The 72,089-nt window shown below is 36.4% G+C and overlaps 5 protein-coding genes across 5 annotated transcripts; 4 read left to right on the top strand and 1 right to left on the bottom strand.

The window, feature by feature from the left end:
- Window positions 1-7,266: 7,266 nt before the first annotated feature.
- Window positions 7,267-12,519, top strand: LOC134675229 (uncharacterized). Its single transcript, XM_063533443.1, has 3 exons — window positions 7,267-7,422; window positions 7,508-7,763; window positions 11,824-12,519. Exons 1-3 carry the CDS (start codon window positions 7,282-7,284, stop codon window positions 12,144-12,146), a joined length of 720 nt encoding a protein of 239 aa, XP_063389513.1. The 5' UTR covers window positions 7,267-7,281; the 3' UTR covers window positions 12,147-12,519.
- A 12,478-nt stretch (window positions 12,520-24,997) lies between these two features.
- LOC134675230 (uncharacterized) lies at window positions 24,998-29,163 on the top strand. Its single transcript, XM_063533445.1, has 3 exons — window positions 24,998-25,172; window positions 25,742-25,997; window positions 28,834-29,163. The coding sequence occupies exons 1-3, from the start codon at window positions 25,035-25,037 to the stop codon at window positions 29,151-29,153; spliced, it is 714 nt and encodes a 237-aa protein (XP_063389515.1). The 5' UTR covers window positions 24,998-25,034; the 3' UTR covers window positions 29,154-29,163.
- Window positions 29,164-47,294: 18,131 nt separating this feature from the next.
- On the top strand, window positions 47,295-49,692 carry LOC134675228 (uncharacterized). The gene is made up of 3 exons (XM_063533442.1): window positions 47,295-47,485; window positions 48,029-48,284; window positions 49,233-49,692. Exons 1-3 carry the CDS (start codon window positions 47,351-47,353, stop codon window positions 49,571-49,573), a joined length of 732 nt encoding a protein of 243 aa, XP_063389512.1. The 5' UTR covers window positions 47,295-47,350; the 3' UTR covers window positions 49,574-49,692.
- Window positions 49,693-50,818: 1,126 nt separating this feature from the next.
- LOC134674972 (uncharacterized) lies at window positions 50,819-53,097 on the top strand. The gene is made up of 3 exons (XM_063533116.1): window positions 50,819-50,975; window positions 51,989-52,238; window positions 52,757-53,097. The coding sequence occupies exons 1-3, from the start codon at window positions 50,838-50,840 to the stop codon at window positions 53,095-53,097; spliced, it is 729 nt and encodes a 242-aa protein (XP_063389186.1). The 5' UTR covers window positions 50,819-50,837.
- A 12,533-nt stretch (window positions 53,098-65,630) lies between these two features.
- On the bottom strand, window positions 65,631-67,356 carry LOC134675227 (uncharacterized). The gene is made up of 3 exons (XM_063533441.1): window positions 67,128-67,356; window positions 66,578-66,833; window positions 65,631-66,119 (listed from the first exon to the last, which is right to left on the bottom strand). The coding sequence occupies exons 1-3, from the start codon at window positions 67,251-67,253 to the stop codon at window positions 65,761-65,763; spliced, it is 741 nt and encodes a 246-aa protein (XP_063389511.1). The 5' UTR covers window positions 67,254-67,356; the 3' UTR covers window positions 65,631-65,760.
- Between the last annotated feature and the right edge of the window lie 4,733 nt (window positions 67,357-72,089).

The raw sequence follows: 72,089 nt of genomic DNA, 5'->3' as shown, positions 1-72,089 counted from the left end.
ATGGTGCGGAACCCTTCGTACGCGAGTCCGACTCGCACTTGCCCGGTTTTTTTTACGGAAGCGACTGCCATGCATCTGACCTTTCAACCCAGAGGGTAAACTAGGCCTTATCGGTATTAGTCCGATATCCTCACAATGTTTTCCTTCACCATAAAGCGAATGGTAAATATCAAATGATATTTCGTATATAAGTTTCGAAAAACTTATTGGTACGAGCCGGGGTTGAACCCGCGACCTTCGGATAGAAAGTCGCACGCTCTTACCGCTAGGTCACCAGCACTCTCGGAATGTAGTATACAGCCAACTAAGTCTCGATGTCCTAAAAGGATTAAAATAAATATAAATTGTAATTATAATGGAATAAAAGAAGGTAAATTATAAACTGTAAAAATGACTCTGGAGCTCAGGAGAATAGACAGAGGATGGGCTCCAAAAAACGGTCGACGTGAATGACACTTTCTTGTGACACGTATCATTGACAGTTAAGGGGCCCACTGATTAACAGTCCGCCGGACGGTATCGGCCTGTCAGCTGTTCGGAACTGTCAAAATTTTGTTCTAACTGACAGGCCGATACCGTCCGGCGGACTGTTAATCAGTGGGCCCCTTTAGGTATATGCCCGCCACTTTGAATATTACACAATACACAATTTCTCGCTATTATAAAAAGTTGGAATTGATGAAAAGTGTTTTATTGGATTGAAATAAATACGTAAATAGAGTCTGTGTGGAAACAGAAGAATCGTGGAATGTATGGGACCCAATACAATACGCGTCTCTCTCCGAACAGACTCTAAGTCTGCATACTTACCACATTTGGTAGAAAATAAAAAGAAAGAAAAGTCATTAAAACGTGGTCTAAGTGAAATAAGAGTTTGATGAAAATATGATAACATCAAATTAAAATACTAAAAAAACCGGGCAAGTGCGAGTCGAACTCGCGCACGAAGGGTTCCGTACCATAATGCAAAAAAAAAACAAAAAAAAGAAAAAAAACGGTCACCCATCCAAGTACTGACCCCTCCCGACGTTGCTTAACTTTGGTCAAAAATCACGTTTGTTGTATGGGAGCCCCATTTAAATCTTTATTTTATTCTGTTTTTAGTATTTGTTGTTATAGCGGCAACAGAAATACATCATCTGTGAAAATTTCAACTGTCTAGCTATCACGGTTCGTGAGATACAGCCTGGTGACAGACGGACGGACGGACGGACGGACGGACAGCGAAGTCTTAGTAATAGGGTCCCGTTTTACCCTTTGGGTACGGAACCCTAAAAAGAGGTGAAAAAATCTGTACACTACGACTACACTACTAGGTACATTACGAGTATCATGATGACTTTTTGATAGCCAAAACATTTTTCCTATAATCATCCTAAATCAGCGCGCCCTTATTTGTAAAAACTTGATGATAAAGATAATAATCACATACTTATACCATTAAAGTACCCATTGTTCCACAGAAAAGAAAGGAGTTTACAAAGCTAAAACAATAGAAAAAGAAAATTTTCATACTGGTGTTTTATAATGTAAAATATAACCTCATAAAAGTATAGTATTTACTAAGTAAGCAAGTCATTGTTGTCTACTTATGAAAGTAAGAGTTAGTTATGAAGCGTAACATTGTACAAAGAAATACATCCATTTATAAATAAAATACTGCATATTGTTGATAATACTGCATATGATTGAAGGGAAACGAGGACGTGGGAGAAGGAGAGAAGGAGAATATCATGGACACGGAACATAAGAGGCTGGACGTGGGCAGTACAGAGAAACTAATTCGCATGACTTCAGATAGAATGGCATATAGACATAAGGTCGCCAACCTCCGGGATGGAGAAGGCACTTAAAGAAGAAGATATTGTTGATAAATTATCAAACGTTTGCGTATCAAATTCAAAGCAGGAAAATAAAAGTAGTAAAATTATTATACTCGTAGTTTTAATTTTAATGACATTATGCAAAAGACGTTCAAGTAGGAAATATATTTTTTTTTTGTCACAATCTTTTGTTCAGCCTGTATTTAAATAAACAAAAAGTTCATTTCGAATAATTTTATTTAATAAGATATTCACTTAAAATGAAGTTATACTTAAAGACTTTCTATTTGTCTACTAGACTTTAGATATAGCTTCATTTTAACAGCGAATATCTTTCCGCAAAAATATTACAACCTCAATTTTTGCATATCTCACCGAGCTTTTATGTCCTTGCTCAGTAAGAAAGTAGCAGTAAAGATCTTGATAAATCCATGAAACTCATTCACTAACGTCCAGTATGAAATCCTGACCGGTCTATGAGTAAACAAAGCCTTAATGGGAAACAACTTTTCTAATTGAAGCCGGACTCCACTTTAGTATCAGAAAGCTGCACTGGCGCGGATGCGTTCGCGCCGATGCGCTCCGTACGGCACTTTTGAGTTGCACCTGATGCACTTTGGTTTGGTATGCACTAATTCTTAGATACCTGTATTGTTATTTTGGAATTTTACAAAAAATATTGAGATCGTGTCTTTGTGCAGGTAAAACGAATGCTGATCTCATGTAGTAATCCAACCGAATATCGAATGTTTCCATTTATTTCCAAAAAGGATACAGCAGCCATTATTTGTAGCTACTTTTAAGTTTTTTTTTAAATTTATTTCAAATACAAAGTTATTAAATGCGCGTTTTTTTAGAATTGAGTGTTGTTGAATAATACTTATGCATAGTCAATAGACTGGTACTGGAATAGATTGAAATAAATAATAATAAACTTAACCTAGCCTAACATGTGTAAACAAGTACATCCAAGTATATTACTGTACATCCCGTAAGTTTGTCTATCTGACCTGACTGGAGTTTTCCTCTCATCTATTCGAAGGTTAGCTGGAAGAGATCCCTTATAGGGATAAGTTCGCCTTTGTACTTCCATTACTGTAATTTATTTTTGTAAACCTGTGTTGTGTACAATAAAGTGATTACTACTACTACTACTACTACAAGTTAGTGTGCACTTTGCCTGATGGCGAAGCTTTTACCGTTACTGGATGACGCAAATGTGTAACAGATGTGTTGTCGATCCGGGTAGGTACGATAGGAGATCTCTCAAATTATAGCTATAATAGTGTATCTCCGGGAAGTCTTACATACTATGAAGCAAAACAGTACCCCGAACCTACAAATTATTTTTCACCTCAGCAGCTCGAACAAGGGTACTTTGCTTCTTAAAAACAGTGAGCAAAATGCGATTTTGCCCACTGAGTCATTCAAGTGACCTTTATAGTCAAATGTCATTTCAACATGCGGGGTCTAATACAAGTCCGATATACTTGGGTTCTATTATCTGTCCCTCTAGGTATGTTCTCACTGCTTAGGGTGAAAAATTTTGTGTACTACACGAGATCAAAGTTATTTACATCTCGTGCGCTTTTGAATCCCTTACTACGCTCAAGATTCTAAATTAGATTATATAATAATAAAATAATAATTAATAAGCCTGATATTGTGATAATAGATCGTTCGCAACGTCGGGCCGTGCTCGTTGACATCACCATCCCCCATGATGGGAATCTCGTGAAGGCCGAGAAGGACAAGTCCAGTAAGTACCTAGACTTGGCTCACGAGATAACCGCCATGTGGGATGTTGATTCGACGATCATTGTCCCGATAGTCGTTTCAGTGAACGGTTTAATAGCGAAGAGTCTCGACCAACATCTCGAGAGACTCTCGCTAGGTGGTTGGATCAAGGGACAGATGCAGAAGGCGGTGATCTTGGACACGGCGCGGATAGTACGTCGGTTCCTCTCTCTGCAGCCCTGACCACCGGTAGCTTGGGCCTTGCCCCGCTGCTGGCGGCACCCTAGGTTAGGTTTTTTATAATGTGTTTATATGTATTTTTATTGTTTTGTAAGTGTTTTTATATTTTACTTTTATATTCATACTAGCTGTTGCCCGCGACTTCGTCCGCGTGGAATCTTATCTTCAACATTTTACATCTTTATTAGTACTATAATTTTCATATCCAAGCAATTTTGAAATTAAGTACTTTCTTTTTTAGCAAGTTGTATGAAGTTTGAAGTCAAGTGAACTTTGATGTTGGTTGCTGAAATTACTTTATTTGTATTCTCATAATAGGTGCCTATGCCCTTATACAAAGATTCAAGTTCCGCACTCACAAAATATCTGATCTTCATACAAACTTTCAACCCCTTTCTCACCACCTTGGGGGATGATTTTCAGAAAGACTTGAATTAGTTTTTATGTTTTTTAATTTAATACCTTTTTTGCAAATAGTTCAAGTTCCTATCTTAAAATTAAATTGACACCCCAAGACGAACTTTCATCCCCTTTTTAACCCCCTTAGGGGTTGAATTTCCAAAAACGTTGCACTTACTTTTTTTTTTGTAATCGGCTATTATGTCTTTCTAAGAAGTTTTAAAGCATTTGTAATGGATTCAAACTTTGAACCCCATTTTAACCCTGTTAGGGGATGAATTTTACAAATCGCTGAAATCACTTTTATTGTCTTCTAATAATATCCCCAAATACAAAGATTCAAATCCCGCGCTCGAAAAATGTATGATATCCATACAAACTTTCAACCCCTTTTTCACCACCTTAGGGGATGAATTTTCAAAAACGCTGAAATTAGTTTTCTTTTATTTTAATAATATATCTTTTTACGAAGATTCAAATTCCTAGCTTAAAAGAAAACTTTAAAACTTTAACCCCATTTAATTTAATACCATTTTACAAAGTTTCAAGTTCCTAGCTTTAAATAATATTTGCACCTGAAGACGAACTTTCATCCCCTTTTTAACCCCCTTAGGGGTTGAATTTACAAGAACGTTGCAATTACTGTTTTTTGTAATCGGCTATTATGCCTTTCTAAGAATTTTCAAAGCATTAGTAATGGATTCAAACTTTGAAACCCATTTGGAATTTTGAAACCCTTTGAAACCCTGTTGGATTAATTTTACAAAACGCTGAAATTACTTTTATTGTCTTATAATAGTATCCCCAAATACAAAGATTCAAGTCCCGCGCTCGAAAGAATGTTTGATATCTATACAAACTTTCAACCCCTTTTTCACCACCTTAAGGGATGAATTTTCAAAAACGCTGAAATTAGTTTTCTTGTATTTTAATTTTAGTATTTTAAGTTCCTTGCCTAAAATAAAATTTGCACCCTCAGACGAACTTTCATCCCCTTTTTACCCCCTTAGGGTTTGAATTTCCAAAAACGTTGCAATTACTTTTTTTTTGTAATCGGCTATTATGTCTTTCTAAGAAGTTTCAAAACCATTTGTATTGGAATCAAACTTTCAACCCCTTTTTTAACCTTGTTAGGGGATGAATTTTACTAAACGCTGAAATTACTTTTCCTGTCTTCTAATAATATCCCTAAATACAAAGATTCAAGTCCCACACTCGAAAAAATGTTTGATATCCATACAAACTTTCAACCCCTTTTTCACCACCTTAGGGGATGAATTTTCAAAAACGCTGAAATTAGTTTTCTTGTATTTTAATGATATATCTTTTAACGAAGTTTCAAATTCCTAGCTCAAAAGAAAACTTAAACCCCATACAAACTTTCATCCCCTTTTTAACCCTGTTAGGGGATGAATTTTACAAAACACTGAAATTACTTTTTTTTTGTCTTTTAATAATATCCCTAAATACAAAGATTCAAGTCCCACACTCGAAAAAATTTTTGATATCCATACAAACTTACAACCCCTTTTTCAACACCTTGGGGGATGAATTTTCTAAAACGCTGAAATAAATTTTCTTGTATTTGTATTTGATACTGTTTTACAAAGTTTCAAGTTCCTAGCTTAAAATAAAATTTGCACCCGAAGACGAACTTTCATCCCCCTTTTAACCCCCTTAGGGGTTGAATTTCCAAAAAACGTTGCAATAACTTTTTTTGTAATCGGCTATTATGCCTTTCTAAGAAGTTTCAAAGCATTTGTAATGGATTGAAATTTTCAACCCCTTTTTAACCCTGTTAGGGGATGAATTTAACAAAACGCTGAAATTACTTTTCCTGTCTTCTAATTATATCCCTAAATACAAAGATTAAAGTCCACCACTCGAAAAATTTTTTGATATCCATACAAACTTTCAACCCCTTTTTAACCACCTTAGGGGATGAATTTTCAAAATCGCTGAAATTAGTTTTCTTATATTTTAATAATATATCTTTTTACGAAGATTCAAATTCCTAGCTTAAAAGAAAACTTTAACCCCATACAAACTTTCATCCCCTTTTTGACCCCCTTAGGGGATGAATTTTGAAAAATCCTTTCTTAGTGGACCCCTAGACCTTATAAGGAATCTAGTTGCCAAATTTGGACTTTCTAGTCCCAGCAGTTTGGGCTGTGCGTTGATTTAAGTCAGTCAGTCAGTCAGGTCTTTCACGTTTATATATATAGATTATAAAAATACCTAACCTAAGACGAAAAATAAATAAAGTGAAATAATAATTAATAATAATTATATAATAATAATTATATTATTATAGAATCTTTCGCTTGCACGGGACTCAAAATAAGCACTCGAAGAAATATTAAACTTTGATCTCTTGTTGTACAAATAACTATAGTTATATGTATTAGGTATGGTACAAAGTGAGTGCTTTTCCCAGTAGGGCTTGCTCTGCTTAGATTTCATTTAAGTACTTTTACTTTCTATATTTAAATACCAAGTCAGACATGTACTATTAGAAACTTTAACTGGATTTCCACCATTCAATCATACAATTTAGATGCTCACACACGCAAAAGAAACGTATGAACGACTTTAAACAACCCATCAAAGTTTAGCCAGTCTGATAATAGCATTTCAATGGCCATGCGTGATATAAATACCAAAAACGTTAAGTAAACCAGTACTTCGACAACATCTCAACAAGTACGTAAATATGTGCAAAAAGGTTTGTTTTTTTCCACAGATATGAGTACTAAAAGCTTTAGGAGTGGTACAAGAAAGGTCCCAAAGGGAAGAAGTCTCATCCCACACAATGTGGCGCGTCCACTGATCCGGGATCATACACAGTACATACACACACATGGACACAAAATGTTAATGAACCCCGAAAAACGTGCATCCACGCAACGCCGTATCAGTGTGATATCATTTTCGTAGCACCTTAATCGTCGAGTTTTAGGTCCAGTTTTCTCGGGCGCACGTAACACCCGTGGTGGGGGTGACATGCTTAAAACAGACCGTTTTATACTGCGTGGGCACACTTGGTGTTTAACTTTCATTAGGGGTTGTTTGAGCTGACGACATGAGGTGCTTAGCTGTCCTAGTTTTGGTCGCGGTGGCGCGGGGCATGCCTACCGCGGAAAAAGAAGATCAGGGGATCGTTGGGAGTGTTATGGGTGTGGTTAAGGAGTGTTCCGAAGGCGATGTGTCTTTGTGTTTGAAGGTTGGACTTCAGTGATGTGATCAAAGTGATAAGTGTTTAAAATAATAAAATAAGTGCATGAGTTAAAAGTTTTTTTTGGTTGCAGGAGAAGGCATTAAAGTATGTGGAGACGTTGTCGTCAGCTCGGGAGTTGAGTCTGACTGATGGAGTGACCTTGGTCGGGAACGGGTCTCCGAGGTCAGCTCGTGCCCTGGATCCTCTGCCTGAGGAGCCTCGAGCCAGGGAAGCGCTCGTGGAGTCACGGCTGGTGGATTCTGCTGCCGATCTGTTGGAGAATCATGTCATCCAGTTTAAGCTGCCGTCCTTCGCTGTTGAGGGCATGAGGAGGTCGCTCGAAGAAGGTAAGAAAGTTTAAGTTATAACTTAAATAATCTTATCCCATTATTGAAACCAAAACTGGACTTCATCTCTCGTACTTATTTCTATTGTTTATCCTGACCCGCCCTAAGCGATCTGTTCTAGTTTAAATAGTTAGTGGTTTGTGTACGTTAAAATAAATTAAATTTAAATCCCTCTATGCTGAAAGATCAAATGGCTGTGGCATTTGTAAAGACGTGTGTCTGGGATAATTATTGGGATTAGGTTGCTGGTCTCAGGATTCTTTAGCGAACTGTGGCAAACAAATCGCGTGAATAAGGTAAACATTATGTTACATTTAGGGACAAACATAAAGTAATTTTTATGTATTTTTCGTATTTCGTGTAAAGTCTTTAAATGATTCGCATGTTTATTTGAAAAGATTCTTTTTTTAACAAGCTGAATGTAATTTTCCTAATCTAGGTATTGAAAAATATAACGAATAACAAAACTTCTAAAAATACCCACATATGACTTAGATTTAGCTTTCTTTATTTCAAGATAGAAATTACACTATATATTTGCTCGATTCGTCAAAATTATGTTTATCTTCTCATGATCGTCAAAAATTACATTATAGATGTGGGTCATGTTAGATTTATATGTAAAAATCTAGAAAATAAAAATTAAAAATCGTAATTAGACAGTTGTTTAATAATTTACCTACTCAAATTATGTTACTTTAGCACAATTTTACCTAATAATAAAAAAATGCTTCATAAATTATACAACTAAATCTTGCTATTTGTGAAAACAAAAATAAAGGCTCTGATTTAAACTTTCACGATTATTAAACATTATTAAATTGCACAACGTCGTCTTCGGAGGTAAATCTTAAAACTTAAATACGCGATTAAGTCCCGTTGTGCAATTTAATAATGTAAAAATAAAGGCTATCTTACAAACCAAGCAAACGTGTTATACTTCGATACAAAAGAAAAGCAAAATATGTACACTGAAACAACAGAAAAAGTAACTCTTAACCTTGGAAATATGCGTGCTAATTTGACGCATAACAATGACATAAGACGAGATAACTTCACCGTACTATACGAGTAACGTATCCTCAGTGCAAACTAAAACTCGTGAGGCATACTTACAAACACTTGTAAAGCTTGCCAAGAACTTTCGGTTTCCAATCTTAATATTACAATCGTTACGCAACCAACCAAACAAGATTACGAAATGCAAATAGAAAAAGAAATCTAGCTCAATGATTCAATATTTCACACTTGGTTAAAAAAAGAAATGGAGCAAAACAAAGAGTTTTGTGGTCAAACAATGACTACTTTAATGGTCACAACTCCAGATGATCTAAGTGAGTTAATGATGACCAATTTGAACGAGATCAAAACAACTTTTACTTACACTCCGGTTTTAGTGTTATTCGACACTTTCAAATTGTAAAATGGTCGTATATACCGGTTCCATTATCAAATTATTACCATGATTGATACAGTTATAGTTTTCGAATGACTTATTTAGTTATATTTTACTTTTAAACTGTGTTGGTAAGAAAATGAATTACAGTTATTTTATAAGTTAAATTAACAACATGTTAGTAAAGATTACTTTTGGCGACAACCATTTTAAAGAAATTGTGTTAAAGCATTTTAAAAATAAGATACATATACTATCCCGGAATTTCAACCATCTAGTAGTAGTAGTAGTAGTAAACTCTTTATTGTACAAAAAGACATATTTAAAAAAAACATATAATTAGTAAGAAGTACTTATATCTAGTTGTTGTTTTTGTTAGTTGTTCTAATTGTATTTAGTTTAACTTTGTTCAATAACTAGAAGCTTTTTACCTCATTACTCGTATTCCTACAACGTTCAATCTAGAACGACACAAACATCGTGTTACCTAGAAAGACGGATGCGTTGAATGACCGTCACAAATCTCAGTCTGTCGTAGATTTCTAGACTCGCTTGAATGCCTGTCAGGTCATGTAGCATCAGCATCGGTTACACGCGGTTTCAAGATGGCTATATACCTGTGCGTGAGCTTGACTTGTTGACCGTACGGTTGACGATGATACTCACACTTTTGTACCTTAATCCTTGGTAATACGGCAGTATTTGTTTACATATCTTTCACGGTGTATGCAACGGTATCTCCTCGTAAACCCGCAATAAAGGACTCGTTTTCAACGCATTTTATTATATAAAATGCAACTTTATTTCAGTACCGTTCACTGCTATGTCGACGACTTTCTTTACTTATTTATTTAGCACTACCTACACCTTATAAAAAAAGTCAACCGCCGCGTCTGTCTGTCTGAATGTATGTTCGCGATAATTGCGATATACTAACAACTACTGAACGGGTATTCAGGCAGTTTACACCAATAGCGTGACTTTTGAGGAAGATTTAGGTGTTTAGTTTGTTAAGGGTTTGTGTAACCTGTGCGAAACCGGGACGGGTCGCGTTTAAACTATTTATATTGCACAAGCAGAATAAGTACGAATGCCGGACTTATCGTCTTAATAAGGCACGTTAGTAAGCATTTGTATTAATTTGTTACTGTTCTATTACCACATGCCAGTTATTTAAACACATGTGTGTTCCATATATTAAATTCACTTTTTCTGACTTTCGTAAATTTTTAAAAAGAATACACCTGTCTTTATTTGAAACACGTACAACAACAAACAATACCTAAATTAATTCTGGAAGCATTGCCGCCATATCTCTATGTAAATAAAGGTGGCCACTGACGAGCCTTCCAACAGTCCAAATAGCGTGGCTGCAATCCAAAATCGGTCCGTGAATGTCAAAAACGTACAATGTTTAACATTAGGATGCCGTCCATTTGGATGAATCCATTGTAACGGCATCCATTTGGAAGGCTCGTCAGTGGCCTGCTTAACTCTAGCCCAGCTTTCATCAAAACCATTTCAAGTCCACTAGCTGATCCAGATGTTTTGATTTCACCTCGCATAGTACCTGATATTACCATAATTAGAATCCCATTCATATTCCAAACGAGTACAAGTACGCACTTGCCACTTAACACTTGTCTCGCCTCTGTGAAAGTAGTACTTGCATTCTTGCTTCGGTCATTAGAGTAGTCGGTGGTCGAGTCCTTCTGTCGCATTGAACTTTCATGGAAACCTGTTCGCGCGAGCAAGTCATCGTGAAATCTAGCCATAACTGGCTTCTAACTTTCAAAGATGTAATTGCTTTCGAATGAGTGGGTAGGTGCCCTTTGGTCTGAACAAGAAACGATATACCTAGCTACAAAATGCTTACTCGGTTAGATGTAAAACAGTAGTTTTTAATCATTTGGCTGTGCATGTAATGTTTTGCATATTTACGTATATTATATAAACATTTTAAAATATCCCCTCAGTCGATACAACCGGGAAAGATTAATGAATTTGCTTCTATTAGGTCATATAAACCAGTCGATCTTTACAATAAAATCAAACCCGGTCAAGCGGGATTAAAATAAATGTACCGTTATATTTGACTAGTACTCAGACTGACAACTTACTCAGATCCTCAAGAATGCGGGTAAGCCACAGTCAACTCGGTCGGATTTAAAAACAAACTGAACAAATAAGTAGGGGAGACCGAGGTGAGTTGTGACAGAGGAGAGTTGTGACATTGTCGATTTTTGGAATCTAATAACTGTTAGTGAGCTCGCAACAGTGTGCGTTTGTTAGCTCGCAACTTCAACTAACAAACGCGCGCTATTGCGACCTAGTTTTTAGTTAATAGATTCCAAAAAATCTACAATGTCACAACTCTCCTCTGTCACAACTCACCTCGGTCTCCCCTACCCGAGATTTGAATTTTTTGAGAGATTAGACATTAATATATCCGGATAGTATTGAACTTGATCTAAATTTTATAAATGTTGCTATCATGTTGAAATCAATATCTTACATCTTAATCATTATGCCGCAGGCGATCGTACTCGTAATCACGAAACCGAAACACGTTTGAAATATGATCTAATTTTGAATCATTCATAAACTTGTACGTTTTACGTGTGTTGTGTGTACGTCTACTTATTATTCTTTTCTCTTTTCCAGCTCGTGGCAAAAAGAAGAAGATCAAGCAGCTCTTGCCTCTCCTAGCTCTCGCCAAGTTGAAGATCACCGCTCTCATCCCCCTGTTCCTTGCGATCATCGCCTTTGCAGCCACCAAAGCCCTGCTCCTCGCCAAGGTGTCCCTCCTCGTCGCCGGTATCCTCGCCCTGAAGAAGCTTCTGGCCCACAAGCACCATGAGACCAGCTACGAAGTCGTGGCCCACCCTCATCATGATGAACATTACGCCAGCAGCGGCCATGGCTGGGGACGGTCCATCGATGACGCCCAGAACCTCGCCTACGGCGCTCACGTCAAGTCTGATTAAACTAAGCCATTTGACTTCCACAAGGATCAACTCTATGACCGCTGTTTTATAGTCAATATCATTGAGATGCGGGCATTTACTTTAAAGATTATTTAAGCAGGCTTATTTATTGCTAGCCTTAGTTTATTTATTACTATTTATTTGATCCCTTTGTAAGGGAGTGTTGTTGTTTTCATAAACGGTTGTTCTGAGTTTGTATGGCCCTTCTTGTTATACTATATTAGTATTTATATCAGACCCTATACGGTATCCGTATTTGTGTATTTTGTTTTCACAATGATTTTTGATACTCACTAATACTTGTACATATAATTTTATTTTGTTCGATTATTTAATTCTAGTCCTTTCTTCTAAGTCCTCAATTTATTTCACTTGATATTGTATTCATTATAAGTTAGTTAACATTTATTTTTATTTTTTTATTTAAACTGTGATATTTGTTTTATAATTCATCATTTATCATTATCATTAACTCATTCACGTCCTTTTTATAATGTATAGCATTGATAGCATGTCTATTATCATATTTCTTTATTTTATGTATGTATGATTTATGTACGTGTATTATTGCTCATTATGATATTATGATTAGTATATAATTATACACATTATAATTATATTGTATATATGAATATTTAAGATAAACATACTCGTACTTATATATACATCGTACTTATGATATATTTTCAAATCGTACAAATAAAGAACTTAAAATATACATGGTTTTTCCATTTCCAAATCAATTGTTTTAATATTCACATAGGTACTAATATTATATCAAACAGAATACGAAAAGTAGTACAATCGTAAACACTATTAACAGACCATTCAAAATTAAACTTATAGTACTTTATACCCTTAATACAAGTTAGATTCAATTAGTAGACACAATGTTTAGTAAGTAAAATGTGACCCTGTTAGCACTTTGCGAAGCTTAGGGTATCATTACTGCAGCATTATTAAAAGCTTATCCCATCAGATTCTGCAGTATTTTTACCGCAAAATTCATTTGAATATAGAAAACAAGTGGTCTGACCGACCGCAAGATACTTATCTTGTGGTGAGATGTAACACCTTTAACTAAAAGCTTTTGCACAGTAAGATAACAAAATTACTCATGTTTTATACAATTTACTAATTTAGTCTTTTATTATTTGAGTACAATATAAAAAGTAAGATCTCGTGTCATAATATTCAACATGAAAATACATAATTATTTCGTAGCCATTCCTTAGAATTGATAATTTCATGATGTGCTCATCATTCATAATCATTCATCATCATCATCATCATAATTGAAATGCTCGGTTGGCCACATAATGAAAAAGTCAAATCTAACCGAACCACTTCATAAAATGTCAATTTCAGCGTAATTTTTTTCAGGTGACATCTTATTGCTAAATTAATGTTGGTTGACACATTATTGCTCATCAGCATCGCATATATTATCATGAAATGATAAAAGTTTATATGAAATAATTATAAATTTCTATACTTTCAAGCGTGAATCTTTGAGATCTCAGTGCTTTTTTGATCGCATCCTAAAAGAGCGGAGTCCGTTTGGCTTCGTTATTCCAAAAATTACTTGAATAAATATCTAAAGCCGTTCGATGTTTTTCTTCATACAGTACCTAAAGGTAAGTAAAGATCAAATGATATATTTAAATAAGATGCACGAAATGCATGTGTTTGAACCAGGATTTTGATATTTGGCAGGCAATCTTGTACATTTTAGGCCTACCTTTTTGACGTAATAACGTCTTATAAATCGATGAACACTGGTAGCATGTACGAAAAAGTGTCACGTTGTGGACAGATCTCCATAGTAACGTTGTGGACGGATCTCCATGGTAACGTTACGTAATGTAATGGTAATGTTTTCTTATGACGTTATCACGCAAAATTATCGTCCGTAAACCGACTTTACAGACAAACATTTTTTTCTAACCTAATTACTTACTTTACACTAATGAGTTCTCCTCCTAATCGACTATTATAAAAATTCTACCGCCATCTATCGGCACAGACCGATATGATGATCTAGATGTCAATGTTAAGGCCGTATCGCAAGTTCAACAACTTGCTTAACGAACCGGTTCGCTAGTTGGTCTAGACTTGCGTTGTTGAAACTAGATGTTACTGTATGCGATTACTTGCGTACGGTACTTGACACAAATAAATGTAGGTTTGAATTTCCTTGTACATTTATTTTATTCTTGGTACGTAATCAAAAATATCAGATGATTAAGTACATTACACAGACGGTTACGATTTGACACGTATCTGATTGCAAACAAGTCGAATAAAAGCATATTGTCTTCGGTTATCGCTATAGTTACTCATGAAACGGATTATCTTACGTTTAATGAATTAAAAAAAACATCCATTTCATTTAAGTACATACTTTTACCCACATCTTCAAGCTATTTCTTCTTGGTCGTGACCTCACGTCTGAAGGATGTGGAATCCTATGACGTATTTTTCCTATTCCTATTCACTGCTCTCCAGGCCTCTCGATCTTTGGCTATCTACATCGTTGCCTGAAGCTAAATATTTCTTCTTCTTCGTGGTCGTGACCTCAGGTCTGAGGGACGTGACTGACTCCTATGGGTTATTCTTCCTACCACTGCTCTGCCGCCTTAAGAAAAAAAACCATAACTGACAAAAAGTAAGTTTCGAGAAAAAGCCAAAAAACTTTGCACTCCCGTTCAAATGGGTTAAATTCAAAGTACAAAGTTGAAACTTTTGTTAATGAACAAAGTCCTCCTCCTTAGTCGTACACTCTTGTCAGAGTGGTCGTGGTTATGGGTTGTCCTTTTCTATGTTTATTGTGGCTGTTGCGATACTCCTCCATCTCTCTCTGTTTGTGGCACTCCGAGCAGCCTCAGTCAGGGAACATTTCGTCGTGGACTTTATGAGATCCGTCCACCTTGTAGGAGATCGGCCACGAGAACGTTGACCTTCCACTCTACCCTGCACTACCAACCGCTCCATCGACTTTTCGTTGCGGATGATATGTCCAAACATTTTCAGTATTCGCACTTGCACAATCGACGAAAGTCTTTGCTTAAAATTTAACTCTTTTAATGAACAAAGTAATAGTGTAGAATTTTTATGCGTTGTAAATTATTCGATTATCATTTTATTTAAATAAGTTATTTAGAAAAAATAGTTACTGCCTCGTGATATAAATAAAATAAAAATATCTTTACTAACATTAAATGACATAAGTGTGTACTTATGGTCATTGTGTTAGTTTTGCACTACGATGTCTAAGAAATAAAAACACAAGTACACAGTTGTGCTTATGTTACTGACCGATCTCGAAGCCGAAAAAGCACAATTGCGTACTTTATGTTTTTTTTTGCTTAGTTAACGTTATCAAATTAAATCTCGTTGTTAAATTATCTCGTTAAAGGAGTTCATAAAAATACGATGAAAGACAGAATTATTTATTAAAAGAAAACAAGTGACGTATTTTTAGAGATATTTGATTAATAATGTAATATAAAAGTAAAAAATTGCACCCACAACCAAGAAGCAAGCACAAACGGCCTTTGAGTTCTAGAATAAAATATGGTTAGAATTAGAATGTTAGATTCAGCTCAAACACTCAGAAAATTATCAATTTTATTTCATTATAACAAAACTTGCAATCATAAAAATAACAACAAAGCGATACTCATGAAACAAACATAATGAAAAATAAGTAGTTGGGAAGGGAAAAGCCTGTTTCATGAACAAGCATGACTTTGGGCGGTGTATCCCGTACTAAAATTAAGCCATATGCCAATGTAAAATAGTACGTGTTATTTTACAACATACATAAAGCTCGGTGGCGCCGGAGTGATCATACATAGGACCGAACCGAAACTTCACGAGTGGTCATTTCTCCATACAAACGTACTCGACTGTTCCCTCCGTGGGTTTTGATGCTAGAGCAATGATTTTTTCAACACACATTAATATTGTCAATATCTGTGTCGGACCGTTTTGCTTTTTTTTGATATTTATGTTTTTTAAGGCGCTAGAGTCCTTCAAAAATGGGCAAAATGGCCGAATTGATTATGCCGTAATGAGAGGCGTAGTATTCAAAACTGATATCAATTAGCCAAAAAATTAAAACGGTCCGACACAGATAATTTCATAATCATTTAGATTTCCAAGTTTGGTTAGGATTGGTTAAGTTTTGGAGGAGGAAACAGTCGAGTACGAAACCCGATTTTTGAGATTTTTACGCGGGATTTTTTGCCTTGTCCTTATCGCACTAGTTTTAGGAGCCCATATAGAATATATATATATATATAATATACCCGTCTCGATAACGGAAGCTATCGAGACGGGTATATTTACCTAAAATATTTAAAACTCAGCTCCTGTTTCGTCTTAAAGCCACGTTTTTTTAAACCATTGTACCTTAAATTCATAATAATTAAGTTTATAATAATTATGTTTTAGGTAGGTATTCAAGAGCAGTCTCAATAGATAAGTTACTTAACACCAATATACTTAAATAAATAGATAATGTTAATTCTAGATACGCATAGGTATACAGTTGAATACGCGCGCCATGCCTTAACGTAGGTACCTACTAGAATGACCGCGACAAATATACTCGTACCTAAAGTTATTCAAAAATATAGGCAAAATCTGGAATACGCGACAAGATGAGAAACGTAACATGGATATAAGTATAAATAATATTAGTATATAAGTAAACTAATTTACGAATAATTTTTACACTTATTACAATCACGTATACACATTAACACTTCTAATATTTTTTGAAGTAGGCACAGGAGTAATTTATAATACGTGCGTCGTACGCGCAACCTTTTCCGAAAGAAAGTAACCAGGAATTAACCGGCCAAAATCTGTCCTTATAGGGGACCGGAGGGGGACTACCTACTAGCCTGATAAAGCATAACTGACCACAACGTTTAATAAATAAAGCACAAGTTTACTTTTTTGCAACCGACACTAAGCAGAAAAAGCATAAGGAAGAGTCATACGAGATAGAAAAAACATAACGTGCAACTTATGTTTTTTCAGATTCCCAGAGTTATGACTAATAATTATTTTATACTAACAAGAATGAACACTTCTGTCAACTTATGGGTTTCTTACATAGAAATTTTATAGAAAACCAATATTATGGTTTTTCTTCTTGTGAAATAGTTGTTGGGCTTAAATTCAAGACAATGGAAAAAAACACAAGTCGTCAATTTAGTACTTTTCTGTCTATGAATATATACTTATGCTTTTTCTTTCTCGAAAAGGCAGTAGTTTTACCAAAATGGCGTGTAGTTATGCTTGTCTAAATCGTGACCTGTTAGAGATAAAGAAATTACTGCTAGATAGAAAAATCACATTTTTCTTCCTGATTTCGAGGGTGTCAATAACTCAATTTCGCATAAATTGTCACTTATGGTTTTTCTTCTTAAGGCGGCAGTGCTCTCCAGGCCTCTCGATCTTCGGCCATCTGCAACGTTGCCTGGAGTGAAGTCTGGGTAATATTTTGGACCACATCTGACCATCTACTGAATACACATCTACTGAATCTTCATCTATCTAAATATTTAGCATTAGCTATTTGGTCCCTTTGTTTAACTTTTTTTCTTCCACGTGTTATCCTGGCATTTTGGTTCGCTTGACAACTAATCCTATGTGTTGCATACTCTTTGGAGTACTATCATCATATCATTCTTATTTCAAGTCATCAAAATTCGAAATTATTAAAAAGAAATGGAAATTATCACATAGTGTTATTTTTGGGTTTCGATTTGGCAGTCATATTAAAACGTGTTTTTCTCATCCATTTGTAAAATATAAACATAATTAAATACATAATTCGCAAGGTAAAATCTTACTTTTATTCCAATCATACAGTCCAGCTTTCCACATCTTTTTCACTATGATTAGACGTGAGCACTATTTTTTACGAAAGCGACTGCCATCTGACCTTCCAACCCAGAGGGAAAACTATCCCTTTATTTAACTACACGGAAAAAAAATGCACATTGTTTTCGAAGGTTCTCCTTATCAAGAATTAAATAAAGCAAATTAAAATACAATCAGGTTACTAAAGTAAGTTTGTGTTGATTTATGTTTTTTTTCTGGAACACTTATTTGCTTTTTAACGCAGTCATGTTAAATGCTGTAAGCTCTACATCCGACGAATGTGCTATGAAAAGTATCGCAGGCGTTTAGATTTCAACTACCTACCTAGTATATATTTGATTCAAACTTGTAAAATCTGTGTCTATTTTTAGATATGAAAATGAAATTGAACAAGCCTAAGCCTTTTTGAAGAAAATAAAAAAGTGTATTAGAAAAATGACATCTTTATTTATGAATTATATCTTTAATATCAACAAACTTTATAATCCAAATAAATAACACAAACGTAACTTATATTATAATTATAATACAGTATGTAAACTTACTAAAACCATTTACTCAACCCCGTTAATGAATAGGTCACACTGAGCAACTTTTACTATGGCACCATCCCCGAAATCGCAAAAAAGAAATTGATTCTCCCATAGAAAAATTCAATGCTAGACCAGCAAAATGTATGAAACAACCAAATTTTTTTTCGCGATTTCGGGGTCGGTGCCCTAATAAAAGTTGCTCAGTGTGATCTACACATTAACGGGTTTGAGTAAATGGTTTTAGTAAGTTTACATACTGTATGTCATCTTAGAATTGATCATTTCACGATACCTAAGTTAAGTAGGTTATTTCATGATGTGGCCAAACTATCGTTTTATGATTGCCACATCGTGTAATGATCAATTCTATGATCTGTCCACAACACATACATATATACCTACATACACTATACATATAATGCTAAAATCATAGCAAGTCACCTAACAAGAATACTAGACACTATGTTTTCACTTCGCAGTGACAATGACTACACAATTACACATATCTGAAATATATTCCATAGTAGAGCTAAACTTGACATGCTTGTGGATGCGGATGCGGGTATTTAGAATAGAATAGAATAGAATAGGAAAACTAGACACTATGTTTTCACTTCGCAGTGACAATGACTACACAATTACACATATCTGAAATATATATATGACCTAAACTCATATTACATTTTTTCCTTCTTTTGACCTCAGAAATGCGTGGTTAAAATTATTCGGTTTCCTCATGTTACACCGTGTATATATTTCCATAGTAGAGCTAAACTTGACATCGCACTTGGTATGAAAACTTAGCGTACCTAGTCGAATTCTAAAATTAATCATTGAGATCATCTCCTTCCAGTGTTTTCAAATGCCATTCAAACCTGGGATGTTGCGGATGCAAATTTTTTGACATCCGTGGATGCGGATGCGGATATTTAAAGGCTCACATCCGCGGATGCGGATGCGGATACGGATGTCAAGATTAGGTCCTTAAAAAACATCAATTATTACGTTTTTAGTATATTTTATTTAAAAAAAACGAATGGTTTAGTATTTGAGCAACAATATAGGTGTGAATATAATATATTTAATAAACAGTAACTTGGCCGACTTTTCTGGATTAGACGATTTCGTAGGGAATGACGAAATAACCTAGCACTTACGACATCCGCATCCGCATTAGCTCCGCATCGTTTTTATGCGGATGCGGATGTGGATGTTGAAAATAATGAGGATGTTCCGCGGATGCGGATGCGAATATTCGCAACATCCCTGATTCAAACATCTATCATTTACTTTACACGCACATAAAACTAGTTTCTAATACAAGTGAAAACATCTTATCTCTTTTTAAACTACAAAGGGAAATACGACCTTTTTATACTAGGTTAAGGTATCATGTACGAAAATCCCAAGACAAAGGCTGGGGTAGTTAGTGTCAAGTCATGATTATCACTTTTGCATTCATGCATCATTACATTCCTTACCATTGGCATGGTTGTGACAGTGATATTGGATGTAGCGATAAGCCATGGGAGGTAGCGGAAATAGTTCATATCAAAGATAAATTGAATCGTTAAATCGCAATGCTCAATTGCAGATTATAAAAAGCTTTATAATAATATTTTTTACTATAAGATTTTTTTGTATTTTAATTGAGATTATTTAATTTTTTGTGGTACATCTGGTTATGAAGTTTCTGGAGTATATCGATTTCATCAAGTAAATACTAAAGACATACACTAAATGTTTTGGGCTCGGACCTAAAAATTTGCTGAAAATAATTTGTGGGGAATATTTTATTATTTTACCGATACATTTTGGTAAAAATTGATTTGTGTTCAAGAAAGTGCTTAAATATAGGACTTTAAACATGCGTAACAGCATTATATCAAGCCACGATCCATAGTTTGCGACATATCGTGGAACTCAAGTCTTGAAAAAAAACTTGACTATCCTGAAATCTTAATAGGAAAAGGATAATTCGTCCCTATTGTTTTTTTCTCATCAAAATAGTTAATAGTGATAAGTTATTGAAATTTATAATTCTCTAGTATTGATCTGTTGGCATATGGTGGAAGGCGTTAGGTATATGCGTGATGATGCACCCATCCCTTTTTAGCACTGCGCGATTAAAAGAGAAGGGCACATCATTTTATTATTTGTTATCACATAGACAAATACTATGGATTGTTTGTTATAAGATTTTTTTTCTAGGTAGGTTTAGTTTTAGTCATTTTATTGTTTATGTCATAGCCATAAGTATGTTTTATACAATTAATGTAAGCAAGTAGTAAATATATAATATTTTTAATTAAGGCTTTAAACCACTGTAAGTAATAAAAAAAGCCTTTTATTTCTTGCATCAATTTTTACAAATGATGTTTGTATAAGTATATAATTATTTTGTAATCCGCTCTCTCCTGTATCTTGCTAAACAAACTCTCCACATTACGGTGACCAACAAGTATTATTTGTGCGTTATGACATGTTACTTTCTTTATGGCGTTTAATGTAGGCGTTACCGGATCTCGGATTGTCACAATGGACAATAATAACATTAATAACGTTACTTGAGTCTATCGTGGTGCCGAATGGAAAATGTACAATATGGTTTTAGTCAGACCAAGTTAACGCGGCAGCGATTTTTATAGCACAGACTGTGCAAGTGATATTTTAACCGTCATAACATAAAAGTTTGGGCTATCAAATTCGCTGCAGAGTTAGCTTGGTCAGACTCTAGATGAGCTAGGTACTGACCATACCAGTAATAGGTTCAATTTGTAAGGAACAGATTTGAACTATTTTATATTATATTATCTAGATCTACTACTTCGAGTAGGAAATAATTTAAATTATTTTTATTAAATATTTTAATTTGTGTTTTTAAATAATCAGATCAGTAGGTACTTCTGTTTCGTCTCTTTCTTCTTTTTATTTATGTTTTCCTTTAGTATTCTACCTACTATCTACATATAGTTCAATTTACAACAACGTTTGAAAGGTGAAGCATGGCTGAGTATTGAAATAATGTAAAGGATATGTATGATAATACTAAATGTATCTTGCAGTACCGTAAAATGGGGTGAGTTGGGTGAAATTTGACTTTCCAACCTCGATAAAATTTTAGTTTTACATGTGAAAACTGTATGGTGTATATAATAAGTGGTTCGGACGTTTGTATTTTAGTTTGTATTTTATTTTGGGTCCATTTCATATCTTTGACGATAAAGAGGAAAACCTACCTCACCCCGTAGTGCCTCGTATTTGGGATTAGAGGATTTTTCATACAAAGGTGATTTTGGAAGATTTTTGGATCTATTTTTTTTATTATGCGTATTACTATAGCCCCATTTTAAATTGGAATACATTATTTTTATAGCAGTAGCCTTAAAATCCCTTCTCACCCCCCTCTCAAACCTTCACTCCCCATTCATAACCCAACTCTCCCCGCGAAACCTACTCACCCCGTTTTACGGTATTCGAGAAAAAACAGGTGACCAAAAAGTAGGTCACAACTACACACTTGTGTAAATTAAAAACGGTTACAGAATAAGTCTCAGTTATCTCACGAAGTGAATTTCCTTAATAAATTTAGTGAAGGTTAATATAAATAATGTAATATTTAATAATATGTTTATTTGTTGTGCTATTCATAACAATAGAGTAAACATGGTCCTTCGAACCGGATGTAAAATACGTTATTAAAAATTTTGATTGTGTGGATAGTGATTGTCTTAATTGATTGTATGCTAAAGCTCTGTTATATCGATGGATTTATTTATTTAAACTTTATTGCACAATAAATTAAAAGTACTAATGGCGGACTTAATGCCAGAAGGCAAGGCAAGGTCATTTATATAAAAGTTTACGAAATTTTGCACGATGAAAAAATTGTTGTAACAATAAACCAGATGTAGTTGCAGATCTAGTACTTCAGTCAACTTCAGTACTTTTTGTACCGAGATTGACTGAAATAGCAAGACACGTTCGTATGTTTCCATGAAAATACGAAGGAAAATACACTACAAAAAATACAAATACACTACAAAGTAGGTACGAGGTAATATAAATGCACTACCTACACTGTAACTTTATTCAAAACAGCAGAGCATCAATTACAAAGTAAACCGAGATAACTCAACAGTCGGAAGAAACCCAACACCATCTACAACTAGCCAGGAAACGGAAGGAAATCCCACAACTCTTGCCTCCTACAAATGAGGTGAAAATCCTACATTTTACATGCAAACTGTGCCCAGAAGCGACGGATTTGTCTTACTGGCCAGTACCATGAATCTTAATATAAACTTCCACAAGCAAATCTATACTTTGACTCTCGATTTTAAAGACTAAAATCCTTTGAAAGGGGAGTTTTGAATATGTACAATGAGCTCTCTCTAATGTCATTGTTTGTGGAAGATTGTCAATAGTACTTTTGTGGTACCGACAATTAAGGTATTGAGGCTTTTGTACGTGGTTGAAGACTGATTGATCGTCTGTGCAATGTTTTTAGTTATGGTTATATGGATAAGCTCTGGTGGCCTAGACTTTCAATCCGGCGATCGCCGGTTCAAATCCCAGCGCGTACCAATGAGTTTTTCGGAGCTTTTCGCTTTATGAGATTTCGGAACTTATGTACGTAATATCATTTGATATTTCGCTGGCCCAATATTACAGGGTTCTATGTTACATTATCAAGATAGTTGAAATTAATGTCACTATGACAATGTTCAAATTTCAGTTAGATAAAAGTAAAATATTGAGCCAGCGATTTACCAGTCGCTTTTGGTTGAAGGAAAACATCATGAGGAAACCGGACTAATCCCAATAAGGCCTAGTTTCCCCTCTGGGTTGGAAGGTCAGATGGCAATAGCTTTCTTAAAAACGAGTGCCTACGCCAATTCTTGGGATTAGTTGCCAAGCGGACCCCAGGCTCCCATGAGCCGTGGCAAAATGCCGGGGCAACGCGAAAGAAGAAGAAAGAGTTTTTATAGGTAGTTATATGGTTGGGTTGCATAATTTTGAGGATATCCTTTGTGAGAGTTTCTGTACTGGAATTCGATGTGTTGGCACTGAATGCGTATTTCAAAAGTATGACACAGACGTCCACTATTTCCAGTCTCTAAAGGATAAGGGTTTTTACTATCGGACATCAGGGAATTTCTTAAAATCTTTTTCGTAACTTATTAATTATATCAGAGGGATCAGGGTCTCGTAGTCTCGTATCCATGTCAAGATTAAAGAATGTGGGATGGTTTTGAAGTGCCGGACCATGAAAAAACTATTCGTTCGACCAAAAGGTAACATCTAGTCTATAATTTTTTATGTTATTAAAAAAACAATTAAATGTGTAAAAGAGTGACAATTTATTAACCATAAATATGAAAAAAAATTGATTGCCGAACCCAAGCCAAAATTATCAACTTCCGACGTATTGGTATGATGGAAAGGGACAAACTATTACTATCGGCTTGTCACCTTTAGTAGACATTTATGAATATGGGGGTTAGCGTATAGCTAGGTACATACAAAAAGTCTGTGTCACAAAAACTTAATTTCCAAATAAAATTTTAGGCCATTCGAACTTCAAAATTCGAGTCAGGAACCAAGTTACATCTCAATGTCGGTTTCTTGAGTAACAGAAGAAAGTTGGTTGCATCATTTGTTCGTTCGACCTCTTTTCGAGTTGACACACGTTACTGACTAACATAATTCCGTCCTCTATATGCACGTCCCGAGATGCTTTGGTCAAGGAAGTGCCTTTAAATGAAGTCATTTTTAACACGACACCGATCAATGCGTTTAGAAAGCGATTGCGGTGATCAATTTTCCGAGGTGGTGAAAATTTATGAAATTATTAAATTAGTTTTTTGTTATTGTCAAGAACAGTTTCTAACGTTCACATAATTAGGCTTCTTCATTAGGTTTCTTAATGATTTGATCTTACTGGCTTTTAATTAATCTTTTAAATGCCTATTAACTTCGTCATAGTAAGTGTCGTCATCAATGTGCGTCAATTAATATTTTATGTAATTTTAACGTACTGAAACATTAATTATTATCATTTTCACTATTTAGTGTTTTATTAGTGTTTTCACTCGGTTAGGCATTTAGTATTTGTATGCATGTTTAAAGGCTACATAGACTGAAACGATTTTAAAATTATAGCATATACTTAATGTACGTAACTTTAATCAAAAACTAAAAACATTTGATCTGACTTAACCTTGCCTAGAATGATGTCGATCAAATACAACTGACCCTAAAGGCAGCCATCATAACCCCCTTTCCAAAAATCTCGCAAATCCGTGTTAATACGTTTTATGCTCAAAACTTTGACTATTTACATTTCGTCATACGTCCCACTCGGGGCGTGACATATGAGCGAAGGAGGGGGCCGCAAAATAAAACTGACGAGAGCCAGGCATTTCCTAACAATTGTACATTCGCCATTGAGATGAAAGCGTTCGTGGCATTCGTGGCATTCGTGGCCGTGGCCCATGGCCTGCCCATGGTCAAGGAGGAGAGTTTCATGGACAAATTCATGGCCAACCTGAGGGAGTGTGTGGAATCCGACACCGTTCTGTGCTTGAAGGTGTGTGAAGTGATCAGTGAAGTGAATTGTGAAATTAGGAGGACGAATTAGGAGTGACCGATTTAGGGAATATTATGGATGATTTGTTGCTCAGTGAATTATGAGTTTGTAATTTAGGCAATTGGAAATCCCGTTACCTACTTCAAAGTGGAATTTGAGCTCAAATTATTGAACTAATTTGAATAGCCGGATCATTAGCATAAAATAGCGGTATTTGCAAAAATCTTGGACATCCGCGTTCAAATAATGAATGATTCAGAACATAAAGTGATGTTAAAACAATTACTTGAACTAACTTCATTCAAATTAAACGCAATTTAGGAAAGTACTTCATAAAAATTTCGACAAGCTTGGGAAGTTTGATGACTTAGTTTTGTTGGCAATTAACACATTCATAACCTTTTTAATTGATATTATAGTACATACCGTAATTTCTGGTTAAATTTAAATTCATTGCGTTGATTAGAGTTAAGGGATATTATTCTAGTTATCAAATGAAATTGTTATAATGAACAGGACTTGCAAAGTTCAAAAATTCCGAGTTCTAAAGTTTCCCTTCTTATTTTCAGGAGAAGGCAATGAAATATACAGAAAATTTGGCTGTCGCCAAGGAACTCAGCGTTGCTGATGGCATCATGACCTTCTCAAGAACCGGTAGCCCCAGGTCTGCCCGAAGCTACGAGCCTCTACCCGATGACTCCAAGGCCAGGGAGGCCGCGGTGGAAGACAGGATCCTGGACAACGTTGTGGACTTCTTGGACGGCCATGTCCTGACGCTGAGGATGCCTAAGTCCTTCACTGAAGACAACTCGGTTGAAGAGGAAGGTTTGTAGATATTTTTCTATTTTTTGATTTTTTATATTTTCTTGGTTTCACGTTGATAGTGGAAGTTAAATCTAAATAATAGTTGTGAGCATTTAAATCGAGTAAGAGATAAAATAGAGAAAAATTGTGACACCAATTAATAAATATTAGCAATAAATGCATAATACTAAGGTTATATTTATTACAATATTGAGTAACAGTATGTAAGTAGGTACTAGGTACAGGGGTCTCCATGAATAATTGAAAAGAAAACTGCTTAAAATTATGTATATGACTGCTTCCGGTGCTTTAAAGTGGTTTTGTTATGTAGATATAACAATTTCTGTAAAGTGCTAGACATTTTTCATAAAAAAATTGAAATGAATAAAATGAATGCTCAGAGAAACTACAAATTTGAATATTACGAAAAAATTGTATACCATTCACATTGTCCTAAAATCATCTTTAAAATGTGTATTAAAATTCAGGATAGCAAGTCAAATTTGGATTCTTACCCATAAATCCATAAAACCCCCCAACCATAAAACCAATCCATAAAAGAAGCCTTATACTATATATTCCATGGTTATTCACAGATAATTTCCAGAATAATCGATACCGTACTTATAGGCCTTACAGCTAAAAGAAATCAGTCTCATCCTCCTGTGTGGTTAAATCACGGTTAAATAGTACCTCTCACGATATAACCCGTTTTCAAGAGCAATCAATCGGAAAATGTATTGCCGCAAAAATCTATAATGACCGAGTAATCACAGAAAAGCTAAGAATCCCAGTTCGCACGTCTTCGATTCTTGTGTGTACAAATTTCTCTCAAAGTCAACCGTACAAGTATTGAGTAGGCGAAGTCAACAATAAACCGCTAGTTTCTCCTAAAAGTTTTAACGCTTTTCCAATAAGTACTGTTTGCACACAAGGTTTTATGACTACACAACGAAGTCGGTCGACTGTACTTTGTGTGAAGTCCCAAGTCATCAGTAAAGTAATACGTGTCAAGAAGAATACAAATGGTGTTGTACGTTTAGGTGGGGTCAAAAGGTCAAACGGTAAAATGACATAGATCTAGACATGATAGAAAATCGTATTAATCTTAGACAATGTAGTTATAGTTACAAATACATTCAATTAAAGGGGAAGACTAGCTACTGACAAAAGGTATTTTTTTGATACAATTTCCATTTCGGGAGAAAACGGTTTCCACTAACTGAATCTAAATCACTTTGATTTTGATGTCGGTCGCTTCAGCATAATTATCTTCCAGGTTTATAGGTTTCGCATTAAAAAAAATTGCAAATTTTGAAAAAAGCAAAACCCTTAAACCTAGTTTGTTTGTGAAAATAAGGTACTAAAAATCATAGCAAATGGAAAATTTATAAGTGGAAAAACTTTTTCACTTTTAGTATGGACGACGTAGTATTTTTCCTTCTTAAAGATGCTATGTGATTCGCAGGATAGAATTAGGTTACAAGATTAGAGGAGCTTAATGAATTCTAGACCAATTTGATGCAACATTAAGTCATAAAATTTGCATAATGGTAATGACATCATAACATAGTAACGTGTTGCTGTGCCGTGAGGTAATAAACGTCAAATTAACATAAAATTAAACGTCTACAATTAGGCCACAAATGAAACGGGTTAAATTTCATTTTTATGACTCGCATGTTTTTAAACGCGAGTTTCAAGTACGTGCTTTATGTAAGCTTCAATCAAATCTGCTTAGTAATAATCTATAATATGACGCTCATTCAGGCTTTCTTCAACCACGTATATGATTTCTAGTCTTAAGTTTTCTTACGTCCAAAGATTCTTGAAATCATTGAGAATAACTTGCGGGTTAAAGATTGTTTTAAAATATTTGCAGCAACAGAAAATACAAATACTTAGCGGCAAAGGTGCTAAATGGACATGAAATATTACTTTTACACCACTTAAGCTCAAATTGACCTAAGACTAATCAATCTAACAAGAGATTGTTGAGAATGTATGCAGGTGTTCAATCATGTCAAACAAGCCGGTAATGATTTGTAGTACGGGTTACCATTATACTCAATCTTTTGAATGAAATCATTTTACATTATTGATTTTTTTATCCTCGTTGGACCACTTTCGCTGCTGTAGGTAATTTTTTGAGCCGCCTATTTTAAATATAACGGTACTAAAGAAGATTTGAATTTCATTAACGGGTTTTGAAGTCAAGAATTTTAATGTTCTAGTTTGCAAGTCATGCACAATGCGACATTATTTTTACTATCGGGCTAGATCTAGACAATAGGTACAGGTAGTGTTGCTGGTCTAGGTGTGTCAATTCACACGTTGCTTTTACAACTTTTGCTTTTAACTTTCTTTCATTCTTCGGATAATTTTCTATTCCGATACGTTTATCTATCTATAAAAAGTTCAGTGGTAGGAACTGGCAAGAGCATTATTTTAGTGACAAATTGAAAGAAACAATCACAGTTTTATAGGTTTTAATACCTTGTTATACTTAGGCTCCAGTACACTATACTTATATCGCAAAGTAGACTAAATAAAGTTCATTCGATAGATTTACATCAAACACATACGCATTATCTACTTATTTTTAATACTTTGGCTTCTTGTAAACTTTACCATAAGCTTTCTTCATCTCTTTATTTTCTTTATTTACCTATATTATGTTTTCAATTCTTTTTAATTAAAGCTTATTTTAACTTGTCAGCAGATTAGACTCTGTGCAGTTAGTCGGTTAGTTAGAGTCATGCATATCCCTTAAGCTCCATAATTGACGTGACATGAAACTTAGCACCTAGTTTATTGTCATAAAAATCTACAATTTGGGTATCTTATTTGTCTCCAGGCCGTGGCAAGAAGAAGAAGAAGCTGAAGAAGCTCCTCCCCATCCTGGCCCTCATCAAGCTGAAGCTCGCTGCCCTCGTCCCGCTGTTCCTCGGCATCATCGCCTTCGCCGTCTTCAAGGCTTACCTCCTCGGCAAGATCGCCTTCATCGCCGCCGCCTTCGGCGCTCTTAAGAAACTCCTCGAATCTAAGAAGTCCAGCGGCTGGTCTGAACCTGCTCATGAGGAGCACGGTTGGGAGAACAGCGGCGGCGGCGGTGGCTGGGGCAGGTCACACGACGCACAAAACTTAGCCTACGGCGCACATGCCAAACAGCTATAGATTTATTAAATTATTTATTTAATTTATTGAGAGATGAATGAGCGAATTTTATATTATCTTGTATATGTGTATCATATTGAATTAACCACCGTAATACTTGTATTCTATTATTTGATGTGTGCCTGTGATTTGCGTGAAAGTTACACAACAGTATTTTATATATGTTTAATTTTTATTGCACTATAAGTGATGACTGATTTATTTTAGTCTTTCCTTATTTTTTATATTTTAGTTTAATTATTATATTTACGTACATTTATGGCCTTCTTTTAAAGGAGGGGAGTGACATCTAGTATATTTTTTACCAAATATTTTAAGTTTTTATTTCCAAAGATATTTTTATTTGTTTAGTTTTTATTTTTTATTATTTTATTGTGTACTTTTAGGCGTGAATGAAAGCGGTGTATTTATTACCGAACGAGCTATTTATTCAACGTTAATTTATAAGCTTGTATAGTATGATGTGTTGTCGAATAATCGAATTCGAAATGTATTTACGATGGATCCACGTAAAACGAAACAATAAATTATTTTACAAAAACGTTTATTTTAAAATTATTTTTTATCCTTAACTTTTTCTAAGAAAAAAAAAACCGAGTGACACTGGAGCTGCTGTTACATATACCACTATTCGAACATACTTGTTGGTACGTATAGTTAGAGCAAGAAAAGTCTGCAGCGATTTTGATAGCCCACGCAGTGCAAGTGTTAAACGTCAAACTTCTATGAAATTATGACGTATAAATAACACTTGCACTGAGTGGGCTATCGAAATTGCTGCAGAGTTTTCTTGGTCTAACTTTGCCCTTAGTTGTGCGTTGTTGCGTGTTAATAACAACAATTAATTATTAACAATTCTTCACCCACTTAATTTTCAAATATATGGGCTGCCTAATTGGTTCAAGCGTAACTCCGAAGAGGTAGAAAAGAGGTAGTAAAAAAAATGTTTTTTTTTTATTACTTCATAATTAAATAATTACCACCTTTAATTGCATAAATAAATATGCGAAAATTTATACTAAAACGATATCAAACACGGCCTAGCAGCTTCACTGGTGTAGATATCAAGATAAAATTAAGAGCCCTAAGTAACCTCTTCTTCCTGTATTATTTGTATTGTTTTCTGTAATGAGGTGTGCAATAAAGAGTATTTGTATTGTATTGTATTGTAAACTTTCAAGAGCGGATATCTCAAAAACTATTCAAGATATAGAAACTAGACTGAATACAACTTGTAACAAATTAAATTAACTTTCATTTTGTGTCAGTGTCCATGTCACTAAGATGGATAGTTTCCGAGATATAATCGAAAAACCGCAAAAATGGGACCTTCTATCCTCCCCTCCCCGCCGGCTCATGAGCTAATATGGGTGGGGGGGATATGATATGTTCACCTCCTGACTAGTCGAAACAAAAGTTACGAAGTCAAAAATTGTGTTCCTAGCATTTCCCTCTACTTTTTTTGAGCATTCGTTGCCTGGCCTATTAGCACAATTGTATAAAAAAAACCTATATACGTCTTAGACATGTCACTGACTAATCCCCGATACCTATGCATTGGATGTCCTGGATTAAAATAGCCACCTTTTGGTTGCGTAGGTTGCAGAAAGTGGAGTCTTGAGCGTTGCGACGGTTTAAGTTGCCACCGCATGAAACACCTACGCAAGGAAAATACTAACTGTATGACATTACACATGAAATCTAAATGAAAGCCGTTAAATGTTTATCATTCAAAATCGTCACTTAAAAGTCAATTGTACCAGCCAACATAAGGCAACAACTCAAAATTTGCATCTAATTTTTATTTTTCGATGTGGCGCTCGCACAGCTCTTGTGAGCAAGAACCCCGCTAAGGATACGGGCGAGCCTTGCTCATATGCGTATCTGTCGCCAGTTATCCCTTAGTCGCCTTATACGACACCCACGGGACGAGATGGGGTGGTGCTATTCTTTTCTGATGCCGGCACCACACGGCACAATTTGCATCTAATTACTTTGCTACTCTTATGGATAAAATGCTAATGTGTGTGTTGTGTGTCTGTTTATATATTTTTTTGTAACAAAAAGATAAAGGTTAGCTATAAGAATATAAAATCTCATATGTAGATAACAAAAAGTATAAAAGAGCCTGCTATTTAATTTTGAATGGGGTCCAAAGTCAGTTCAGTCTACTGATAACGTGAATTGATTTTTTTTTGAAAAATTACTAGTAGTTAATATCAAATAAGGTCTTAATTGAATATGCCCTTACATGGCCTTACTGCCCTTGGACTTTTAAGCGCCTGACGAGAGCATAGACGTAGCAGCCGATACACAAGTGAACGCGGCATTTTCCATCAGGCGAAAGTGTGAAAAACTTTTAAAAATGTGACCCTCACAGAACACAGTCGTTCAAATCCTATTGATCTTGCTTCAATAAAAGTTTTCGACAAAATTCTATAATGAGAAAAACTAAAATTTTGTATAGGTATTTAGCATTTACTGATGTTAGAATTAGACCAAGATAAGTCTGGAAAGAGATTGCACATAACACGCAGTGCAAGTGTTATTTTAAACATCAAACTTCTATGTGTATGCTATCAAAATCGTTGCAGACTTTTCTCGGTCTAACTCTCTACCTATGTATTATTAGATACATAGTAAGATTTTCACACTACACCCAGGTTGACGTTAAACCCTGAAATATGGACCTCCTGTTGTATGGTTTAACTCTATGAAATAATTATTTTTATATACATAGGTATCATCATCATCATCATCATTTCAGCCTATATACGTCCCACTGCTGAGCACAGGCCTCCTCTCCTGCGCGAGAGGGCTTGGGCTATAGTCCCCACGCTAGCCCAATGCGGATGCAATGTTTTTATACATAGGTATATAAAAATCGTATATTGAGGAAACCTGCATACATCCGCGAAGAAATTAAAAGGTGTATGTGAAGTCCCCAACCCGCATTGGGCCAGCGTGGGGACTATAGCCTCTCATGCTTGAGAGGAGGCCTGTGCTCAGCAGTGGGACGTATAAAGTCTGAATTATTATTATTTTTATAAATTATTTTTGTGTTCTTCTTACAATAACTAAGTACTTACAATATCTAATGACTTAAAAATATTTTAACATTTTTCTTACATAAATTACTGTGAATTTTCATAGGTACATACCTATAGGTAAACATCAAAAGCTAATTCATTAAAGTTAGACCTTAAAAAGTGTGCAGCGATTTTGATAGCCCAGACAGTGCAAGTGTCATTTTAAACGTCAAACTTCTATGAAATTATGACGTATAAATAACACTTACACTGCGTGGGCTATCAAATCCGCTGCAGACTTTAATTGGTGCGACTATAGTGTCTTTTCATAGTCATAGAGAATAAGCTCTTTTGAATAGAATATCCTCAATTGTATTTCGTATTGGAATTGTATTGGAAATAATTATTTTTATAGTGGTACCTGTATAATAAGTTTAGTTATAGGTAAAAATTGATAACTGAATAAATAAAAAAAGTTTAAGTGGCAAAGAAGAAGCGGTTTGCCGAAGGGGTCAATGAATATAAAATGCAACTGCACATTATCACCGGCATGCAATTACGGTATCTTGTATGCGCCGTATCATTTATATTGATGCGACCTGCGTGAGAAAATTTATCGAAGTACAGTCAAATACCAAGTGGGAAAAAATAAAACAAAACTTTTTTTTAAATACTTAAGTAATAAATATAAGTTCTGTTGTACAGTCGCCATCAGATATATCGGAGCGGCCAAGGTGTTCACAATATCTGAACACGCACTCTAACGCCCTGACAATAGAGGCGTGTTCAGATATTAGTGAGCATCTTGGCCGCTCCGATATATCTGATGGCGACTGTACATCTGCGAAGAAATTCAAAGGTGTATGTGAAGATTGTGAAGTCCCCAAGCCGCATTGGGCTAGCGATAGATATTAGTTTATTTTTATTTATTTATGCTCAACTTGTATGTCATTTTTCATTTTAAACATATTACCTACTAATAAATAATATTCATATTGTATTTTGTTTTTTCAAATATTATTGTCATTCTCATTCATTTTAGGGTTCCGTACCCAAAAGGTAATAACGGGACCCTACTACTAAGATTCCACTTTCCGTCTGTCGGTCTGTCCGTCTGTCTGCCTGTCAGCAGACTGTATCTCATGAACCGTGACAATGAAAATATTCACAGATGATGTATTTCTATTGCTGCTATAACAAGAAATACTAAAAAGTAAGGAACCCTCGGTGGGCGAGTCCGACTCGCACTTGTCCGGTTTTTTTTTAATTTTCAAGATTTCTGTAGCCGACCGTACCAGTCAAACCAGATGCGTTCGGCAGACGTCTCTGTTCTTTACGACGCTATCCTTCATCGATATAAGATTGGACGAAATTGGGTCACAACTGCGGTAGGTAGGTAGGTAGTTGCACGATAATTAATGCACTGAATAGCTTGATAAGATGTAATAATGTTTTGAAAAGATGTGTCCCGCCGAGTTTGTTGCCGGTCCCATATTGGGATACCCTCCTCCAATTGAGGGGGGATTTAAATCTTCTCGGGGCAGAGGTGTACGGTTGGAGCCGGTAAAGGTTTATTTGACGTTCATAAGCGCATTGTAATATGCCTACTTGAATAAACTATTTTTTATCTTTATCTTATCTTTATCTTGAAAATTGTATTTGTTCGGAAGAAGAAATAGCGACGGCGTAATATCCGGGACAAAACTCGACTCCTCAACTTCTTTGGACACGTGTCTCGGCGAGACGTAACTGTCGAAATCTAAGTAGTAAGTCCTGGCTCCTGTTTCACCAACGTGACAGGTGCGACGAATTGTAAAATCACTGTTGCTGACGTCACAGGCATTCATGGGCTACGGTTACCGCTTACCATCGGGCGAGCCGTATTCCTGTTTGCCACCATCATTGTATTATTTAAAAAAACTTTATTATATCGAAAAAAAACAGATATTTCTCTTGCTAAGTTTATGACAATTGTCACAAGAAACACTACAATTGTCACGAAATTCCGACATATAACTCATTACCTGTCAAGAATTACCTACAATTCTTCTAAATCTTTGACAATTGTCAGAAACTTCGCAGGAGAAATATCTGTTTTTTTCCGATATAATAAAGTTTTTTTAAATAATACAATGATGGTGGCAAACAGGAATACGGCCCGCCCGATGGTAAGTGGTAATCGTAGCCCATGGATGCCTGTGACGTCAGCAACAGTGATTTTACAATTCGTCGCACCTGTCACCGATGTGAAATTGGGGCCTGCACTACGTATACTAAGTTCCACTATAAAATATCATAATGTTTATTGTAATTTGACTATATGGTGGCACTTCCACACTTAGCCGTCATAGAAAATGACATGTCGGACGCGGGCCCGGCCCGGTCCGAAATGTCAGCTTTTTCTAACTCCAGTTGGAAAGTCATCATAAGAAGAAAGCTTTTGGACTTTACGAGTATCTGCCAATTTTTATACATTTGTATATTATACCTATCTACGCTGGTGGCCTAGCGGTAAGAGCGTGCGACTTGCAATCCGGAGGTCGCGGGTTCAAACCCCGGCTCGTACCAATAAGTTTTTCGGAATTTAAGTACGAAATATCATTTGATATTTACTAGTCGCTTTTCGGTGAAGGAAAACATCGTGAGGAAACCGGACTAATCCCAGTAATGCCTAGTTTCCCCTCTGGGTTGGAAGGTCAGATGGCAGTCGCTTTCGTAAAAACTAGTGCCTACGTCAAATCATGGGATTAGTTGTCAAGCGGACCCCAGGCTCCCATGAGCCGTGGCAAAATGCCGGGATAACGCGAGGAAGAAGATATTATACCTGGTGTACCCTTATTTTACCGCCAAATTTTTTGCAGAATTTTGTTATACAGAAAATTATTCATAGAATAATCGAATCGCAGATTTTTATTACAATTAATTCTGTTTCTTCGATTATTCATTTCAAAGAAACATATTTTGTAACTTGATTAAACTTCAGAATATTTATTCAAAGATTTTTAAATAAAATAAAAGACTGACTGTAGAATTATTATTCATTGAATATTATTTGTGCGACACTACAGTTCACAGAATATTAATTTCAACGATTATTATTTTACAAAATTACCTTTCATATACTCTTAGTATTCATTGAAATTGCTAAAAAAGGAGTTTAGGTTACTTTAGAGCTGCAACCTCTAAGAAAACGAACCCTTGCTGGAAAAGTGGGTTAGGTTAGGTTAGAACTGCGACCCCCAAGAAAACGAACTGTTGCCAGAAAAGTGGGTTAGGTTAGAACTGCGACCCCCAAGGAAACGAACTGTTGCCAGAAAAGTGGGTTAGGTTAGGTTAGAACTGCGACCTCCAAGAAAACGAACTGTTGCCAGAAAATTGGGTTAGGTTAGGTTAGAACTGCGACCCTTAAGAAAACGAACTGTTGCCCGAAAAGTGGGTTAGGTTAGGTTAGAACTGCGACCCCCAAGGAAACGAACTGTTGCCAGAAAAGTGGGTTAGGTTAGGTTAGAACTGCGACCCCCAAGAAAAGGAACTGTTGCCAGAAAAGTGGGTTAGGTTACGAGTAGAACGGCAACCCCTAAAAACGAATTCCTTCCAGAGAAGTAGATTGCGTTAAATTAACGACTAAGTAAATAATATTCGACTAAATGACTATTCTGTATATTAAATTTTGGTGAACTGTATTTATAAGAAGTGACTTTTCTACAGATCGATGATTCTGTGAAATGAGATTACATGAACAAATTGTTCTTGAAACAAAACTAATGTTTTAAATTTTTGGTGAAACGTAACTAATCCGAACTAAAATTATTTAAAGTAAATATTCTATGTAAAGATTATTTTGCGATTTGAAATTACTTGAAACATTTTCTGTGAAACGAAAATCTGCAGAAAAATTAACGGCAAAATAAAGGTAAACCATTATACCTACCTGTATAAATAGTATGTTAAGAAGGTATATTTTATCATCTTTATATAAGGTGCATTTACGCTTCTAACGCATCTTACGTCCATTAGATAGAAGCTCTTCATACTTTAGCAACATTTATATGTATTACCTATCTATTGCAACGCTTACCCTTCATTTTGTTTACTGTTGCTGCAGTAAAAAGTGCTTCTAGTTTAGGAGCATTCCACGAAATTGTCTACCATTTGTCCCGTACAAACGCGAATTTCCTGTAGAATTGCAGGTATAAGAATTTCCTTTTCTATGCCAAATGGTCAAAAAAATACACAGAAAAATAATCGCCTGCTTTAAATGCCGAAAAAAAAGTCGCAACACAGGAAATAAAATGCGTTTGTACGGGACAGCCCGTGGAATGCTCCTTTAGTAGATATTTTCTATTTTCGTAATTACCCTGCTTTCTAAGTTAAGTACCTCAATGCATCTTAGAGGTAAACCTTAGACTACTTATTTGTAGTTTATGGCATGAGGCCTAACGGAGTTGACATGTTCTAGATAAAGGCTGTCAGATAAAACACATACACAAACAAAGCTTATCTTCAGCCTATTTCGTATCTGTGTATGTAAAGTACCTATAGTTTAAGCTTTTAAAGGGTCGGCGTACGTAAATCAGGGGTGGGGTTGGGCGCAAGGTGCGCCGGTGGGCGCGACGCGAAAGTTCCTGTGAGCTGCGCGTGCGACGCGGCGCACACGGGGTGGTTAATTAAATATGTCAGCTTAGGCCCACTTGCACCACCCCACTAACCCGGGATTAAGCGGTTAAACCGTTAACCTAGTGTAAAATTGTACTGGTAACTATGGTAACTCCAGGTTTATCCGGTTAACCCAGGGTTAGTGGAATAGCGCAAGTGGGCCTTAGAGTACTCACACTAACATTATAATTTCTTACTTAATAATAAATTACAAATATTTTTCATGGAAAAGGATGTTGTAAAAAGTCTTGCTGCCCGATTCGAACTTTAAGATACGTCAATTAATAGATTTAGAAACGATATGGATTAGATGTGTCAGTGTCAAGAGTGACATTTTTGTTTGAAGAAGCGTCACATTTGACACTGACATATCTAATTCAAAATATCGTTTTTAGATCTATTAATTGACGTATCTTAAAGTTCGAATCGCGCCGTTGGTTCATAGAAATAAAATGTGTCATTCATGATCATGACGTTATGTGACACATTGCAAGTGCCACGTAGAATCAGTTTGGTACGACTCTAACGGCCCGATTTGAACTATAAGATACGTCAAATATTACGATTAGATACGATATGGATTAAATATATTATGTCAGTGTCAAAAGAGACGTTTTTCTTTAAAGAAAACGTCACTTTTGACACTGACATAATACACACATATCGTATTATTTAACGGTATCTTAAAGTTCCAATCGGGCCGTTATGCGACGAATAAAAAACTACAAATTAACTTTATACTCCACCTATTCAAATTATTACATATTATGTGTGTAGTTTCAAACTTCGGGTGTGCTATACCTATACCTAGAGCAGAAAAAGTCGTTCTAGAAAAAAGCTAAAAGATGACAAAAAATTTGGTATCATACACAGAAAAGAGATTAAAAGCTTATTTGATAAAAAAAAACCACCTGGTGTGCACCCACGACTTCCGAATAACCGTTGTTCAAGGTCACACCGACCTGACTCATCCACTTTCTTCTCGCAAGAATGTCGCCGGGAGATGCGTGCGACATCACGTGGTTACGCATTCCTGCGTTGATACCTCTACGCACATTTTATAAGTTTTGAAATTTTGACATCCTGTATGTGTGATGGCTTCTCTACACGATGGGCCAACGCCGGCCACTCCAAGAGACGCATTTATGCGTTACAGGGAGCAAGTGATATTTCTATCTCATTCTACCGCATGGCTGCTTCTCTTGGAGTGGCCGGCGTTGGCCCATCGTGTAGAGGAGCCATAACATCCTGTGTGGGGTAGACGAAACGTAGCGTAGGACGCCCTCAGACTAGATGGAGCGATGACCTTCGCAAGGCGGCTGGCAAGAGCTGTATCAGAGTTGCCACAAATCGTGCTCAATGGCTATAGGAGAGGCCTATGTCCAGCAGTGGACGAGAGTAGGCTGATGATGATGATGACATCCTGTATCATATGAATCAAGCAAAGGGTCTGACACGCTTTGATAGAAAAATATAGCCTTATTGCGATTCCTAGGACATACACGGTGTAACATGAGGAAACTGAATAATTTTAACCACGCATTTCTGAGGTCAAAAGAAGGATAAAATGTAATGAGTTTAGGTAATTTTTGCTAAAAACAATTTGTTTTTGTTTTGTTTTTTCAATTTTTTGAATGTATTTGTACATAAAAAATAAACGTTATTGGTAAACTTGTCACTTAAAATTGATTTTTACATTTTTTTTTCGTAAAATCTACTTTTTGCAAAGTGTTACTTGACACTTTTTGACATTTATCAATAAGGATATTTAGACTACGTCCCATAGCAGCAATATCGTCATCAAAAAGGCGTTTTGCACTATGTAACAATAAAAATATGATGAATTAACTCTGAAAATAGGCGAGTTTAAAAAAAGTTTAAGTAAGTAAAGTAAAAGTTAAAATGTCCTGACATTTTCGTCTCTAAATATGATCAGGAATACGCTGTTGAAATTATACGGTTTCGTCATGTTACACCATGTAGAAAAAAAGAGTGCCTTGTTTTGTCTTTATCACCGACCGAGCATTTTCTCACGGCCGGGTTATACATGTCGGCGGCCGATCGTAAGATCAGGCATATCGTGAAATTCCTAGGCATATCGTGAATTGTGAAAATGTGACTCAGGGAACGAGTCAGAACTCGTTCCCTGAGTCGACGGAGCCCCTCTACGCGGGGCTCCCGTTTCTGGGCAGTTTGCCCTTCGGGCATCTGAAGCAACCTAACGAACCTATCTTACCTATACAGGGTGATTCATGAGACGTGAGCAGGACTAATCCTGCACACTCAGTAACTGATAATTGATCGATCACCGTCGTATTTAGGTGAAACAAGCACAATTTTTTCTATTTTTTTAAATTTTTGGCGAGGGAAAATTTTATTCTCTGCAATCATGGTCACCCTACAAGATCTAATTAATAAACACAAAACCTCTTTAACCGCAATAACAGCATATTGATTATGAAGAAAATAAACTGTCAAACTTGAGTGACATACGAGTTTTCAAAAGTAACCAGACCGTGATGACATTCAATTTGAAACAGAATACCGGTAGTTTAGTATTCTAACTGTAGGGTTACCATGCACGTCGTAAATAAATTAATAACTTCTTTTTTTCAACACGACTAGAAAATTAACGTTAACCTCACTAATACTGATACGAAACAGTTGCTTATAATTTATGAAATGCGCAGTCTTAGTCCTGCTCACGTCTCCTGAATCACCCTGTATAATGGTTTAACGTGACTATCCTCAAAACAATACACAGGAACATTACGATCTGCCTGATCTTACGATCGGCCGCCGGCATACATATGTACAGGCTCACTTCCATAAAGCATTCATATCCATTCACAAACGGTTTTGTAATGTTTAGGCGATGTTTCACCGTCGAATTAACACCTCGCGTATCCGGCGAAATGTGCTAAAATTTTGTCGTAAGTATTACGACTGATGCCTAAAAAGGAGGTTTACATATATTTACGTATATTGTCCCTAACTATCGTACATAACTTTACCGTTAGACGCCATACGGCCCGATTCGAACTTTTAAGATACGTCAATTCAATTAAATCTTTGGGTAATATGGTTCCATCGATATTATCGATGATTTCGCCAACGTCAAAGTGGCATCTACGTGGGATCGAAAGATACGTCAAATATTAGATCTAGATACGATATGGATTAGTTATGTCAGTGTCAAAAGTGATGTTCATCCAAACAAAAACGTCAGTTTTGACACTGACATACCTATCTAATCCTTAATGGATTGTAGTTGTTAAAGTTATAAGCAAGTACTGACGCCTACCACTCCTATTCAGAGACGACAACACATAAATTGAAATTAATTTTATTACCCAAAGGTTGTCTGGAAGAGATCCCTTTTTAGCGATAAGACCGCCTGTTTTTACCTGGTTCTATTTTTCCGTTAATATTTCTTTGTAGTTTTACATGTATGTAAAATGTATAATTATTGGTGCAGTAAAGAATATTTACTTACTTACTTATTATGTATGTACTTATAATATTAAATAAAAAGTGACCAAGCCCGGAGAGGCCGCGGCCGAAATCGAACCGGTGCCCTCAGCTTACGCGGCAAGCGTTAGGACGCTTGGTAGGGTTAGGACCCTGTAGATATGACCCCCGCCCCGTCGAAATAAAATAAAATCTTCTTCTTCCTCGCGTTATCCCGGCATTTTGGCACGCCACGACTCATGCGAGCCTGAGGTCCGCTTGACAACTAATCCCAATAAAATAAAAATATTTAGTCGAGTAAAACTTTGACTTCTGTGGTAAGACAACACGTGTACGATTTTGTTATTAAAATGTACGAATCAACCTGCAACCAACCAACCAAGCTCCATATCAGTGTTGGCCGAAACGTTAATGCAATTGAAAATTCTTGACCATTAACCAGCACAAGTTGAACCGTCAACTGTAACCGTCCGTTACCGTTTACGGTTCAATTTGTACTGGTTAATGGTCAATTGCAATTAACGTTCGGCCAACACTGCTCCATATCAACTGTAGTAGACAACGAGAGGCGCGCCCGCACCGGCTGTTCGTGACCGGCCGCTGCCGCACCCACGCCGGTGAGCGCGCTCCTCTTCGCAGGCTCGTCCACACTTATAACACACATTTTAATCAGGTGGATATTTTTGGCTGCAGTTCTGGTATATATAAAAAAACTTGTAACAGATGTACTTAGACGTAATAACAATATATAATATCTAGAGATATGAAGCGAATCAAAATTTACAATTTAATGTACTTACTATTTTCATATAACTTATGTAACGTAATGCTGCATGCACTGTTAGCTATTAAGAGTTAAATATTTCGTTTTATGATGTACGAATTTAATATAATAATAACCTTTACCTTGTCAATGCCTTCCGGAGCCAATACGCTCCAGAGGTATAAGCTCCGAATAATCAAAGTACCTACCTAATTGTAATAAGTGGTGAACGGTGTTGGTCACACATACTGTATATGGTGTTAAAAATACTTTATATTTAAGCCTTTCTTGTAGTGACTGTTTGTTTACCTACATAAATAAAATAAAAAAACCGGGCAAGTGCGAGTCGGACTCGCGCAGGAAGGGTTCCGTACCATAATGCAAAAAAAAAAAACAAAAAAAAGCAAAAAGAAAACGGTCACCTATCCAAGTACTGACCCCTCCCGACGTTGCTTAACTTTGGTCAAAAATCACGTTTGTTGTATGGGAGCCCCATTTAAATCTTTATTTTATTCTGTTTTTAGTATTTGTTGTTATAGCGGCAACAGAAATACATCATCTGTGAAAATTTCAACTGTCTAGCTATCACGGTTCGTGAGATACAGCCTGGTGACAGACGGACGGACGGACGGACGGACGGACGGACGGACGGACAGCGAAGTCTTAGTAATAGGGTCCCGTTTTACCCTTTGGGTACGGAACCCTAAAAATCAACCTCCATAGCAACCTCCAAAATTCAGCCATACACACTACGCTAGTGCCGAAACACAGCACTTTCACTCAAGTTGTGTCAGTCCGCATGGTAACAGATGCACTCACCCCGAATTATTTCATAATTGCGCAATGTTTCTGGGTCAAACGGCCGGTTTTGAGGTGAAGTTACATTGCTTTCGTACTGATCATTGACGTTTTTAATAGATTCGCTGTCGGAACTAATTATTTGAAAAGTGGGCATAACATAGTTCCATTTTCAGCACAAGATAGCGGAAAGAACATAGATTAGGAATCCTCTAGACCGAGTTTAGAGCAATTATTTCATGCAACCGATGATGCCAAAAATGCGAGGGTGCGCGGGACGAGGTGAGCGAAGTCCCGTGCCGTGATTGGTCCGTTCAAAGACACGGACGTCACACAAAGACACTTTCGACTCGAACATGGAGTAAAATTACCGTATGCGTGGCAGAGGGGTAGCGCGACTATGCTCAGTCTGGAGGATGTTTTGTCTGTGTTTTAGTTTGGGAAGAAGCCAGCAGCGGGCGTGGCTTACGACTCGCTGGATTACTACGGACAGCCTTTGTATCAGCAACGACTCGAAGCCGGACCCCCCTTCTGTGTAATGGCTCCACTAAGGATGGGCCAGCGTGTATAGAGTTTAGTGGTGTCGGATGGCTTATGGCCCGGCGGGATGGCGATGGGATGGCCACGGTATCGGTTTTTCACATCAAATGTATCAGCGATGGTTCGTACCTACGCATCTACACTTGGCCCATTCCATAGTGTGTACTCTCAACCATCGCATCGCCATCTCGTTGATCCAGAGCTGGGCTATCGTGTAGAGAAGCTATAACCATCGCATGCTCAACTCGCTGCTCCAGAGCTGGGCTATCGTGTAGAGAAGCTATAACCATCGCATGCTCAACTCGCTGCTCCAGAGCTGGGCTATCGTGTAGAGAAGCTATAACCATCGCATGCTCAACTCGCTGCTCCAGAGCTGGGCTATCGTGTAGAGAAGCCATAACCATCGCATGGCCATCTCGCTGGTCCAGAGCTGGGCTATCGTGTAGAGAAGCCATAACCATCGCATGGTCATCTCGCTGGTCCAGAGCTGGGCTATCGTGTAGAGAAGCTATAACCATCGCATGCTCAACTCGCTGCTCCAGAGCTGGGCTATCGTGTAGAGAAGCCATAACCATCGCATGGCCATCTCGCTGGTCCAGAGCTGGGCTATCGTGTAGAGAAGCCATAACCAATATAACCATCGCATGGTCATCTCGCTGGTCCAGAGCTGGGCTATCGTGTAGAGAAGCCATAACCAATATAACCATCGCATGGTCATCTCGCTGCTCCAGAGCTGGGCTATCGTGTAGAGAAGCTATAACCAATATAACCATCGCATGGTCATCTCGCTGGTCCAGAGCTCGGCTATCGTGTAGAGAAGCCATAACCAATATAACCATCGCATGGTCATCTCGCTGGTCCTGAGCTGGGCTATCGTGTAGAGAAGCCATAACCAATATAACCATCGCATGGTCATCTCGCTGGTCCTGAGCTGGGCTATCGTGTAGAGAAGCCATAACCAATATAACCATCGCATGGTCATCTCGCTGGTCCAAAGCTGGGCTATCGTGTAGAGAAGCCATAACCAATATAACCATCGCATGGTCATCTCGCTGGTCCTGAGCTGGGCTATCGTGTAGAGAAGCTATAACCAATATAACCATCGCATGGTCATCTCGCTGGTCCAGAGCTGGGCTATCGTGTAGAGAAGCCATAACCAATATAACCATCGCATGGTCATCTCGCTGGTCCTGAGCTGGGCTATCGTGTAGAGAAGCCATAACCAATATAACCATCGCATGGTCATCTCGCTGGTCCTGAGCTGGGCTATCGTGTAGAGAAGCCATAACCAATATAACCATCGCATGGTCATCTCGCTGGTCCAGAGCTGGGCTATCGTGTAGAGAAGCCATAACCAATATAACCATCGCATGGTCATCTCGCTGGTCCTGAGCTGGGCTATCGTGTAGAGAAGCCATAACCAATATAACCATCGCATGGTCATCTCGCTGGTCCAAAGCTGGGCTATCGTGTAGAGAAGCCATAACCAATATAACCATCGCATGGTCATCTCGCTGGTCCAGAGCTGGGCTATCGTGTAGAGAAGCCATAACCAATATAACCATCGCATGGTCATCTCGCTGCTCCAGAGCTGGGCTATAGTGTAGAGAAGCTATAACCATCGCATGGTCATCTCGCTGGTCCTGAGCTGGGCTATCGTGTAGAGAAGCTATAACCATCGCATCGTCATCTCGCTGGTCCTGAGCTGGGCCATGGTGTAGAGGATCTATGAGACAACCAAACTTAGTCTTATCATTCTGAAAATATACACCCGTTTTTTTTAAACATCACAAGCCTTCTGAAGATGTGAAAAGCGTGACACCTTCCCTAACGACTCATTGCGTCAGTACGGCGACAATTATTGACGTGCTTACCCCAAATTATTTCATAAGTATTATTGTATAGCCTGTGACTTGTGAAGCACATTGTCTGGGTTTGAAGGTTGAAGACCACATTGTGGTCAAGCTTGTGTAAAATGAACTCGTCAACTTCCGCGTGAAAATTCGAATTTTATGAATGGAGAATTTCGATTTGATGCAGTCTTTTGTTATGCATTTGTAAGGGCTTTTATAGTTCCCTCGCATAATGGAAAAAAATCCTAAAATTGTTTCATGATGAAACCTGTCCGTCCGCGCATCCGATAGTCCTTCCGTCCGTATGTATGTCACAATCATTTTACTCGAAAGCTTTGTAGAATATTTTAGTGTTAGGGATATATATATAAGTTATATTTTCAATGATATTTCAAACAACGTTATTTTAATTCAGTGAAAACTTTCCAAAACAGTCAATTTAAAGTCTAAAATATTGTGCTCCATTCTTCCTCCTTACATTTAAAGTGGGTGTTAGAGTCCGTCTAAGTTTACTTTGCACCTTTTAAAATATGCCGTATTCGTGTTGAACAATTATACCTGTACAATGTAATTTAATGAAATAATGAGTAATGACAGGTAGTTTTTGAAATAAGAACCTAATTATTATTTTTTCGTACCTTGAACCGCCAACTACAAGATAGACCAAAAAGTTTCTTCAAGCTTTTTGTAGCTTAATATAGAATCGTTTAAATATACTTACTGTACTCTTTGCTTAACTCGCATTCACTCATTCATTCAATACTATTTTTGCGATAAATGTAATATGTGTGTGTGTAATCATTCACCTTAACCTCTCCTGGCAATACCTACACGTGGTAGGTAGCAAACTAGTCGGAAAAAATTGAAAAACAAGCTACAGGGATTTCTGAACAACAATGTTTACGAGTACTCTGATTCAATTGAGTTTTAAGGCCTAATTCGAACTCATCGTCAAAAACTTGAAAGTTCTTCAAACAAAAACGTCACTTTTGACACTGACATATCTGATCCATATCATGTATTTGCTAAATCATTGATGCATCTTAAAGTTCGAATCAGGGGCCCGTTTCTCAAAAGCTTGTAACTTGTAATACAAGCGGATTTTTTGACAGCTTTTGTTAGAAAGGGACTTCCACTTGTATTACAAGTTACAAGCTTTTGAGAAACGGGCCCCAGGCCGTGATTCAATATAAGTATCTATGTCAACGAAACGTCGCATAGAAACGAAGGTAAAACAACCGGTACCTAAAGGTTAATCGTATAACACTGATACATATTTTAGTGAAAAACACTAAAAGCTATCGAAAGGGAATCCGATGCGACAGAAAGTTTACTTTCCAGTAGATCTGAACCTTACCGGTTTGAAGTCATAGAGCAGCCGTGACCTCGAAATTTAAAGAATTAAAAAATAGCTACATATGAAATAAGGAAGATGTCATGCGAGAGTAAACATACAAACAATAATTAGATAAATTTTGACAAATAAGGACTGTATCGTTTATTATAAATACAAATAAAACCTGGTCTAACTGTTGACGTGTGTATTATTTTGTATTACTATGTTCTTAAGGTATACTCTGGGGGTATTTTTAAGCCATATCTGATATAAGAAGGTTTTACATTTATTTTATTTTAGGGACTTTATGATGATTTTAATACCGTCTAGCAATTGTAATTTGGACAAGCCTATCGAGCTTAATTTGAGACTATTTCACCGATTCCTTGGTACGATTTAAAGAAACAAAAGGTTAATATGCTGCCAAAATATGCCATCTAAGTGTCCTTTTCATGATTGCTCAATTGAACATCCACAGAATAAATGTGGTGATTTTTTATCTTTACATGAAAACGACTTTTTATGCAACATTTTGGATGCCCGTCAATTTCTGACGCCAGCGAAATGAGGGAAACAGCTAAAAGAATCTACCGAAATCCAAAGCCTAACGGACATTCATGGCGTTGAACCATGGCTAGAACAGGTCGATAGAAACGCTCCATGATGGTTATATTGTATACCAAAGTCGGGGTTGTCGTAAGTAACATGCCATATTCTCTAAAAGGCCACCAAGCACAGATCCAAAACTTTTTTTCCAACTAAAAGAAATGATTAGACTATGCCCAGATGTTTCGCTTTACGAATCATATGTAATTGCTGTTTACATAGTACGATTTTTTTTGTGTAATATCTCGTCTTGTTCGCAAACCGTAAATTTTCTTGTAGTATTTGTCCAAAATCGTTGTAGTTACTCGGGAGGATTGGGTAAATATTGTCCAAACCATATGCTTTACGTGATCTCCCAGGACGAAATGTTACTTATTATTAAAGCACTAATTAAACTATATGTGTAATTTTTTAATAAAAATATAATACCAGAAAAAACGGCTAAGTAAAGTTGTATTTATAATAAACGATACAGTCCTTAGTTGAAAATTTGTTTTATTTTATAATTACGCTCTATTTTACATTGAGGATATATTGAACTATAAACTAAGATACTAGTACCATCAAAAACATACGAAGGTTACACCAAACTGAATAAAAGACCAATTTTCTTTACTTACCTACAATTTAATCCTAATATATATAAGACCTAGGTTATCATTATTACTTAATAAATGAACTAAGACACTTTTTCATAGAATTAGACATTCTGCTGTTAAAATTTGTTTATACGAAAAATGTTTTATCTTAGCCTCATTTTTTATCCTTTTTGTGTTTTGTTTGCGTAAATATTTAAAAATTTATATAATTACAATTTTATCTAAAATTGGAGTCGTAACTTCCGATTCCAAAGACGAAGTTACGTACCATTTCACACGTCGATTAGAATGAAAATACAAATATTCGCACTTTTTCTTTCATTCATTTGCACTAGCACATCAAACACCGTAACGTCGTAAACGAAAACTTCGCTTTCTAACATTCAATATTTATTTTTCTACTTACCCCTTATTGCCCGTTGTTTGCGAGCCATACGTCACCCGCGCGGGTGGGGCGAAGAGGATATAATCCATCACTTTTTTGGGAAGAACATCACAACCTGCTCAGCGGCATCGGATAACGGACTTGCAAAACAAAAAACAACGATGTGGTCGAAAATTGCATTCTTAGCCATTGTGGCGCTAGCGGCATCGAGTCCTGTACAAGACGGTGGAGTCGCGGAGAATTTAGTCAATGTGGTTACCGAGTGTATTGAAACTGACACATCGTTGTGTTTTAAGGTGTGTAAAGTGATTTTTGTGAAGTGACGTGCTAATGGATTTTGTGATACAGTGCGCCGAGGCATTCTGTCGTGCTTTGAAGTTTTGTCAACGCATTTTCAATCTGAGATTGGATGTTGTGTCATTAAGCGATACGTGTACAGCAACAGTCAATTAGTTTCTTCAGGAGTGCAACACGTTTCTTGCATTATGCAAGAGGGCTTAGGTTACATTTTTCTAGCCAACCTTATGGCCTTTGTGTTTATTCATTAGTACTCTAGAAAGTGACAAGGACATGAGCTTTTATATTTTTGTCATGACTTAGCAAAACAGGTCGTCTTTCTGTGCAACTGATATTCTGTGCGGAAGGAGAAGAGTCATGGAATGTATGGGGCCCAATACATTCCACGGCTCTTCTCTTTTCAAACAGACTCTAAGCAGATGATTATACTTTACATATCTTAGAGTTCTTACTCTTTTTTTAAGTAGTAGGTTATGAAAAGCTTAAGTAAACTAGCGTCCAGTGAAATCCTGTCATATTCTAACTTAAATAAATATTTACAGGAAAAGGCCCTCAAATTTACGGAGAGGTTGGCGGTGACGAAGGACATTAGTCTCTTCGAGGGCATGACTTTCATCAACAGCGGAACAGCTCGTTCTGCCCGCAGCTACGAGCCTTTAGCTGAAGACCCAAAGACCAGGGAATCGCAGATTGAGGAGAGGATCGCCAACAATGTTGGAGACTTCTTGGACAACCATGTACTGCAGCTACGGTTGTCTGACTTGGCTGACAACGAGTCCCGTGGTCTAGATGAGGAAGGTATGTGTTGTGTCCAAAAATATGCATTAATTTTAGACATTAGAGTAAATTTTGTATAGCAAGTCGATAGTGACTGTCTGCTTGGTGGTAAGCAGTTGCCATAATATATGGATGCTTTTAACTTCAACGGTGTTACGAGAGGTTTTCCGACCCTTTAGAAACGTGCGTACTATTTTTATATTCTCAAGTCTGTAGTCCTCTCAATAGATAACTTATTTTGATGCCGTTCTCACTACCAAATAAATCAGCTTCAACTTTCTTAAAAACCATACATACTTCATATTGTCGCGACGATAATTGATCGTAAAGCCTTTAAAACAACGGGTACCTTAAACGTCCGTAATTGAGGAATATTAAGCAAACAGCCGCTTGTTCGTTTACTGTACGCGTTTCTCTCGAACACACATCATATTTACATATTACCGTCCCTTTGTCAATGTCATGAATTGTCACGTAGCTCACGACAAACACTAACTTTCTCTTTCGTATTTCCATACGTGACCTAAACTGATGTTTAGGATCAGATGATCCTAAGAGATTGTGTTACTGGACAAACGTGACTTCCTGATCTCAGAAAATTGTAATGAAACTTCACCTGACTTGCATCTTTAACTTGAAATGTAGGATGCTGATTCAATTTTGATGTGCACTTAGGTACTACCCATCACATATTTGCTTTTGATATGCCTTAGAATAAGCGCTACATTAGACAATTTAATCTTCAATCAAAAATTTAGATACTATCATTATCACCTAACTACCTAAAATTTCACCATCATTAACCATCCAGACAATTCTCATCCATCAATTAAAAACAACAGTTGAAAGCTATATACTATTTACATCCAACAAAGTGATAACAGTATCATTATAGGAAAAATAAAGATAGTATGTACACCTAAAATTAATAGTTAAAGACAACATGACTAATAAAAATCTTCTTTACAGCTCGCGGCAAGAAAAAGAAGAAGATCAAGAAGATCCTCCCCCTCCTCCTCCTCTTGAAACTGAAGCTCGCCGCACTCGTCCCCCTCTTCCTTGGCATCATCGCCTTCGCCGCCGCCAAGGCTGTCCTCCTCGGCAAGATCGCCTTCCTCATGCAAGCCGTCGGCCTCATCAGGAAACTCCTCAACAAGGGAGGCTCCTCCCACACCTCTGCTCCTAGCGTCTCCTACGGACCTCCTCAGCATCACGACGAGCACCCCGGCTACAACTACGAACCGGCCCAAGGATGGGGCAGGAAAGCCCAGGACGCGCAAACGATGGCGTACTCTGGCCAAATAAACTAAGTCGATAATAATTGTGTGAATGCGTGTGTGTGAGATTATTTATTTTTTTTGTTTGCCGTTGCCATGTTAAAGTACCTCAGTAATGTATTTATTTAACAGAATAAAGAAGTTTAAAATTACGTTTCCAATTTATTCTTCATAAGAATTCCAGGATCATGATTATTTTACCCAAGCCAATACCTCTATAATACCTTCTCATTTTCTGTGACTATGACACCATCTATCGGTATCATTGAAAAATCACAGCAAACTTGACTTTACTGCTCACATTAAATCACATGTCTAAATAACACATTAGAAGAAATGATCACAGATGAGATTAATTTTGTTCACTTAAACGTCACTACTTATTATGTCATGTGCTCAAAATGTACATTTTGAGCATTCATTACCAATTATAGAATTGGTGGGGTAATTAACGTACAGCTTAAGTAAAACATTTACCTACATGTGAAAGTAATACAAATGTGACGTCCCACGGGTAAAGGTACCTTATGGCGGTTGGCGCTTACGCTATCATTAACGCCGCTCCAATATTATACCGGCGCTATGCGACGTAAGCGCCGGCCGCCATAAGGTACCTTTTTCTGTGGAACTTCACATATCTACACTATTTCATACACACAAATATTGGTTGGAACGTCACAAATATTGATTGTACGTATAATTATACCTAATAACTATATTAACTATTCTTTTTTAATACTACGTCGGCGGAAAACAAGCATACGGCCCGCCAGATGCTAAACAGTCTCGTTGCCTATGAATGTCTGCAACTCCATTCGTGCCCAGCTTCAATTTCTTACGCACTAAAAACAAACGTAGTACAATAAAATATATCTACCTTCTCCTTACTAATTTTAATACATGCTCATATTATGGCTAAAGCATAATTTTACCGTTGACCATCCGTTGACATACCAATAAGTAATTTAAAAACACCGAGAATGACATCCTGCAAGTAAATAATGGTCGAAATATGACACGTTAATAAGCATTAAATTATATTGCACTGTCGCATAAACCGATCACATCCCAAAAGAAAGAAAAAGCGATATCCAAAACAAAATTAATATTAATGACCGGAATATGTGTGCCACAGGCCCGTGTGGTATAGTGTTCCGAGCTACGATAATATACTACACGAGTTAAAAATGTAAATTCGCCAAAAGGTCGGAGTGGGGGCGTATCGAATAAAAAACTGTTGACTTTGGTTGGAGCATCACAAGCAAATCATCATTGAGATCATCGAAACATCTTCAAGATGAAATTCTTCTTGGTTCTTCTTGGCTTGGCCGCTGTGGCCTACTCCAGTCCTGTGCCTAAGGAGGAGTCAGTGCTAAAGTCGGTAGTAGGAAGCTTCGTAAACTGCATGAACAGTGATGTTAACTTGTGTATCAAGGTACGTCAAGTGTGGTGTTTGGACATATCAACTTGAAGCAGTGAATTTCTGTGATACGTTTAGTTTCAAAGTGTTAGACGTTTCTTATTAAGCTTTAAGGATGACTCAAGGCAGACCGGGCCGTGTCCGGGCCGGAGCTTCCGGCGCTTACTTTTCTATGACATGACAGGCGATCATTGATGCTTTCCATAGAAGACGATGCGCCGGAAGCTCCGACCTGGACACGGCCCGGTCTAATGTGAGTCATTCTTTATTCGTCAAAGTGAGTTTACAGCCTAATTCAAGAGCATCTAAAGAAAAGTGAAAAATAAAACTTGAAATTTTAATTAGTGCTATATTGACATCTAAATTGATTTACATTTTTGACTAGTTCATTTAATTATCTAAGTTCAAGTCCAAGTTTGAATCACAACCTGTCATAATAATCTATGCCTTTTATAGTTTAAACAAATAAAAGTGAAATTTGAAAGCAACATTTTAACATTTATAAAATTTGTCAAAATTAATTTTAATATAGTCCAACAGCTACTTAGGTATGTCAGCATTTTCTACCTTAATAATAAAAATAAATAAAAATAAAAATAAATAAAAATCATTTATTTCAGGTTACCAGGACCCATATTACATTTACAAAAAATAATTAAATTAAATTAAATTAAATCAAATTAAATTAAATACATTTACAAACTAAGTACGCTACAAACATTTACAAATAACAAACAACATACAATACAAATTACACATTATTAGCGACACTGGGTAAAAATCATCACTTTGTCTGGCCAGTGATGATTTCTACCCAGTGCTTTGTCATGGGGCAGTCCAAGCGCTCAGCGAACATGCTCAGGATGGTGTTGGAGCTGCCACGCACTCTGTTCTGCTGTGTGTGTTAATACTTTAATACAAAACCTCATTACACTATAAAACACAAATAACATTTATACAACAAAAACAAACTTACTCCCTTCAATTTCATGTTCAAGGATATTATAGAACGTTTCATTTTATTATAGGAACATGCCCTTCGTGCCACGGAACGCCTCGGAACCGTTCGCAAACTCAACATTTTTGAAGGTCTCGCGATCCTGAACAGCAACCCTAAAGAAGCTAGGAGTCTGGAGCCTTTGTCCACCGAACCCCAGATCAGGAACAAGGAAGTCACTGAGAGGCTATGGGAGAAGGCCAATGATCTGCTTCAGAATACCGAGCTGGAGATCAGCTTTGACGCCGATGATGATGAAGAATCCAGGGCTCTTGGTGACGGTGAGCAGAATAATTTACCTCTTAGCCTTAATTTTGACATGAGTATTTTGCTTGACGAAGTTTCGTAGAATTTAAAATCACCGAACAATATCACTCATAGTCTCAAAAGTTGATTTACACTAAAATAAATCTTTTTACATACATTTTTATTCGTCGATCGCATAGTTAAATGGGTTCGATCGAACTTGGACTATCCTTACCGAAATAAAAGTTTAGTGGATTAAAGGCAATAAATATTATGGCGGTCAGCAAAATATAAACAGCGCCAATATATCATTGTTTACCAACAGTCAAACATGACTTAAAAAATAAAAAAATAACCAAAAATACACCACACAAAATAAAAAAATATCACAACTCGTAATAAAAATACGATTTGAAGACGAAAGTTCCTTTTCAATGATAAAATGTCTTTAATTTTTAATATTTCAAGCGTATGAAGCTTGCACTTGATAAAATCCAAAATATACCATCCAAGTCTTTAATTACCTTGTTACTAAATTTACACAATTACACAGCTGACGAGGGCCGCGGCAAGAAGAAGGAGATCAAGAAGAAATTGAAGATGATCGTGTCCCTCCTGGCCCTGCTGAAGGCAAAGCTCATCGCTCTGGCTGTCCTCTTCCTCGGTGTCATCGCCGTCTCCATTTGGAAGATCGCAGTAATCGCCAAGATTGCTTTCATTGCCAAGGTCATTGCCATCATCAAGGCTCTCTTGGCTAAGAAGCACGAGGAGCACGGTGGATGGGCCCCTCCAATCCATGATGACCATGGACACGGCTGGGAAAGCCAAGGTTGGGGACGTTCAGGCAAAATCGAAGGCGCCGACATGGCTTATGCCGGCTACAAACATCAATAGATCTAACTTCAAAAGCGTACTGACCTCATGGTAAAGGCGAAGTACGCTCAAACCAAATATTATAGCCATATTTATTTTGTGTGAGTGTGTGCGTGTTTGATTATTTATTTATTGACTGCTTTCAACTTCTTTTCATTCATTTTATGCGACGCTGAAACTGGGGTTTCACTGTAAGCAGTAATTTGATTGAAAAGGAACTTTCGTCTTCAAATCGTATTTTTATTACGGGTTGTGATATTTATTATTTTGTTTGGTATATTTTTGGTTATTTTTTATTTTGTAAATAGTTATTTGATTATTTTAGTGTTTTGTTTAATTTTATTTAGTTATTATTTTATTACATTTTCATTTTCAAGTATCAAGATCTTATTTTATCTATTTTATAATTACTTATTTGTTTTATATTTATTTGATTACTATTATCATGATCTCTCGTATTTATTATTGTTTTTTAAAACTTATGCTATATATTTAATTATTAATAACCAAGCTATATTATTATTATAGCTATGTATTATTAAATTATTATAATGTTTACGATTTGTATAGTATCGTGTATCACGATTAATGAGTGTATTACGTTTAAGATATCTTTGTGAATGTGTATTTATTATGTGTGGGGTGAATGATGAAGACAAAACAAATAAACCAAACAGCATTTATTATTTAATTGTGATTTTATTTCCTTCTAACCTTAAATACGCAAGGTACCGTACCCAAAGGGTAAAAACGGCACCCTATCACTAAGACTTCATCGTCCGTCTGTCCGTATGTTTGTCACCAGACTGTATCTCATGAACATTTTCCAATCAAAAAGTAAAAGTTCCTATAATGACGACATTTCTAAACGACTTCAATAAATTACATTCGACTCCAAATTATCAAACATCTAAGGTCCATATTCAGGCTCTCAGATACACCTACACCTTAAGGTCTCACAGTCAAATTGGGTCAGATTCGAAAGTTCACTAGGAATTTTCGGCTTTCGGAAAATAAGCATGGTACAGTGGAACCTCTATAACTCGAACCTCGATAAGGCGAAATCCTCAGTAACACGAAATAAAATGTAATTTCCTTCCCTTCAAAGCCCAAGACCTCCATAACTGGAAATATTTAACCACACTAAGATGAAGTAATCTACGATTTCCTTCACTACTATTCAATACATTTTTTGTCTCTATAACTCTAAAAATAAAATTTGATCTCTACAACTCGAAAATATAGCCGTTTTGTCTTACCACCTCTATATCGCGAAGTTATTTACTAACGAACGAGTTATTTACGTCAAAGATAACTCGAAAAAGATAATAAGACTGTACTTTCTGCGTTCCTATAATTAGGTACCTCTAATACGAATTTTTCATGCGTTTTACCTTTATAACTCGAAACCTCTCTAAGACAAAAAAAAAACTACAAGAACCTCCCTAACTCGATGCCCTCTATTAGACGAAACCTCGTTAATACGAAGTTTTTGGCGCTTCTCTTGAGATTCGGGCTATCGAGGTTCCACTGTATTAATATTAAATACGGCCAACCATAAAACAGCTTTGTCGAAGTATGTTAGTCAAATCACGGTCGATGACTATTAGCATATGTAATATGCATTTACATTAATTTCGTAGTTTCCAATTTACAATTTAGTAGTGTGCCATTAGGTTTATGGTCTTGACCCCTACCGTGAACGCTATTACTATTACGAGTATAGATGCCACTAAATACGAAGGTACGATTACAAAATATTTTATTTTTATCACGGGTCTGATTTTATTGACTCTAACTACATTCATTAATTCTGTTCAACATAAACATATAAATCTTAGTATACGTTGTGCTTTGTTGGCGAACAGTTTTCATAATAATTGTGACTCAAAATTTTATCATGTCATGCCGAATATTCACCATCATCATCATCATCATCTCAGCCATAAGACGTCCACTGCTGAACATAGGCCTCCCCCTTGATGGGTGAATGCCATAATCGCCACGCTTGACAGGCGGGTTGGCGATCGGAGTCGAGTACACCGAATTTGAGGGACGCTGCTGCCCGTCCACCGGTGGTCTTGGACGTAGTTTAAGGACATACCCGGGCCGAATATTCGGTCGCTCAATTTTCGGTTTTTGGCCGAGGGAAGCGCCGACTATTCGGTATTCGGTTTTCGGCCAAATTCACTATTCGAGGCATCTGTAATTACGAGCCCTCATTGCAGCGGACTTCGTGTAGTTAGTACACACTACTATTGCGTTTATTCTTACATTGTATTGTATTATGTAAAAAATATTGTATTATTTAATTTATGTTGACATTGTAACTACTTGCAAGAAATAAAAGGCATCAGGCATCAGTATCAGGAACCATAATAAATATATTTGTAAATAGTAGGTAGTGATATGGTTTTAATTTCTCTATTATAAAGCCTACACATAACAAACGTCTCTTGTGATACCATTATACGTGTTCATAAAAAAGTCTACTTTATTCGTCTTTTTCTTGTGTGAAGGTAGGTACGAAGAATTTAAGTTAGACCAAGAAAAGTCTGCAACGATTTTGATAGCACACGCAGTGCAAATGTTATTTATAAGTACGATATATTTTTTTCAGGGAAGTTTGACTTTTAAAATAACACTTGCACTGCGTGTTCTATCAAAATCGTTGCAGACTTTTCTTGGCATAAGTCTACAGCTATATTTTTCCTTTCAATGGCATACAATGGTAAATCATTGAAAATGTTGTTAACCAGTCATGTACGGACACATGATTAAAATAAAATCATTTGAAGTTTATTTTTATCTTATTTAGTTCTTGAGTCATTGTAATCGGTCAGGTTAGAGTTAGACCAAAAAAAGTCTGCGGATCATTTTAATAGCCCACGCAATGCAGGTGTTATTTTAAACGTCAAACTTCTATGAAATTATGACGTATAAATAACATTTGCACTGCGAGCCCACACCAAAGCTGCAGACTTTTCTAGATCTAACTCTATCTATTTTCCTAAATGCATCTCAACTTCATTACTTATAAAATAAACGCCGGCTAAAACTAACCTAGATATTAGTTTCATAAATTTGTTATAAGAGCTTTTCTTACTTTCTCCACGATGTGTTTCGCAAGAGAAATTTCTTTTACAACAAACTTGGCCTTGAACACACTGGCAGGCGCCAACCAAACAATATTTTTATAAATACAAATACAAATACAAATGCATTTATTTCATTACTTTTTACATCAGTTCTTAGGTATAATATATAATAGTTAGGTAGGTAATTAGTCCATCTTAGGTATATGGAGTAAGTAGGTAAGTAAATCTAAACATTATGCAACAAATTGTGTAAGTAATGAAAAGGGTGCGGGTACAGCTTGCTGAATTTAAACCCGCCCTTGGTCAGCTAATTGGAATAGTATTAAGATTATCTAATATTTAAATTTTGAAATTGACATATAAAAAAAAACATTAGTATGTAACAATAGTTTTCTTACGGGGTACTTAATACAGGAACAGTATAGCATAATATGTGTCGCGTGGTTAGTATTTACCTAAAAGTTAATTTTAGTAAGTAAAGTTAGTTAGTTTTTTCGTTCTAATTGTTTTCTTAAAAGTAATAAGTGTATAACATAGTTTTTTCAACTAAATACTCCTTATTTTTATTTTAAGTAGGTACTTATACTTAACTTTAATACCATAGTCTGTGTCCGGTGTCAAAAAATTTCAAAGTCTTAAAGAAGATCTCCGTGGTCGTACTAAGAAGTAGTTATCAACTAAAATATATAGATATAGCTATGAAATACCTTCGTATATTCTGCTTTTTATAACTACGTTTACGTACCAATAGATTTTCGTTGTTTTTTTTACGTTTTGGTTAAGACCATAATAATTTGAATTGAGTAGTACATACGTATCAAAATATCACAAGTGGCAGTAACATAAAACTTTAATATTGACAATATCGACAGTATGCCATGCAGCAACGGCAATCTATTATAATTACGATAATTAGTAAGTATCATACTTATTGAGAGATATGTTTAATTTAAAATTTTAAACTAATGAAGCCTGACGGAATGAGGACGGGGTGGACATCCACCAACCCGCTGGGTGGACACTGTAATGGCTACACGATGGGCCTGCGCCGGCCACTCCAAGGGACGCAGCCATGCGGTAGAATGAGGTAGAATGAGAATATCACTTGCTCCCTCGAACGCATAAATGCGTCCCTTGGAGTGGCCGGCGTTGGCCCATCGTGTAGAGGAGCCGTGAAGAAGGCCTGCCAGGGATCTACAAAAGTACACAGGCGCCTACTACTAGAGGCCTATTACTAGGAAGGCGGAATTCGGAATGGAGAGCCTTCGTGCACAAAATAACGACCTCATGTGGTCGCGACCCTCAGTCATGAGGAATCGAGGAAGATGATTAAATTAAGTATTTGATTTAAAGTATAAGTGCTTACATGAACCTTGCACCAACAATGAAGCCTGTAGTCGTAAAAGAAAGCGCCTTGAATTTCTGTAACCTTGGCTTCTCGTACGGCGCACAGATGCTACAAAATGTGTAGGCATTGTTGTATGTCTTCATACATTTTTTTGAGTAGTTAATGTTAAAAAGTTGTATTTCTATATGATAAATAAATATAATAAATTAAGATGATTGTCACAATAATATATTTTCTTAAATGATTAGTTTTCATCCTGAAAATATTAGATGTTCTATAATGACAATGGCTTACAAGGTTTTTGTTTTAAGTAAATAGGCTATAATCCTTTAATTATCTCTAAATTTACACTTTGATTTAATCCTAACTATCATTTCGAGACAACTTCACATTATACCGGGTGTTGCCTGTAACACGAGCAAATATTTAAAACATAGATTGTACTCCTCAAACGGTGACACTTTTGTTCAACCACTTTTAAAAATTATGAAATATTTAGACTCCCTATTTTTTATACAAAATAAATATTATCTTCAATGGACGCCATTGCCACGCCATATCATTGTGATTGACGTTGCTTGTCACGCCTTAAACATAACAAAATTCGCAATACATTGCGTCTTAAAAAAAACTTTAAAATGTATAAAAAATCAAACCACAAGTTATTTTTAAAAGTCGTTGAACAAACGTTGGTCAGTATGAGGAGTACAGCCTACAATTTAATTTTTTGCTCATATTACAGGCCACACCCGGTATATCACCTGATTAAAAAAAAAACCGTTTAGGGTAGTTACATAGCTTCCACTTTTTCTGCTACTAACATTATTCGCTTCACACGACTTCTTTAAGCATTTCTGACGTACTTATAGACTTTTTCTTAATTCACAGGCCAAAACGAACGTAAGCACACTGACATCAGAATAATATTTGAAACATGTTATTTATCGTGCGTCTCGCTCGGGCCAATACATGTACGGACAAGTATGAGCGAAATGCACGATAACTGAATGACATCAGTTCGATTTCATTCAAATATAAGACATTTAAGATATTTATGGTTGACTGGTAGAGGATGCCTCATGGCATTAAGTTCGCCTTTTACTACATTAAGTTATTCTTTTGTGCAATAAAGTTTTAAATAAATAAATAAATACCGGCGCGATTCGGGAAATGAAGTAGAGATTCACTAGATATGAAATTGTAAAGATATGTGACGTTCCATTGTAAAAGGTACCTTATGGCGGCTGGCGCCACGATTCGGGAAATGAATTAGAGATTCACTAGACTTGAAATAGTGAAGATATGTGACGTAGCTTACGTGGCATAGCGCCGCAATAATATTGGAACGGCGTTAATAATACCGCCATAAGGTACCTTTACCCGTGGGATGTCACATATCTTTACTATATAGTATCTAGTTAATCTCTAATTCATTTCCCGAATCGCGCCGTATCAGTGTACGTTCAAATTGACCTGTCATTCATAAACACGTTTATAAAATACTACAAACCGGTAGACGTGTGGGTGGGCTCTGACCTGGTTGAGGTCTCTGGAAGCTCGTGGAAAAGCGTGCGACCGTTCGACATGGAGGTCTTTGGTGGGGACCTACTGCCAGATTTGAACTTTTAAGATACGTCAAATGTTGTTCTTAAGAAACGTCACATTTGACACTGACATATCTAATCCATATCGTATCTAGCCGTAACATTTGGCGTATCTTAAAGTCAAATCGGGCGGATAGATGCCAGTGTATAATAAAATTAAATAGAGTCGGACCAAGAAAAGTCTGCAGCGAATTTGATAGACCAACAGTGTCAGTGTTATTTATGCGTCAAACTTTCATAGAGTTTGACGTTTAAAATAACACGTGCAGTGCGTGAGCTATCAAATCCGCTGCAGACTTTTCTTGGTCTGACTCTAAATAAATATTAAAGGACATTAAGACACAAAATACAGTTCAAAATACAGTACAACAAAGACAGTTAGTCCATATACCAACATCCTTTTTAAGTGTGATTAATTATTTATTACTTCGGTACTGACTTCAATAGTAGGTACTAACTATTATTGGGTATGTGTTATAATTTATTCGGATGAATCCGTGAAGTGACTAATTATGGTTGTATAATTGTACATTTTTACTAATATTTTATTTTTATCATATTGTGATCTAATGTTAACTCAATCATTTTACAATACTGTAATCTGTTGGAGGTCATTATAATTATTATCTTTGACATGTAAACCGGTTTTATCAAATAAATGACTATGACTATGACTAAATAACAAATCCCCACAGACAGCTCAATAAGGCTTGTGTTGTGGGTACTTATATATAATAGGTACCTATATGAATAAGTACACATTTATAATGTGTGTACTTGAATACATAGAAAACACCCTCTGGAACACAACACATATACACAATACATGTTACACAATGATGACATACGATATGAAATTACCTTTTTCAAGTAATAATAATTTTACACCAAAAACCAAAAATAATAGGTAACACATATGAGCAATCTTCAATAACAGAGGCATAGCTAATAACAAAAACATACTTGCTCATGTGAGGTAAGAATTATGGTAATTTACCTTATTGTGCCTACTCAGTACCGCTACTGTAGTGGGGACGACGTGAATTGGCGTAAATAATACCCATCTTCTTATTTAGATGCGAAAGATAAATACGTTGTTGAAAGCTGTCTTGATAAACATAGCGAATTAAAACTTAAAAATATAGATAGGTACTAAATAAATAAATAAATATTTAGGGGGGCATCTTACACAGATCAACCTAGCCCCAAACTAAGCAAAGCTTAATCCTACTAAGGCTTTCGGTCCTACCTAATTGTACTTGTTAAGTTCGATGAAATTTAAATCGTGTTCAATCGGATTAGAGTTGCATTTAGAAAATTGATCGAAACCAAACTGTTTCGGTCAATTTGCAAACAAATCAAAATCAACTCTATTTACTACATTACAGGTTCAAATTTTAGTCACCATTTTTGGATGTTTTTGTTGCGTGATGCGATCAATTTTAATGTGAGTTTAGCTTGATAAAGACATTATAATATATTTAATGCAAAATTGCATCATTGTGTTATTTATCACGAGTAAAATGGTATCATTAGTTTCAAGTCGTTAAACATAAAGGTGTAAACTGAGAGTAGCCAAAATAAACTAACTTTTCATTGCTGCTCATGGAGTTTATAAGTTTTGTTTTTTTGTGTAAACGTTAAGTAGATGTCCCGGGCGGTATCAGACAGTCGGATTATTGTTTTACTCTATAATTAGTTTGAGCTCACAAAAGTCCTATAATAAAAGTTTACAGCTATTATACAACTACAACTATAAATCCAAAACTGCATATTTTTGGACAGACAAAAGTGCAGTAAAGTGGTATATATATTCAGTATCTGAATTCGTAACCTTTGGTGGGTAAACGGGAACACGATATGATGAATATGCAAATCACATACACTTATGCGATCTCAGATCAAGCAGTGTTTCGTTTTTTATTAGTGTATAACAAGAGTTTGACCTAGAAAAGTCTGCAAAGAGTTTGATAGCCCCTTGCCAGTGTTATTTTAAACGTCAAACTTCGATGTAATTATGACGAACGACGAAATCGTATCTGTTTATTGCTGCGAGGCTCTCGTTAGAAGTGCAGTGCAGCAGCCAAAGTTGATTACTCTTTAGCACCACCCAGGGGACACGTGCAGGGTATCTAAGGTAATCTTCCTGCGGACGCGAGTAAAATGTAATTATGACGTGTAAATAATACTTGCACTACGTGGGCTATCAAAATCTCTGCAAACTTCTTGGTCTAGTTCTAGCCGTGTTCTGGTTGTCGTGTTAACATTAATGCAAGGGCCAGTTCATTATAACCATATTATATAAACTTCACATTTTACGCGTACGTTTGTTTCCATAATTATTCATTGTAATTGTTTTCGCGCCCGCGCACTAAGAAGATTTAACGATCTTGCAATAGAAAGTTTTCTATTTTTGGGATTCGGATTAAATTATAGTCATTCGAGTTTTTATAGGCGTTTGTTTCCGGTTTATGTGAATGTTACGTGTTATTAAGTATTTTGGTTATAGTACAAGACAATTTGAACGGATTATATAGCGCTGTATCGTGTATCGTATGGTAATTTTAATTGAATTCGACTTTTAGAGCCCTTTTAAAAGCTCGTAGTCACGCGATTAATTCGTTCAAATAGCTTAATTCTATGGATCTTAACTATCTAGAAATTTAGATTATACGTAAGCTAGAGTTAGACCAAGAAAAGTCTTCAGTGATTTTGATAGCCCACGCAGTGCAAGCGTTATTTAAAACATCAAACTTCTATGATTTTATGTCGTATAAATTACACTTGCTTTACGCGTAGGCTATCAAAATCGCTGTAAACTTTGATCTTGATCTAATTCTATACAGGGTACTTTATCGTAATCACTGACCAAAGGTCAATATGTAGCTCATACTGAACAACTTTTACTATAGGACCTGCCCTGAAATCGCGAAAAAAAATTGCCGTCGCTTACATTTCGTTCGATCAGAGTTAAATAATGATTTCTATAGAACAGGAGATTTTTATTTCGTGATTCGGGGTTGGTCTTAGTAAAAGTTGTTCAGTATGACCTACATAATCACCCCTCAGAGTTTGGTCGGCGATAATGATAACAAAAGCATCCATAATACAGAAAATAATGAATATGTGAAAGATAAAATGCTTAAAACTGCAATAAATGATTTAAATAAATATTATATGACAATTTTACACAGATCGACTTAGTACCACAGTAAGCTCAATATGGTTTGTGTTGTGGGTACTAGACACAAGATATATAATATACACAAATATAATAACAATAACATATGATTTAGAATAACATAATTTAAATAAACCAAAATTTTAAAACTTAGAAACATTTAGATACAATTTTGTAATACATGTATTAACTTATAAGCAGATTAATCTTTCTCTTTCGTTCTTGTCCATGATGATACACCCGCCGGACCTACTTTGCTGACGATCTGTAAATTATACCGCATTATAGAATTTCCACTTTATCTCCACTTTCTAGATACAGGTTCTATAACAACTATGTATTGATCACTTGATCAGTCAAGTCGTTTGTCTGACTTCAATCAGCGCAGATAGAAAACTTTTATTCTTGGATGATTCTTCACTTTGTTATTATACAGATTTGCCAAAGTAAGTGCATTCCTGTTGCCAGAGAGGTTTTGGGATTATACTGAGCAACTTTTACTATGGGGCTAATCCCGAAGTTGCGAAAAATAATTGGCTGTTTCATGCATTTTTGCTGGTCCATTTTCTATGCGAGGGGAATTTTTTTTTCGCGATTTCGGGATTGCTCCCATAGTAAAAGTTGTTCAGTTCAGTCCCAAAACCTCCCTGGCAACGGAAATGCACTTATATTTTGGCCGCCCAGTAGAACAATAATTTAAAGTCAAAATTTTAATCATATCCAAATTTTTTATTTCTTGCTGACGTAGGACTTATTATTTTATTTGGGGGTGGTGTGGGCCTTTGAGTGCACTGATCTATTGTGACGGCCCTTTAAAGTTCATTACTAATGCCCGTTGAATCCAGAAAATTCCAGATTAATTTGGGCCTTAATGCTTTGTACCTCATAAGGTTGCAATCGTGCCGGCCTAAAGAAGTACCTCTAGAAGCTCCTTTTCAGTTATGGTGTTGAACTCTTTGAGCATCCCCTGTTGGCAGCACTATTATTTCTAGTCAAATCACTAAAGAATCAACTAGACAAAAATTTCGGTTCCGAAATTTTCCAAATTTATCTATTTATTGGCTGGGCTGGAAGCGACGACGGTACAGCGAATCAATACAATTTTACTCAGTAGAGCTACTAGATATCCCACGACCTATCGCACATACCTCATTTACATAAGTTCTGCCCTGCTTATCGCAAATGCAGTAATCACATGGGAAAACTCGTGCAATTGTTTATCTTGTTCTGCTTTAATAAGGTCTTTAATCATCCAAGTGCTGCATTTATAAGCATGGCAGGGTCATTGGCGTTGTTAACAGCAAAGGGGACGGTTGCTACTCCAAACAAACGAAGTTCCCATTTTCCACTCTGGATATTGACATTTTGCAAAATATTTTTGCATAACTTGATCTATATTAAACATAGCTATGCCTCTACGTTTGACTTTATTCGATTTTTTTTATTATTGTAAAAATTAGGGGCGAAAAATATACAAAGCTTTACATGCTACACTTTTATAAAAAATAACATTCCGAAAAATAAATCAAACGTAGGGTCATAGCTGCGGTTGATATACAACAAATAGTGTACAATTTGTTGTATATTTTCATTTTCATGAGGACTACGTTTCGTACCCTCCACTTTCGTATTCAGCTTCAGTAAATTTGTTTTTAGTACAACTTTGCCTTGTCTAGATACCTACATATGAAACCAAACTTAAGAAAGAATATGTACACTTGAATGAAATTAAACTATGAAAAGGCGAAATTCATAAAAATAGAGTCTCGGCCTACACCACCCGACCGTTACCAAAATTAACTTAATAGCCTATGGGTTTGTTCTAGTAAAAGTAAAATTTTCACACAATCAACGATCCCACGCTTGTTTTCGTGAATTTTATGTTTACTTCAATTAACTCCAAAACTTTCTTTATTCAGTTATTGTACTTCATTTTATCTAATTTTCTTAATTGTGTCGGTGTTCATAGAGCCTCTTATGAGTGTAAACATTCGTTTGGTATTTTTATTCAGAAGTGCATCAAGTAATGTAAAGGATGGGATGTTTAACATGATTGTCGTCATTCTATTATTATAAAAAATATATAAAAAAAACCCTGGGCACAGAGCTTTTCAAGTAACTGGTCAACTAGTGCCCTTAAACTCATAGAACGCCGCCCACGGTATGATTATTTTCCATTCTTCCCGCGAACCAGAAGCGAACATTCACATACTATGTATCAAGCGAGATTATGGTCATCATTCATCTATGCTTAACAATTTAACACTTTTCTTCTGACATTTTGTTTGAGTAAGTACTCGTAACTATTCAGAATTTTTCGATACGTTGTGATATGATTTAATGCCTTCACTGTCGGCTTTTCACCAAACGACGCATGCTGTAGGTATATCCGGAGCCGGCTCCATATTTGGTCAAGCATTCATTAAGATCCGGTCAGCCATAAAAGAGTGATTGAGTAACAGTCGAAAATCTCAAAGTTTCACTTTTGCTGCTCTCACGCCGCGGGCAATGTTCTCATATCCTATTCCTGACTGTATATTACATGATCATCATACACGACTCCGATACGGCTAATTAATACGCTCCGATGAAATCTCTGTCGAAAACTACGCAGTTTCTATTCAAATTAAGATGCAAAACGACACCTTTGTGTTTAAAGGTTGGAGGAACTCAAACGAAGATGAAATTAAGTAAAATGCGTGAAACACCATCTATAGAAAGTTGAACCTTAAATGAATAGTCATCTACTTTAAACCTGTTTTTGCTTCCACCCGGTCCAGAGACAAGTGGCTTCGTTAACCGCTGGCCCGGTATGTGGCGAGATTTCTCGGCTAATAATCGTACATATACAAAAATGTGGAACGTACATAAATAAACATATAAGAGAGAGTGGAAACTGGATTTAAGGCTCGGATATGAAGTAACAGAAGTACCGGAACTAGATAAAGATAGGCGCTTAGCTAAAAATAGAAAAGCTAATTGAATTTGCTTTTCGTTTTCTTTCGTTTAATTGCGTTTGTTTTCTTTTTAATGGATTATGATATTATCAATGTTACTCTCGGTTAATGCCTTGTGGTTTTACAAACCGATTACTTTTATTTTCTAAAGCGGCGGCGAGCTTGCCGCAAACGATTTTGAGTTCTTTTTGTTTGTGTTTACCACATGTAATAGTAGCCGGTTGTTACGCATGATTGCCGGTTTCTATTATTTTGAATCAACGTGTTTTATCTTTGTGATTTGTAACGCCAACTTTACTTTTTTTGGCGTTGCTCTTTTGATAGGTATATGACTAATATGCAAGAGAAAAAAATAAGGAAGACAAATTCAACACAACGGTTTATTCGTTCATTCAATAAGTTAATATAAATAATTTAATAAGTTAAATAAATAAGTCTTTGTACAATAGAGGTCTGACGGACTTGGTCCTCGCAAGTGGTTTTGGTAAGTTTCTATCTATTTGCTGTGGCCGTACGCGCTGTAAGCCAAGTTCTGGGCCTCGTCGAGGTTCTTGTTCCAATCGGAGCCGTAGCTGGAGTAGCCGCCTCCTCCATGGGAAGAGTGTTCCACGTGGACGGGGTGGTGGCTTTCGTGGTGGTGAGCGTGAGGTACGACCTCATAGGTGGTCTTGGAGTGGTCATGCTTGAAGCAGTACGCGACGAAGAGGATGACGGCGAGGACTAGAGCGACCTTGGCGGTGGCGAGGGCCTTCAGAGCGATGAGCTTGACGATGAGCAGTTTACCGAGCAGCATCTTGGCTCCAAGGAGACCCATGATGCCCATCATACCGCCACCCTTGTTCTTCTTGCCACGACCTAGAATTAAAAAAAACATGATTAAATAGTGATATCATTACTTTTATAATTAGTAGTGATGTTAGTGATGAATGTTGATGGACGGAGAGCGTATGGTAGACCCAAAAAAAGATTGATGGATTGTGTGAAAGAGGATATGAGAAAGAAAGGAGTGAGTGCTGAGGAGACTAAAGACAGGGAGAATGGAAGAAAAAAACACTTAGTTTGTGCCGACCCCACATAACGTGGGATAAGGGCAGGGGAAAGAAGAGATTAAAAAGTGATATTATTACGTTTGTAATCATCCCGCAAATCAATGGCCAATGATCTTTGATAAACGTTGTTGACTTAAAGCTTTCACTTAGCACGTTTTATACGATTCTTGTTTGTCTGCTAACAGTGCTAAGTAATTTATAGCGCCTATTAAAGCGGGCATTGAAACTTGTTTTGCGATAATGAAATTGTCGTGAATGAATTACCTTCTTCGAGTGACCTCTGCAGGGTCTCTTTGTCGGCTTGGTTGAGCTTGACTTCGACGGCGTGGGTCTCGAAGAGGCTGACGACGCCATCCATGAGTCTGTAGTTGACCTCGACGTCTCTGGCTGAGGGGTCAACGGGAAGGCTGTCCAACTTCTTAGGGGCCCGCATTTCCTGGTTGCTCTTAAGGATGATGCCATCAGCAATGGTGATGCTCCTTGATGCCCTTAAGTTGTCGACGATCTTGAGAAGTTTTTCCTGTAAAATTTAAAAATTGATTATAATTATTAATTATAAATTAGTTTTCTAAAAGTTTAGCTTTTGCAATGTTGAACTAGAACTTAAATTGATTAAATCAATTTGATACCACATATGTCTGCTGCAAATGTGTACTTAATATTTTTCTTTGCGCGTATAATTATTGTTTTAAGATTTTAAGTTCACTTAAAAAAACTCATGAAAAATGCAAGTCCTTTTAACGCAATCTCGAACCCACAACACTGTAACACGTTCCGGCACTGTACACTTTCACTTAATAAGAAAATTATGGACCTTGACACATAAAAAGTAATCTCCTTGGCAGTCCTTCACGAAACTCATCGCGATCTCCATGGTGTTGTCACTTTCCGCCTGCGCGAACGCCGCTAGGGCCAGCACGAGAGCGACCGTCAGTTTCATTTTTAATAATTTATTTTTCTAATTCTCTCGCTGGCTTTGATTTCCTGACATCGAGAGATGTCAAGCGATGTTTGGCGAAGTTACCGTGCTGCCATACAGTTTTATTCGTGTCCCCCCCACCTCGAATAATCTTTACTCCACAGAGAGCTCTCATCTGGGTTACAGTAGAATTTTGTTTGTACTTATGCAAATGTGTTTTGGTATTTGGGATGGAAGGTTTTTACACTTTTTACTTGTGAGTATATACGCGACGCGTATTAATATCACGTATACTTGTAATTGGCGTACTTTTTAATTTTAACGTATTGTTAGTAAATATTTTTATAACAGAAAGTGCGAGTAAGTGAGAGGTTGATCATTTGCATAAATTAAAATTAGTAGTCGTCTCGGTTTTTTAAACATATTAGAGATATTTTCGTCTTGATGTTATAACGACACATGATACTATAATTAAGAAATATCTTGCGGCAATGTAACTGTTTATTAAGTGTGTTTTGTGAATTATTTTATGAATTGACTTTTAAAATCTGTTCCAAGTACATCATAATTATATACAAATCTGAGTATGATGACTGATAATATTCAACTTAAAATTTGTAATTTGACGTGAGATTCATGATGAATCGATCGTTAAGGGTCAATGTTTTCAGGAATATGTAGGTACAGTACCTATAGTGATCTGAACTGTATAATTAAAAGATTAAACGAACTTACCTGTAAGTGAAGTTCTATCTGTATTATACACATGAAGTTGTTAGCGGTGTCATCGAGTTTTAAGTTTTTATTTGCGGCCAACTCTCTGAATATCACGTGAAAAGGTGGCTTCTTCAAGTGAAATAATATATGAGTGACAAGTTTACCAATATTATTTATTATGTTATTCATATATATGGTACAAAAAATAATATATGATATGTCTCGGGCTAGGCATATCGTATAATTTTATTTAGTTTAACTTTCGAAACATTAACATCATGTAAGCTTCAGATGACCTTACAAGTGTCATAACCAATTTCAGCCTACCACTGGTTTCCTCGTTTCCTTCCACAGTGTCATAAGTGTACATAGATATTTTATATGATTGTATTGTCTCATATAATTATGTTGTCTGCCAACAAACTGTCCTGCAGTTTGGCAGAAGAAACAATGTATAAATAGGCTTTATTCCGCCTGAATAAATGTTTTTTACTATGTGAATAAAGATACATGTTGTGATTGTGAGTGTTTGTATCTGGCAGTCATAGATACTGTAGTGCTATCTAATTGAAGAAAAAAAAACAGCAACTTTAACTACAAGAAGAATTTCTGTCAGACGCAGGTATAGGTAGTGAAATATTTGACGCAGTTTGAGTCGGATATCTCTATATGATTATCAGCTAAATAGATAATAAACCAAAATGTGGTTTGGCAGAAAAATGTAGAATCAGCTGTAAGAACGATTCGTGAATAAACTTTTTTTTTAATTACTAGTAGCATGGTTAGTCAATAAGAACATCACTAGTGTGTTCATCAGCATTAAGTAGTAGAGGTAAAACTGCTGTTGACGATCCTCGTGTAAAGATCTAGATTTTTTTACAACTCTAGATCTTTTGACAAATCGAACCGGGTTAAAAATAAATGGAGGATCTAATTATAATCGAAATTACCTAAAACTAACCTAATTTCCTGGTTTATTGACCTAAATAATTATACGTCAAACAAGAATAACACATTTTTTATCTATTTTATATACTAAACTAAGAACAGCTTTGGTTATTCCCAATGTTATGTTCGTACTTCGAAAACGAACTAGGTAGGTACTTAATACAATAGACCGGTTCCCTTAAGGAATTAAGTCCCACGGTTGTATAATTTTGTATTGAAAATACAGTTTAAATAAAGCATAGATATGATTATAAAGTTGTGTGCTCAAGCATAATATTATCTAATAATGGTAAACTCAACAAGTCTAGTGCGGTAAGTGTGTTTGTTTTGCTCTTGTGGTTTATTTATCGGCTAACAAAGAAGGAAAGTCGATAATGTTTTGAGTAATTTTGTTTGTCCTACATCTTAGCATATTTCCATAGCGTAACCTGCATTACATATTTCATTTGAGTTATTAGGTGAAACTGTAACAATTTTATTGTCACATTTTCCTCATATTGGTCTCCATATTTCAATTCTTTATTGATAAAATATTTTTATTTTGTATTTTTTTAGTATCTATTTTAAATTTTCTATGAATCTTCTTCTTCAACCTGGCGTTTTCCCAGCCTAGCACCAGGGTCTGCTTTCCTGTTCAATCTTCTCCACTTTGAATATAAAAATAAAACATTTATGCCATCTTAAGAATAGATCATAAACACATACAAAAGTGACATAAGTAACAAAACACACACGCATATATTTCACCAGCCACTCGACACGGATGATTTATCAAAGAGTGATGTAGAAAGTATAATTAAAACAATTACCTAAGGCATTGTGAAATATTGTATAGATGGAAAGAGAGGAGCATTTGACATATATCCGGTGATAGAGGGAGATAGAAAGTAGCATCAAATCGATCGATATCGAAAGTTCAGAGATCAGACGACAGTGAACCGTTAGCCGTCTTTAGACCGTACGACTTTTCTAGCCATGTAGACCTAGTGGGAGTAAAAACAAGAAATGTGAAGAAATTATAAGATATGGCGCGGCGCAAGATACGTGCGACAGAAGATATGGCGACTTCGCGGGTTTTTGCCTTTTACCTGAATAACCCTGAAAATATACTTCTAACTAAAAATTTGCTGTCAGATCCATCCCGGCTAAATCTGACTATGGTATGCAGGGTAACGATATACATAGATACAAATAAGTCTTGGCAAGTTTTGATTCGTCGGTGGTTAGAGGTAAGTTCAGCATTGCTGCCGAGTGCTGCTGTGCATGGTAGCCTACTACTAGATGTCCTAATAGAGAAATCAATATCGACAATTGACCTTTGCTGCTACGATAAATTCGACTGTAATGATATGCCGTAATGCTGTCGCAGTTAGAATATAAACTTTTCTCCATATACGATAGCTCCTAGATATTGTCTTAACTTAATCCAGCACATCTTTCGCATCTAGCACACCTACTAATCCCTTTTTAATTGACATTGTGCTGTGTGAATATAACGGAGGTACTGCCCCGTGCGATTTGTATCTTGATACAATATAATTAACAGTGAGAATACGATCACGATTGATCATAGGGAAACAACTGTCACAGGTGGCGAGCGGACTTTCCTAATTTAATGATATTTGGAAATGCAGCTGATGAGCATATTATTTCTAATACTATAGTGGCTCTATTAGCTGTAGATCTCACAAACTCACAGTGATCCATTATTTTGAAAAAAAATCCAAATACTAATTCGAGAGGAAATGTCCAAGTCCATATAAGTATTTCTTGGATCTGGTAGTAAAATTTCACGATAATCGGTTGAGAAATGCCTGTTAAAGGGGAAAGGACGAAGATACAGAAACATTTGTACACAAGCTGAAATGGAGAAGCTTCGGTCGTTAAAAATAAAGTTCCGTAAAACCTGCCAACTATGATAGTCCAAAGCTCCAACTATATCCAAATTTAACTGTAACATACATTAGTATTGATACTTAATTTTCCTTTTGAACTTCTGGACAATTGCAGTATTGTAATATAGCTGCGAAGTGTTTCGGTTCAAATCGTACTCGTATCGGAGTCGTGAGCTATAAACGGCGGGGCAATATGGCCGAAAATCTTAAGACTCATCGTCTCTACATGTTACATCGCACAGCATCGTTGACTTTCGTTTTCTTGCCGCTAAACTTACTTTCGTGGAATTCTTCGAATATTTTTATGTGAAAAATGGACTTCGCAAAAAAGGAAAGGTTTGTTGTTGTTTTTGCTTGGATAACGTTTAACAAGTGTAATCAAATCGAAGGGAATGTAAAGAAAGTTATTTTTAAATTCTTCATTCTTGCCAAATTTGTAACCCCGTGAGGAAAGACAAAAGCTAAGACATAATCTTCACACAACGAAGCGATAAATCGGTGGCTCCATGTAAATTTCTGCCAATCGCCTTTAATAAGGGCCCTATTTCACAACGGTGACCATGGACAACTGACACTGACACTTTTGTGTCCATTTCTGGGTCGATAAGTAAGAATTGTACATAGCGTCAATATTTACTTGTCTGACCGGCAATGTACGGCGAGGTGTCACTGTCGGGTGACAAGTGTGACCATGGTGAAACAGAGACATGTAACTATGATGGACAATTACTACAATTTGGTGGATTATACCTTCAGTTGCGCTTGTTAATATTATAATATTACATGCTGGACATACGATTGGCAACTTATACGTAAACACGATGTTAAAATTGCTTAACAATGGCACACAAAATAGTTTATTAAAAATGAACTTTTTAACTAATGTTAAGACCATTCATAAAACATTGTATACTCGCAACGGCCAATTGTGGATATTTGATTAAAATATGTCAACTGTACACTGTCTACTGACACAGTTATGTAGGCGGCCGATTGTAAGATCAGCCGTAAGTATAGATCAGATCGTAAGATAAGATCAGATTTTCACATTTCATGATGTGCCTAGGAATTTCGCGATATCAGCCAGATATCGCGAAATTCCTAGGCACATCATGAAATGTGAAAATCTTTGACCCGTTCTCTGAGTCGACGGAGCCCCGCTACGTGGGGCTTCTATTTCTGGGCAGTTTGCCCTTCGGGCATATGAAGCAGCCTAATGAAACTATTCTACCTATATATTGGTTTAATGTCACTATCGTCAAAACATTACACAGGAACATTACGATCTGCCTGATCT

This window comes from Cydia fagiglandana, chromosome 21, assembly GCF_963556715.1.
Source record: "Cydia fagiglandana chromosome 21, ilCydFagi1.1, whole genome shotgun sequence".
NCBI classification, from domain to species: Eukaryota; Metazoa; Arthropoda; class Insecta; order Lepidoptera; family Tortricidae; genus Cydia; species Cydia fagiglandana.
Note: the sequence above shows the minus strand (reverse complement) of the source record. Positions and strands in the feature narration are given on the sequence as shown.

Bases quoted from the DNA above. Each gene is read 5' to 3' on its own strand.
- LOC134675229 (XM_063533443.1), top strand. From the start codon at position 7,282: ATGAGGTGCTTAGCTGTCCTAGTTTTGGTCGCGGTGGCGCGGGGCATG. The intron at 7,423-7,507 runs GTTGGACTTCAG...TTTTGGTTGCAG, and splicing joins ATGTGTCTTTGTGTTTGAAG to GAGAAGGCATTAAAGTATGT. The intron at 7,764-11,823 runs GTAAGAAAGTTT...TCTCTTTTCCAG, and splicing joins GAGGAGGTCGCTCGAAGAAG to CTCGTGGCAAAAAGAAGAAG.
- LOC134675230 (XM_063533445.1), top strand. From the start codon at position 25,035: ATGAAAGCGTTCGTGGCATTCGTGGCATTCGTGGCCGTGGCCCATGGC. The intron at 25,173-25,741 runs GTGTGTGAAGTG...TCTTATTTTCAG, and splicing joins ACACCGTTCTGTGCTTGAAG to GAGAAGGCAATGAAATATAC. The intron at 25,998-28,833 runs GTTTGTAGATAT...ATTTGTCTCCAG, and splicing joins CAACTCGGTTGAAGAGGAAG to GCCGTGGCAAGAAGAAGAAG.
- LOC134675228 (XM_063533442.1), top strand. From the start codon at position 47,351: ATGTGGTCGAAAATTGCATTCTTAGCCATTGTGGCGCTAGCGGCATCG. The intron at 47,486-48,028 runs GTGTGTAAAGTG...AAATATTTACAG, and splicing joins ACACATCGTTGTGTTTTAAG to GAAAAGGCCCTCAAATTTAC. The intron at 48,285-49,232 runs GTATGTGTTGTG...TCTTCTTTACAG, and splicing joins CCGTGGTCTAGATGAGGAAG to CTCGCGGCAAGAAAAAGAAG.
- LOC134674972 (XM_063533116.1), top strand. From the start codon at position 50,838: ATGAAATTCTTCTTGGTTCTTCTTGGCTTGGCCGCTGTGGCCTACTCC. The intron at 50,976-51,988 runs GTACGTCAAGTG...ATTTTATTATAG, and splicing joins ATGTTAACTTGTGTATCAAG to GAACATGCCCTTCGTGCCAC. The intron at 52,239-52,756 runs GTGAGCAGAATA...ACAATTACACAG, and splicing joins ATCCAGGGCTCTTGGTGACG to CTGACGAGGGCCGCGGCAAG.
- LOC134675227 (XM_063533441.1), bottom strand. From the start codon at position 67,253: ATGAAACTGACGGTCGCTCTCGTGCTGGCCCTAGCGGCGTTCGCGCAG. The intron at 66,834-67,127 runs GTCCATAATTTT...TAAATTTTACAG, and splicing joins ATTACTTTTTATGTGTCAAG to GAAAAACTTCTCAAGATCGT. The intron at 66,120-66,577 runs GTAATTCATTCA...TTTTAATTCTAG, and splicing joins GCAGAGGTCACTCGAAGAAG to GTCGTGGCAAGAAGAACAAG.